This window comes from Macaca fascicularis, chromosome 6 (genome assembly GCF_037993035.2).
Source record: "Macaca fascicularis isolate 582-1 chromosome 6, T2T-MFA8v1.1".
In the NCBI taxonomy this organism is placed as follows: domain Eukaryota; kingdom Metazoa; phylum Chordata; class Mammalia; order Primates; family Cercopithecidae; genus Macaca; species Macaca fascicularis.
This window is the reverse complement of record NC_088380.1, coordinates 69,565,657-69,637,745: the sequence shown is the minus strand read 5'-3', so window position 1 is coordinate 69,637,745 and position 72,089 is coordinate 69,565,657. Positions and strand designations below refer to the sequence as shown.

General features: G+C 37.9%; 1 protein-coding gene across 1 annotated transcript; it reads left to right on the top strand.

Annotated features, from left to right (window-relative positions):
- The first annotated feature begins 23,937 nt into the window (after positions 1 to 23,937).
- On the top strand, positions 23,938 to 28,346 carry HTR1A (5-hydroxytryptamine receptor 1A). The gene has a single exon (XM_045393760.3). The coding sequence runs from the start codon at positions 24,487 to 24,489 to the stop codon at positions 25,753 to 25,755; it is 1,269 nt and encodes a 422-aa protein (XP_045249695.2). The 5' UTR covers positions 23,938 to 24,486; the 3' UTR covers positions 25,756 to 28,346.
- The last annotated feature ends 43,743 nt before the right edge of the window (positions 28,347 to 72,089 follow it).

The window sequence follows — 72,089 nt, the reverse complement described above, 5'->3', positions numbered from 1 at the left end:
TCCTTAGTAGTGTACTCTTATGTTCATTGGCTTTCGTTCATTCCTTTCATTCTGTCTCCACTCCCTCACTCATGCTTCTTGGGATCACCTCTCAAAGACACTGATTGCACCGAATTCTTTGTCTTAGATTTTGCTTTTGAGGAAGCTAAGCAAAACCACTATAGTGTTTAAATATATTTTTGGAATGAAAGAATGAATGATGAACAAACGAATGCGGTAATGATGAAAGAATAAATGGTTATTGTGTATTTGACACTCCTGCGATTTATTACACTTTATGGCTTTTTCTTGACTCCAATGGAGAAAGTGGGTGTTGGAAATCCACGGCCTATTGTATGACTTTGCTAGAGAAGCAGGCTACTGATTTCTCCCCCTTTCTCTCTCTGCCTTGCAGAGAGACTAGTGTGTGCTTCTAATTGAACTTCCTGTGGCTCTCATTTCCTAAACTTGAAGCAGTTTGTTTCTGATAGGGATGTGAGAATTCAAGCCCCAGGATACGACCAAATTAGCCTTCAGCCCACAATAGCAGACCAAAGTTAGTATATTTTTCACAGCTTGATTAGAAGAGCTTGCATCTAGGAAGGGCAGGATTATTACATCTGACTTCCAGGAGAGCAGCTGTGGTATTATTCTCCAGCAAGCTCGCAACAGAGAATCTGCTCTGGTTGACAGCACATTTCTTTACTCCAGCCCAGATCTGGCCGTCCTGCCTGAGTACCTTTCTAATGCCAGAGCCCTCAGGTCTCCAAGTCTCCAGCTGTCTTCAGTTGCTGTCCTTTTCCTTCAGCTGTCATGACTCTTCTGTGATCTTTGAAATTTGCCTGCAAACATACATTTTCATAATTCTATTTTTTCTCCAAAGTGGTCTAAGGGCCCTTGCATTTGTATGAAGATCAAAAAGAAACTTTTATATGTTACATACAAAAAAAGGGGCAGCTTTTAAAAAACTCTTATTTTCCATTGGCCGGTGGGCCACTGGTCTCAGAATGACGTAGGAGGCTTGATAAATAGACACATCCCTGGCCCACCCTGGAACTACTCACTCAGAGTCATTAGGAGTTGAGGCCTGGGAGTCTCGATTTTTACCAAGCTCATCAAGTGATTTTTATGCACAGTTAGGTTTGAAAGCGACATTAATTTGTTCCCTTGTATAAGTTTTCTATAATGTTTTCTCCTTTTTTTCTCAACAAGGTGGAAATGTCTTTTTTTTTTTTTTTTTTTTGAGATGGAGTCTCGCTGTCACCCAGGCTGGAGTGCAGTGGCGCGATCTCGGCTCACTGAAAGCTCTGCCTCCCGGGTTCACGCCATTCTCCTGCCTCAGCCTCCCGAGTAGCTGGGACTACAGGCGCCCGCCACCGCGCCCGGCTAATTTCTTTGTATTTTTAGTAGAGACTGGGTTTCACCGTGTTAGCCGGGATTGTCTCCATCTCCTGACCTCGTGATCTGCCCGCCTCGGCCTCCCAAAGTGATGGGATTACAGGCTTGAGCCACAGTGCGGGGCCAAGGACTCACTGAAATATCTATTTCTGTATGGCTTTTGAGTGAAGCCAGAACCAAAGCAGATTTGCTATGCAGTGTTTCTCATTAAATACAAGGTCAAGGAGGAAATAACTCATTTACTTTCCCTGATAGATGACCACAAAGACTTTCTTGTTTGTGGCATATTCTGTTGCAGTTGGTTGGTTAACTTTTCATTGTCTTTCAGAAGGGAAACTCATCAGACCCAAGCAGCAAAGGTGAAGCTCAGCATTGTATTTGGAACCAACTGTAAATAGGAGTTAGCACTAACCTAGTTTGGAAGTTCCTAAACATGTTTACTCATTAGAATTACCTGGAGAGCTTAATATATCCCTGGGCCATATTTTTTAGAAATTCTGATTCAGTTGGTATGGAGTAGTACTTGTCTATTTATTATTATTGTTATTATTATTTTGAGTTAAAGTTTTACTTTTGTTGCCCAGGCTGTAGTGCAATGGCCCCATCTTGGCTCACCACAACCTCCACCTCCCAGGTTCAAGTGAGTCTCCTGCCTTAGCCTCCCAAGTAGCTGGGATTACAGGCATGGGCCACCATGCCTGGCTAATTTTTGTATTTTTATTAGAGACGGGGTTTCTCCATGTCAGTCAGGCTGGTGTCGAACTCCCGACCTCAGGTGATCCGTCTGCCTCGGCCTCCCAAAGTGCTGGGATTACAGGTGTGAGCCACCGCACCCAGCCGTACTTGTCTATTTAGAAAGCTTCCTAGGGGAACTTCTAATAGGAGAACCACTGTGTAAAGGATTGGGTTTAGGCATTGTTTTCAGGTAGGATTTTCTTTGTTAGAAAAGATAGGGATGCATATATCAGGCTAAGAGAACTATAAACAATGACGTTAAGGCAAGAATATATGATAAGGTCTAGAAAGTAAGTTTATTCAAATTTGGTAAGGTTTCATCACCAGAAAACAAAGTACTTGGATTTATGTACCAGATAGTTTCTATTTCTGATGAAAGGCCTTCACTATGATAAAACTTTAGCTTTAATAAAATGACATTTGAAAAATATTTCTGAACTTATGCAAGTGGCAGGAAATATGTAATTTACTAAATTACTTGGTAATGAGCCTTGCAATACATTTCTTCCATTTTTGGTATCAAGAAAAAGCCTATATCTCCTGCTGCAATTTCTTTTTTCCTTTATCTAGACAAAGAAAATTATATGGTCCATGGTGTTTTATTTTAGATTTTGGCCATTAGGAAACTCAATGTTAATTTTAATGCTTGATTATAGAAACTCACACCAGGATTCAGATAAAATTTTCTCTCTCCACTCTTCGTATTATTTCCAATACTTCTTTTTAATCCATATTCTGATAACCTGTTTGATGTGTGCTTTAACATAGAAATGTATTGAATTCTTTTTTGGAATCAGAGAAATATAACTTTTATGTCCTTCTACTTTTCACCCATGTATTCATCCATCCATCCCTAAGCGATGAGGGTCAGTATGACCTGGCTCCTGCTGACTCTCTGACCTCATTCTCTGCTAATTTCTCTGTTGTGCACTATGCTCTTGCTCTTACCCAACACACCAGTCTTGATCTTACTTGCTTTCTTTCTGCTTGAATTGTCTCTTCAACTAAAGCAGTGCTTTGCAATGCTTTTCATGTCATGGAACACACAGAAAATAGAAATGTTTGTACAACACACTAGGGTGAAGAGGGGAAGCTACTGATCACTAGAAGCTACTAGTATGGTGCTTTGACTGCCCTAGGCTCTGCCCCACTGGCTCAAAGTCTAAGATGATCACTGTGTCATTGTGGCATACCACCAATTAGATATTTTAATGGCTGTCTTCTTTATATTAGTTTGGTCTCAACTTAAATCTCTTTTCCCCAGAGAAGGTTCCCTTCACCACTTTCACAAGAGTAGACCCCTCCAGCCTCTCCATCATGTTTTCTCCATTTTATCTTCCTTACAGCATGATTAGCACTTGAAATTACCTCATTTATTTATTCATTGGTTTACTTATTTATAGTTTGTCTTAATCAATTTCAACATATGTTCCTTGAGTACAGGGATACTTCTATGTTTTGTTCATGCACCAAAAGTCTAGAAAAAGTTATAAATACTTAATAAGCATATCAGTCTGATGGAAACAGTGATTGACTGGGCCAGGATATTCCCCATTCCAGATGAAGCCTCCCCTAGTCTGGTTCTGGAACATACATCATTCAGTCAGTGAGTTAAGGGTGGTACTTTGTCTTCCCATCTTTGTAGTCTTAATGGATGGATACTGCCTGGCTAATAGTAAACACATAAGAAGTGCTTGTTGAATAAATGAATGAAAGAAGGGGTGAAGAATGAAAATAAATAGATTCTTGCACACAATCCTGTAATTATTTGATCTGTTTCAAGTTCTTTGAGTATTTTCAACTGGAGCTGGGCAGTTTAATCCGAAACCTGGACAATATTGCCAAGTGTCTTGATGCATTAGGCTAAAATGCAGTCAGGCTAATGTGAGACACACATTGTGTGATCTAGGGCACATCATTTAACTGTGAGAATGCAATTTTCTTTTGTGCAAGTTGAATACATTAGGTATAGAAAAGTTCTGCAGCCCATTACTGTCTTTAAATATCTGCTGTTTCAACAAAAATTCAGAAAGGGAATGTTGAGGAAGTTGTAATGCAGTAATCCAGGTTATTCCCAGGATCCTACTAGGGGGCCAGGGGCTAGTTTTTAAAAACATAATGACTAAAAATCATCCAGGTGGCCCTATGTACATGTTTTTAGGAGCTGGGGTTTGTACTTAGGACTTCTATATATAAAAGACCTGAGCATCTTCAGATTCTAATCCTCTGCAAATCCAGTTCCCCAGGATATAGAAAGCCAGCTGGATTGCCCTCCATCTCTGCTTGTCTACTGCTGAGCAACACCTTCTCATTAGTTGGTGTTGTTGAATGAATGAGCAACAGCTGCAATGTAGCTACATGTATGAAATAGTTTTCTAGGGTTGAAAATTCTATTTTCTCAATGTACTCCAGCATTTAAGAAACAAACAAGCAAAAGGCCTTTCCAAGCCTCTATTTATTAATTTGAAAACTTGAATATGCCTAAGCTGTTGTGAAGATTAAATATGATAATACACAGAAAAGGCCTTGCATAGTGCCAGGCATCTAAATAAACATTCAATCATGCTGGCTACAACTGTTATTACATTATGCAAGTCATGAGCCAGAAGCCAAAATATTTAATCCCCAAATACTGGCATTTAATTCAAATTCTTTCTACTGCAGATAGAGCAGTTGGCTATGATGTCCAAAGAATGAAATTCAGAACTGCACACAATGACAGTCATCTCCTTTAATTAGAAAACCTCAGAATATTAATAATCCCAGCTGTGTTTCCCAAACAATTTGAAAAAGCTGCAAAATCTAAAAATAAGCCAAAACAAAGAGATAGTCTAGATGCAAATTTCAATTTTAGATTTCTTATAGAAAAAGTTGATATCATTGTGTTTGGCATTAAAACTATATCAATACTGTATTTAGTGAGAATCAGATACTCTGGCACAGTCATCTCCCTTTCTTTGTGACAGGATGAACGTTTATTTCTTTGGAAACTCATTGTTTGTTTGTTCTTGTTTTGTTTTCCATTAAGTCATGGGCCTGGAATAACAACTTCTCATTCCCAGTAAAAACTATTTAAAGGTATGGTTCATACTTAAAGATGCTATTTATTTGTTTTTAGTTTTCAAGGTGGCATTGGAAATTGGGAATAGAACAACTTTAGAAAATGGGTATCATCGACTTTAAAAATGGATACAAACTGCAAATGACAAGCTCCAAACAATTTTTCAAAATGTTAGTTATTGAATAATTTCCAATAAGAAATTGTCTTTGATAAAACATTAACAGCAATTTTTGACTAATCTTAGTTTGAAGAGGTGCTTTTCTGTAGAATTTCTAAGTCATTGATTATACACTCAAGTAACGTGATTTATCATAATTTCCCTATACCACAATTTTTTCCTAAAAAAGTTAATGTATATAAAACTGTTTGTATATCAAACAAAAAATCGTAACTACTATGTATGCAGAAGAGTAGACATGTATTTTCTTCTTGGGGAACAAATATGTTCCACATAAATGGAAATGATAAAGAAAGCCCAATATAGAAAATATTTTGCAAATCTAATTAAGATTTTAATTTTACTTGTTTCTGGTTCCAAGATGGCCGAATAGGGACAGCTCCGGTCTGCAGCTCCAAGCATGATTGAAGCAGAAGATGGTGATTTCTGCATTTCCAACTGAGGTACCTGGTTCATTTCATTGGGACTGGTTGGACAGTGGGTACAGCCCATGGAGGGTGAGCTAAAGCAGGGTAGGCATTCCCTCACCCAGGAAGCACAAAGGGTCATGGGATTTCCCTTTCCTAGCCAAGGGAAGCTGTGACAGACTGTACCTGGATAATCACAACACTCCCATGCAAAAAACTGTGCTTTTTCAACGGTCTTAGCAAACAGCACACCAGGAGATTATATCCCATGCCTGGCTTGGCAGGTCCCACGCCCATGGAGCCTTGCTCACTGTTAGGAGTCTGAGATCGAACTGCAAGTCAGCAGCCTGGCAGGGCTGAGGCTTGAGTAGGTAAACAAAGTGGCCTGGGAAGCTCAAACTGGGCGGAGCCCACCACAGCTCTGCAAGGCCTGCTGCCTCTGCAGACCCCATCTCTGGGGGCAGGGCATATATTCTAAAAAACAGAGTGCCTCTTCTCCTCCAAAGGATCACAGCTCCTCACTAGCAAAGGAACAAAACTGGATAGAGAATGACTTTGATGAGCTGACAGAAGTAGGCTTCAGAAGGTCGGTAATAACAAACTTCTCCGAGCTAAAGGAGGATGTTCGAACCCATCGCAAGGAAGCTAAAAATCTTGAAAAAAAATTAGACGAATGGCTAACTGGAATAAACGGTGTAGAGAAGACCTTAAATGACCTGATGGAGCTAAAAACCATGGCACGAGAACTATGTGATGCATGCACAAGCTTTAATAGCTGATTCAATCAAGTGGAAGAAAGCGTATCAGTGATTCAAGATCAAATTAATGAAATAAAGTGAGAGAAGTAGTTTAGAGTAAAAAGAGTAAAAAGAAATGAACAAAGCCTCCAAGAAATATAGGACTTGTGAAAAGACCAAATCTACATTTGATTGGTGTACCTGAAAGTGATGGGAAGAATGGAGCCAAGTTGGAAAACACTCTTCAGGGTATCATCCAGGAGAACTTCCCCAACCTAGCAAGGCAGGCCAACATTCAAATTCAGGAAATACAGAGAACACCATAAAGATACTCCTCGAGAAGAGCAACCCAATACACATAATTGTCAGATTCACCAAGGTTGAAATGAAGGAAAAAAATGTTAAGGGCAGCCATAGAGAAAGGTCAGGTTACCCACAAAGGGAAGCCCATCAAACTAACAGCAGATGTCTCAGCAGAAACTCTACAAGCCAGAAGAGAATGGGGGCCAATAATCAACATTCTTAAAGAAAAGAATTTTCAACCCAGAATTTCATATCCAACCAAACTAAGCTTCATAAGTGAAGGAGAAATAAAATCCTTTACAGACAAACAAATGCTGAGAGATTTTGTCACCAGCAGGCCTGCTTACATGAGCTCCTGAAGGAAGGCTAAACATGGAAAGGAACAACTGGTACCAACCCCTGCAAAAACATGCCAAATTGTAAAGACCATCGATGGTAGGAAGAAATTGCCTCAACTAATGGGCAAAATAACCAGCTAACGTCATAATGATAGGATCAAATTCACACATAACAATATTAACCTTAAATGTCAATGGGCTAAATGCCCCAATTAAAAAAGACACAGACTGATAAATTGGATGAAGAGTCAAGACCTATCAGGATTCAGGAGACCCATCTCACATGCAGACACACATAGGCTCAGAATAAAGGAATGGAGGAAGATCTACATAGCAAATGAAAAGAAAAAAAAAAAGCAGGGGTTGCAATCCTAGTCTCTGATGAAACAGACTTTAAACCAACAAAGATCAAAAGAGACAAAGAAGGCCATTCTTTGTGTAAAGGGATCAAATCAACAAGAAGAGCTAACTATCCTAAATATATCTGCACCCAATACAGGAGCACCCAGATTCATAAAGCAAGTTCTTAGAGACCTAAAAAGAGACTTATATTCACACACAACAATAATGGGAGATTTTAACACCCCACTGTCAACATTAGACAGATCAATGAGACAGAAGGTTAACAAGGATATCCAGGATTTGAACTCAGCTCTGCACCAAGCAGACCTAATAGACATCTACAGAACTCTCCACCCCAAATCAAAAGAATATACATTCTTCTCAGGACCACATTGCACTTAATCCAAAATTGACCACATAATTGGAAGTAAAGCACTCCTCAGCAAGTGTAAAGAACAGAAATCACAACAAACTGTCTCTCAGACCACAGTGCAATCAAACTAGAACTCAGGATTAAGAAACTCACTCAAAATCACACAACTACATGGAAACTGAACAACCTGCTCCTGAATGACTCCTGGCTAAATAAAGAAGTGAAGGCAGATAGAAAGATGTTCTTTGAAACCAATGAGAACAAAGACACAACGTACCAGAATCTCTGGGACACATTTAAAGCAGTGTGTAGAGGGAAACTTACAGCACTAAATGCCCACAAGAGAAAGCTGGAAATATCTAAAATCAGCACCCTAACATCATAATTAAAAGAACTAGAGAAGCAAGAGCAAAAACATTCAAAAGCTAGCAGAAGGCAAGAAATAACTAAGATCAGAGCAGAACTGAAGGAGATAGAGACACAAGAAACCCTTCAAAAAATCGATGAATCCAGGAGCTGGTTTTTTGAAAAGTTCAACAAAATTGATAGACCGCTAGCAAGACTAATAAACAAGAAAACACAGAAGAATCAAATAGATGCAATAAAAAATGATATGGGGGATATCACCACTGACCCCACAGAAATACAATACCATCAGAGAATACTATAAACACCTCTATGCAAATAAACCAGAAAATCTAGAAGGAACGGGTAAATTCCTGGACACATACACCCTCCCAAGTCTAAACCAGGAAGAAGTTGAATCTCTGAATAACGCAATAACAGACTCTGAAATTGAGGCAATAATTAATAGCCTACCAACCAAAAAAAGTCCAGGACTAGACGGATTCACAGCTGAATTCTACCACAGGTACAAAGAGGAGCTGACACCATTCCATCTGAAATTATTCCAATCAATAGAAAAAGAGGGAATCCTCCCTAACTCATTTTGTGAGGCCAACATCATCCTGATACCTAAGCCTGGCAGAGACACAACAAAAAAAGAGAATTTCAGACCAATATCCCTGATGAACATTGATGCAAAAATCCTCAATAAAATACTGGCAAACCAAATCCAGCAGCACATCAAAAAGCTTATCCACCATGATCAAGTCAGCTTCATCCCTGGTATGCAAAGCTGGTTCAACATACGCAAATCAATAAACATAATCCATCACATAAACAAAACCGATGACAAAAACCACATGATTATCTCAATAGATGCAGACAAAATTCAACAGCCGTTCATGCTAAAAACTCTCAGTAAACTAGGTATTGATGGAACATATCTCAAAATAATAAGAACTATTTATGATAAACCCACAGCCAATATCTTACTGAATGGGCAAAAACTGGAAGCATTCCCTTTGAAAACTGGCACAAGACAGGGATGCCCTCTCTCACCACTCCTATTCAACATAGTGTTGGAAGTTCTGGCCAGGGTAATCAGGCAAGAGAAAGAAATAAAGGGTATTCAATTGGGAAAAGAGGAAGTCAAATTGTCCCTGTTTGCAACTGACATGATTGCATATTTAGAAAACCCCATTATCTCAGCCCAAAATCTCCTTAAGCTGATAAGCAACTTCAGCAAAAATCTCAGGATACAAAATCGATGGGCAAAAATCACAATCATTCCTATACACCAATAACAGACAAACAGAGACGCAAGTCATGAGTGAACTTCCATTCACAATTGCTTCAAAGAGAATAAAATACCTAGGAATCCAACTTACAAGGGATGTGAAGGATCTCTTCAAGGAGATCTACAAACTAGTGCTCAGAGAAATAAAAGAGGACACAAACAAATGGAAGAACATTCCAAGCTCATGGATAGGAAGAATTAATATCCTGAAAATGGCCATACTGCCCAAAGTAATTTATAGATTCAATGCCATCCCCATCAATCTACCAATGACTTTCTTCAAGAATTGAAAAAATCTAAAGTTCACGTGGAACCTAAAAGGAGCCCACATTACCAAGACAACCCTAAGCCAAAAGAACAAAGCTGGAGGCATCACGCTACCTGACTTCCAACTATACTACAAGTCTACAGTAACCAAAACAGCATGGTACTGGTACCAAAACAGAGATATAGGCCAAGGGAACAGAACAGAGGTCTCGGAAATAACACCACACATCTACAATCATCTGATCTTTGACAAACCTGACAAAAACAAGCAATGGGGAAAGGATTCCCTATTTAATAAATGGTGCTGGGAAAACTGGCTAGCCATAAGTAGAAAGCTGAAACTGAATCCCTTCCTTACACCTTATACAAAAATCAATTCTAGATGGATTAAAGACTTAAATGTTAGACCTAAAACCATAAAAACCCTAGAGGAAAACCTACGCAATACCATTCAGGACATAGGCATGGGCAAGGACTTCATGACTAAAACACCAAAAGCATTGGCAACAAAAGCCAAAATAGACAAATGGGATCTAATTAAACTAAAGAGCTGCACAGCAAAAGAAACTACCATCAGGGTGAACAGGCAACCTACAGAATGGGAGAAAATTTTTGCAATCTACCCATCTAAAAAAGGGCTAATATCCAGAATCTACAAAGAATTTAAATAAGTTTACAAGAAAAAAACAATCACAAGTTTACAAGAAAAAAACAATCAACCCCATCAAAAAGTGGGCAAAGGACATGAACAGACACTTCTCAAAAGAAGGTGTTTATGCAGCTAACAGGCACATGAAAAAATGCTCATCATCACTGGTCATTAGAAAAACGCAAATCAAAACCACAATAAGATATCATCTCACACCAGTTAGAATGATGATCATTAAAAAGTCAGAAAACAACAGATGCTGGAGAGGATGTGGAGAAATAGAAATGTTTTTATACTGTTGGTGGGGGTGTAAACTAGTTCAACCATTGTGGAAGACAGTGCAGTGATTCCTCAGGGATCTAGAATTAGAAATACCATTTGACCCAGCGATCCCTTTACTGGGTATATACCTAAAGGATTATAAATCATTCTACTATAAAGACAAATGTACATGTATGTTTATTGCGGCGCTATTCACAATAGCAAGAACTTGGAACCAACCCAAATGTCCATCAATAATAGACTGAATTAAGAAAATGTGGCACATATACACCATGGAATACTGTGCAGTCATAAAAAAGGATGAGTTCATGTCCTTTGCAAGGACATGGATGAAGCTGAAAACCATCATTCTCAGCAAACTATCACAAAGACAGAAAACCAAACACCACATGTTGTCACTCATAGGTGGGAATTGAACAATGAGAACACCTGGACACAGGGCAGGGAACATCACACACAGGGGCCTGTTGTGGGATGTGGGTAGGGGAAGGGATAACATTAGGAGAAATACCTAATGTAAATTACGAGTTAATGGGTGCAGCAAACCAACATGGCACATGTCTACCTATGTAACAAACCTACACGTTGTACACTAGAACTTAAAGCATAATAATAATAAAAATGTTTATTTTACTAACATTTGTTGAGTACATGATGCAAATAACTCTGCTAAATTCTTTAGTTGCCATTTTTATTTAATCTTGATGCAACCTAATAAGACAGAAATTTTTAAATCTTCTGCTTCTGATAAATATTGCAAACTCTCTGCTCTAACTTTTTCTCACTACAAAATGTCAAAAAAAAAAAAAAAAAAAAACAGGGACAAATTACAAGTAACTGGTATAGCTGAGCTTCCTAGAAGTTAAGAAAAATCTTTAGTAGTCTCAAAATGATGGAAACAAAAACCAGAGTAATAAGCCAGCACTGAAACTATAAGTACCTTGGAGGACATTTGCTGATCAGAGGGGCCTAAATGCTGAAGTTTTAATGTCTCTTCAATGAACCAGAACAAATTCTTGATCACATATGAGATGAGGATTGTAATGGAAGCAGCTACATAAAACGAGAACTGTAAAAGAGCTTCAGTGAAAGGGTAGGCCAGAAAAACAATGGGTCTGTCTGGCTTGAATCCTACACAGGGATAAAATCTCCTCTGATAATACCCAGTCAGAGAAGATACCTCTACACAGGTTAGTAGCATACTGTTGTGTGTAACATAAGGAAAAACAAATCTTCCTGGAAGAAATTTCTATTAAACCACATCCTCAGGATTTCCATAAACAGAGACTGGCCAAATATGACCTAATGATATAAAATCACCATACACAATAGAAAACAAGCTGCCAGGAGTGAGACTCAGCAGAAACAATCACCAGACAAATAGACATCCAGGGACACAAACATTGGAATAATTAGAGACTGAATATAAAATCACTATGTTTAAAATATTAACAGAAATAATAGAATCATACACTTGAGAAGGAAACAAAAGTCTACTACAATAACTAGGCATATTTGAAAAAATAAAACAAATCAAACCTTTAAAAATAAAATAAATAGTTAAAATTGAAAACCTAGAGGATTGGTTAAAAGAAAATCAGCCATAATTGAAGACAGAATTAATAGATTGGAAGACAAATATGAAGGATTAAATCAGAATGCAGCACAGAAAGAAAAATGGAAAATATGACTGAGATAGTTTGGACAACATAGAAACACTCTGTTTCTACTAAAACTAAAAAGAAAATTATCAGCTTAAGGAATTTTTTTGGCTGACACAATGGAGTTTTCTACATAAAGGATCATGTTATCTGCAGGGACAATTTGACTTCCTCTCTTGCTATTTGAATACCCTTTATTTCTTTCACTTGCTTGATTGCTCTGGCCAGAACTTCCAGTAGGAGTGGTGAGAGAGGGCTTCCTTGCCTTGTGCTGGTTTTTAAAGGAAATGCTTCCAGCATTTGCTCATTCAGTGTGATACTGTCTGTGGGTTTGTCATAAATAGCTCTTATTATTTTGAGACATGTTCCAGCAATACCTAGTTTATTGAGATTCTTTAACATGAAGGGATGTTGAATTTCATCGAAGTCCTTTCTGTATCTATTGAGATCATCATATGGTTTTTGCCATTAGTTCTGTTTATGTGATGGATTACGTTTATTGATTTGCATGTGTTGAACCAGCCTTGAATCCCAGGGATGAAGCTGACTTGATGGTGAAGATAAGCTTTTTGATGTGCTGCTGGATTTGGTTTGCCAGTATTTTATTCAGGATTTTTGCATCAATGTTCATAAGGGATATTGGCCTGAAGTTTTCTTTTTTTGTCATGTCTCTGACAGGTTTTGGTATCAGGATAATGCTGGCCTCATAAAATGAGTAGGGAGGAGTCCTTCCTTTTCAATTGTTTGGAATAGTTTCAGAAGGAATGGTACCAGCTCCTCTTTGTACCTCTGGTAGAATTGGACATGAATCCATCTGATACTGAGCTTTACTTGGTTGGTAGGCTATTTATTATTGTCTCCATTTCAGGACTTGTTGTTGGTCTATTCAGGGATTCGAATTCTTCCTAGTTTAGTCTTGGGAGGGTGAATGTGTCCAGGAATTTATCCGTTTCTTCTAGATTTTCTAGTTTATTAGCGTAGAGGTGTTTATAGTACTCACTGATAGTAGTTTGTATTTCTGTGAGGTCAGTGGTAATATCTCCTTTATCATTTTTAATTGTGTTTATTTGATACTTTTATCTTTTCTTCTTTATTAGTCTAACTAGTGGTCAATCTATTTTATTTATTTTTTTCAAAAAATCAGCTCCTGGGTTCTTTTATTTTTTGAAGGGGTTTTTGTGTCTTTACCTCCTTCAGTTCCACTCTGATGTTAATTATTTCTTGTCTTCTGCTAGCTTTTGAATTTGTTTGCTCTCGCTTCTCTAGTTCTTTTAATTACAATGTTAGGATGTCAAATTGTGATCTTTCTAACTTTCTGATGTGGACATTTTAGTGCTATAAATTTCCCTCTCAACACTGCTTTAGCTGCATCCCAGAGATTCTGGTATGGTGTCTCTCTGTTCTCATTGGTTTCAAAGAACTTCTTGATTTCTGCCCTAATTTCATTATTTACCCAGGACTCATTCAGGAGCAGGTTGTTCAATTTCTGTGTAGTTGTGTGACTTTCAGTGAGTGTCTTAATCCTGAGTTCTAATTTGATTGCACTGTGGTCTGAGATACTGTTTCTTATAATTTCAGTTCTTTGGTATTTGCTGAGGAGTGTTTTACTTCCAAATTATGTGGTCAATTTTAGTGTAATGTAGTGACATATGGCTCTGACAAGAATGTATATTCTGTTGTTTTGGTGTGGAGAGATCTGTAGATATCTGTCAGGTCTACTTGATCCAGAGCTGAGTTCACATCCTGAATATCCTTGTTAATTTTCTGTCTCATTGATCTAATATTGACAGTGGGGTGTTAAAGGCTACTACTATTATTGTGTTGGAGTCTAAGTCTCTTTGTAGGTCTCTAAGAACTTGTTTTATAAATCTGGGTGCTCCTGTATTGAGTGCATATATATTTAGGATAGTTAGCTGTTTTTGTTGAATTGATCCCTTTATCATTATGTAATGCTCTTCTTTGTCTTTTTTGGATCTTTGTTGGTTTAAAGTCTGTTTTGTGAGAGACTAGAATTGCAAACCCTGCTTTTTTTCTGCTTTCCATTTGTTTGGTAAATTTTCCTGCGTTTCTTTATTTTGAGCCTATGTGTGTCTTTGCATGTAAGATGAGTCTCTTGAATACAGCAGGACATAGGCATGGGCAAAGATTTTATGATAAAATAACCGAAAGCAATTGCAACAAAAGCTAAAATTGACAAATTGAATCTAGTTAAGTAAAGGGCTTCTGCACAGCAAAATAGACTATCACCAGAGTGATCGGGCAACTTATAGAATGGGAGAAAAAATTTGCAATCTACCCATCTGACAAAGGTCTAATATCCAGAATCTACAAGGAACTTAAACAAATTCACAACAAGAGAACAACCCCATCAAAATGTGGGCAAAGGATATGAACAGACACTTCTCAAAAGAAGACATTTATGCAGTCAACAAACATATGAAAGAAAGTTCAACATCACTGATTATTAGAGAAATGAAAATCAAAACCACAATGAGATACTATCTCATGCCAGTCAGAATGGTGATTATTAAGAAGTCAAGAAACAATAGATGCTGGAGGAGCTGCGGAGAAATAGGAATGCCTTTACATTGTTGGTGGGAATGTCGATTAGTTCAACCATTGTGGAAGACAGTGTGGTGATTCCTCAAGGATCTAGAGCCAGAAATACCATTTGACCCAGCAATCTCATTACTGGGTATATATCCAAATGAATATAAATCATTCTGTTATAAAGATATATGCACACATATGCTTATTGCAGCACTATTCACAATAGCAAAGACATGGAACCAATAAAAGTGCCCATCAATGATAGACTGGATAAAGAAAATGTGGTACATATACACCATGGAATACTATGCAGCCACAAAGAGGGATGAGATCATGTCCTTTGCAGGGACATGGATGAAGCTCGAAGCCGTCATTCTCAGCAAACTAACACAGGAACAGAAAACCAAACACTGCATGTTCTCACTGATAAGTGGGAGTTGAACAATGAGAACACATGGATACAGGGAGGGGAACATCGCACATGGGGGCCTGTGAGGGGTAGGGGCACGGAGAAAGAGAGCATCAGGACAAATAGCTAATGCATGCGGGGCTTAAAACCTAGATGACAGACTGATAGGTGCAACAAACCACCATGGCACACCTATACCTATGTAACAAACTTACATGTTCTGCACATGTACTGCGAAACTTAAAGTAAAAAAAAAAAAAAAGAAAAGAAATTGGCTGGGCACGGTGGCACATGCCTGTAATCCTAGCACTTTGGAAGGTTGAGGCATGCAGATTGCCTGAACTCAGGAGTTCGAGACCAGCCTGGACAACATGGTGAAACCCCGTCTCTACTAAAATACAAAAAATTAGCCGGGCATGGTTGTGGGCGCCTGTAGGTCCACCTACTCCTGAGGCTGAGGCAGGAGAATCACTTGAACCTGGGAACAGAAGCTGCAGTGAGCCGAGATTGTGCCACTGTATTCCAGCCTGGGTGACAGAGCAAGACTTGGTCTCAAAATAAACAAATAAATTAGCTGGGCCTGGTGGCACATGCCTGTGGTCCCCAGGTACTCAGGAGGCTGAAGTGGGAGGATTGCTTGAGCCTGGCAGGTGGAGGCTGCAGTGAGCTGCAATCACACTACTGCACTCCAGCCTGGGTGACAGGGTGAGATACTCTCTCAGAAAAAAAAAAAAAAAAAAAAAAAAAAGAAAGAAAGAAAGAAAAAGAAAACAAAATATGACAGAGAGATTAAGAGACATGGAGGACAGGAGAAGTTTTCTTTCTCTTAGGATATTTAGAATTGCATAAGCAGAGAATAGAAGAATGAGGGAAAGGCAATATCTGTTGAATTAATTGCGAATGAGTGAATCAGTATTTATGAAAGGTGTAAATCCTCAGTTTCAACAAGTAAAGTGAATCCCGGGAAAACTAAGGACAAAAATCCACATCTGGACATATTAAGGTGAAATTTCAGAACACAGTAATTACCAGAAAAGATATTAAATGCGACTGGAATAAAAGGAAGATTTCTTATACATAACTGACAACTGAGAGTTTATTTTTTATCAGTGACAACAACACAAGGCAAATAATATTATATAATATTCTCCAGTTCTGAGAAGCATATGTGTGTGTATATATATATGTATATATGTGTATATATGTATATATGTGTGTATATATGTATATATGTGTATATGTATGTGTAGATATATACACACAAGCTATCAATCTAAAATTGTGTACTTAGTTAAATGAGGGTGAAATAAAAATGTCAGTCAATAAAAAGTAGAAGAGTTATTAATATTTGTAACAGACCCTTGTAAAATAAATTCCAAATGATATTCTTAAGGCAGAAGGAAAATAATTTCAGAAGAAATAGCTGAGATACAAGAAGAAATGATGATTAAATAAATTAGTAAACATGTGGGCAAGTAAAAGCACATATTCATACTGAAATAAATAATGAAATAATCATATTTAATTGATGGAGTAAAAGTCAAAACCAAGATAACTAATTATTTCACAATACCCTAGAAGATGGGGGTGATCTGAGTTAAAGTATTTAAAGGTATTTGTATAGCTTGAAAGGTAGTGAAAAGTAGAAATAATCTTTATACTTTAATTTGTTTATGCATGTTAAAATTATAAGATAATCCAGAAATAGAGTGTAGAATTTCTATAATAATGCAATAGAGCATAAAATTAATTTTATACTTATTGGGTAGAATAGAAGCAAAGAGTAAGTATAAGAGAAGCACCAAATACACAGTATATTCATATCTTTTAACATAAAATAATATGGTTAAAAATATTTCTTGAACTCCTGGACTCAAGTGATCCGCCCAGCTTGACCTCCCAAAGTGCTAGGATTACAGGTGTGAGCCACCATGGCTGGCCTAAAAATAATTTCTAATATAGGAATAGTCATAATAAAATTAAAACTAAACTTAACAGTTAAAAACTAAGATTTTCAGATTTGAAAAGAAAGTACTTGTGTAAGAAATTCACCTAAAACTTGAAGATACTGAAAAGATGAAATTTAAAATATAGAAAAATATATAGTAGGCAAAAAATTACAAAAAAATAATTAGTATAGACAAAGTAGACTTTAAGACAACAGATGTTATTAGGGATAAAGAGGATAACTATTTAAAGCAGCAGGGTGATAGACTAATTCTAACACTGTATGTACCTACTATTATGTCCTCAAAGTATGTTAAACAAACATAGACAGAACTACAGGGAGAAGTTATTAATATCCATAATAGATAATGGACTTCAGTAAGTTAAGACAAACAAAACAACAAACAACAAAAGAACCAATTTAAAAATAAGCAAAATATGTGATCAAAATATATGAATATATATTAGAATATATGGTAATTCACTGTGAAGAAACATGAAAAAACACTCAACTCTGACGAAACCATGGGAATGTAAACCATTTTTTAATGGTTGTAGTAGTTTCCAAGGGCTAGGAACACAGCAAAGCACCACAAACCGGATGGCTTAAATCAACAGGAATGCATTGTTTTACAGTTCTGGAAGTTGCAAGTCTGAGATGAAAGTGTTACAGCACAAACTGATAGCTCTAAGGGAGAATCTGCTATATACATCTGTCCTAGCTTCTGGTGGTTGCCAACAGTCTGGCTTTCGTTGGCTTGTGGTAGCATAACTCTAATCTTTGCCTCTGTTTTCACATGGCATTCTTTCCTTTGTGTCTGTGTATCTCTGTGTCTTCACATGGTATTTCTTCTCTGTGTTCAAATTTCCCTCATTTTATAAGGACACCAGCCACTGGATTAGAACACACGCGGATCCAGTATGACCTCATTTTAACTTGACTACATCTGCAAAGACCCTATTTCTAAATAAGGTCACGTTCACAGAGAATGTGAATCCTTTATCCTCCCAGGGGACACAATTGAAACCCACAGCAGTGGTTATGAAATTTTATATTACCAGTATGGAGAAGAATTAGGTTTTATCTAGTCAAGTAGAATTTGGTCATGCCTTAGGACTCAATAAGTATATTTAGATCCTTGCTACTCTAGTCTATAAAGCAGCAATATCAGTGTCATCTGGGAGCTTAGTAGAGATGCAGAGTCTTGGGCTGCACCCCAGACTTACTGTGTGGAAATCTGCATTTCAAACAAGATCCCCATGTAATTTATTTGAAAAGTGCTAATCTAGTCTACTCTAAGATACATGGATGCAAAAAGATATACACGAGAATGTGCATAGAAGTGTTATTTATAAGAGCAAAATCTAACCAGAGACTGGATAAGTAATTGTGGCGCTCTTCGTACAATTTAAATCCACAGAACAGTGACAATAAATGAACTAGAGATGCTTGTATCAACACAGATAAATTTCATAAGGATAATGTTGAGCAAAAAAGAAAAGTTGCAAAAGACTGTATATAGAATGATACCATTTCTAAATTGCTTAGGGAAACATACATATGATATAAAAGTACAAAGACATTCATGAGAATAATAAACACTAGATTCAAGAGTAAACAGGAACTTCAATTGAATCAATGCTATTTTTAAAAGCTTTTCTTAAGCACACAGTCATTTATTATATTATTCTTTATATTTTTAGTAAATCCTATATAATATGTAATAAAATGTAAAAAATTAAGGAAACAATTCAAGGCTAGTACATTGCAGAGTAGTTATTTGAATCTAGAACTGTGGCCCTGAGTGGCTATATTCAACCAACACATACATTACTGCTTCAATACACCAAATGACAGAGTTTTAGACCAGTATTTTATAATCACAATTATTGCATTTATATAATAGCATGCTGTATAGAAACATTAAAATACTCTGTAATATTAAGCACCGATTTAAGTTTTGCAACAAAAATGTCACTTGCCAAAGAAAATAAAAATGTGGGCATTTCCACCTGTTGTTAAGTTAAACAGAGTAACTGCATTTTGTTTCCAAAATTGTTAGACTGAATTTAATTTCCAACTATCTTTAGAGTAATAGGAAATTTTGAACTAGCATTCCAAACATTTTTCTCATCCCAGCTATGCTCTTACTCTTTCAAAAGTGAACAATAAAAATATTGACAGAAGGACAGCATTGTAAAAGTACATTTATTAATGTTTGTCACTATAGATCTGTTAATTTCTCACAATAAAAATACTCTCTTTGGGTTTTTACTGAATTTTTAAACATTTTATTAGGACCTAATAATTTCAAATACTTATTTTATGCTTTTGAACAAATGGATGAACTTCCAGGGAAAGAGTAGAGTCCTTTTCAATACTGATCATTGAACTTTCATTGGCATGTTCTTTTATTCCCTTCACTAACTTCTGATTATGTAAAGAAGTCTCCGAATGCAGCAAACACATCTTGTTTTCTGCTTGTCTTTTACTCAGAATTTCCCAGAGAATTGGAAGCTTACCAAATACTTTAAAGAATGGGGAGAATGTAACATCCACATGCAAATTGCTTTCCTAATAAATCCTCGCCTGAAAAGAGCCTTTTTTTTCAATCTTCACTCTCTAAGGCCACCCAGCTCTCTTTTTCCACACTTTAGAGCAATTATCAGTAGACAGAGAATTAATATTTTTACTTTACATCAGTATTATTGCTATTATTGTTTAATCTTTATTGTGTGTTTATTATGAGCCAGTGAAATGTATTAAATGGTTTAATCTTCACAAGTCTATTATTATACTAGTTTCATTACTGAGGAAATAAGAGGGTTAATTAATTTGTTCAAGTCACATGCATAGAAAGTACATGTTATACGTTTTTTTCACTCTTTATGTGCTGTGCTTTTAGTATGTGTACTCAATGCACTAAGTCAACCTGACAATTCTCAAAAGCGGAGATTGACGCTTCCACTGTTTGTGTTTTATCATTGAAAACCCAGTGCAATTCCAGGCCTGCAAGTGCCTGACAGGGAGCAAAAGCAGTGACGAAATGATATTATTAGAGGAAGGTATATAGTGAGGATTAGATAAGAAAAAAGCAAAACACAACAAAAAAAGTCAAGAAAACACAATACAAAAACAAACCATGCTGTTTTAAAGAAAAATTATTTTCTTGGCATTTCGGTTGCATTTTTTGAATCTTTTCACTGATAATCAGAAGACCACATTTCCCAAATTATCTAAGGAAAGGTTTTGTATAAGTTGTTTCTCCTAGTCATTTCCAATCAAAATTCACAGTTCTGAAAAAAACACAATTGCCCTACTGCTATAGTATTTGGGAATTGGGAAGAATTAAATTTAGAATAATGTTTTTAACCTAACAAAATAATTGATTCTAGTTTTAGTTACATGAAAAAAAGTAAAAACTTTTTCTCATTAGGAGCTTTTAGAAACGAGTTTTATAATCTCATAAGCAAATATTCAACTCTTTACTATATAGATTCTTTCTTCAGTAATAAAGACAAATCAACCATAGTTTGGGGATAATGGACAAACATATCAATTACCGAGAAACTCCAACTACCAGCCTTCAGTAATGATAGGGCTTCAAGGTTCACAGCAAAACTTCAGCTTAAATCTTTTTAGTTTGTGTCCCTGGTCAAGGAATTACATTGAAATGCTGGATGTGTATCAAATTTCCTGTGAAAATGTTAAAAATATTTATCTTTTAAAAACGATTTTAGAGAAATTTCACATGATGGATGATGTATCATACCCTAAATTCATAACCTGACAAGTTTATGCTGGCATCTAGTAAATTCAAAAAGAAATAAAGGCAGAATGACTAGAATTTTTCTTTCCAAATGATATCATCAATAATATCCGTTACAAAGCTTGCTTTTCTTTAAGTTAACTTTAGAGGCCTTGAAGAATAAGAGCTCATCTCTTTATGCAGGAGCTTCGGTTTGCAGCATTTACTTAAGAAATATTTAGTATTCTGTATCTTTAAGAGTTAAACATAGAAGAATTGGCTAAGTGAAAATGAAGAAATGCAATATCATTCTGTATATATCATTATATATTACAGTATTGTTAGTTTAAAAAAGTTAAACATAAATATCTATTAGTCACTTGCAGACTATGGAACCATAGTCAGTGCTATATACTTTCATACTTCTATTTCCCTCCTAGTATTCGTAAGTGTGCCTTAAAAACTTTTAAAGTATAAGAAATAAAATGTTTGATATATTACGTGTATTATTTCTAAGAAAAAACTTGAATTACTTTGGATTTTTATAAACTTTGATAAATTCTGCATCATAGCATATTAAAGCAGAATAACAAATGCTAGACCTCAGGAATATTAATCCCAGATTTTACAGCATTTTAACTTTATGAGAAAAAATAAATTTGTCAGTTATTAAACTATTTGGGATCCAACAGATGAAAGCAGAATTCTAACATATTTATTGATTTATTTGTGATTTACATATTTACATGTGTGTTTGACACAATTCTTAATTATGTTCTTGATATGCATATATTTGCTTCTTAAATTTTAAGTTTCCTTCATTTTACTTTGTTTATAGTCTCAACTATAATTGCAAAGTTTAATTTTAGAGGATTCAGCTTTTAAATGTTTTCCCGTTATAATTTTTGGACCCCCAGCTCTACCGTAACTGTAAATATAGTTCTGTATTTGTCAAGAGACTTTAGAAGTGGAAATAGATACCTTCATGAATCTTAAAAAGACTTCTTCAGAGTCTGTAAACAGCATGACCATGTATACTTATCTCTTTCTTTTCAGTGCAATGAATCATCAAAATGGCAGGCTCATTGTGTTGGCATGCTGAAATGATTGAGTGGGAACTGTGCCCAGAACTGAACTGTAAAAAAAAAAAAAAAAAAAAAAAAAAAAAACAAACCTTATCCAAACACACTGTCCTGTACTGTAATGCATTGGCCCAACTAGATTCTTTTGGATGCTTTGGTGATTGCTCTTTTGTTTGGGCTTGGAGAATTCAGAGCTATGGAATTCAGAGCTCAGATTTGAACACAATATTAAGATTATTGCAATCTGTAGTGAATCTGTGCATGTTATCCAGAGTCAGAGACTGCATTCTACACTTTCCTTTCACCTCAGGCATGCAGTCAGGATGTACAAATGAAATGTTGTATGGTATGTTTACTGTAGTTGCTTAGAAGTCCCATTCTTTACCAATGCTCAAATGTGATTAAATTTTTTTCTTGTTAAAGGAAACAGCTTAGAACAAACCCATGTAAGTATCTTTATTTTCAATGATTTAACATTTCCAAATGTTAAAACCAACACAGGTGAAAGTGTTTGCCTAGCTTTATTAAAATGGCATTGCCAGTTAGAACTTGTGAATGACAGATACTTCAGGCTTTTGAAGGAAGCTAAAACATATAATAATATGTTTCAGAGCAATTCAGAGCAAAAGAGGGCACTAAAACCATTTTTAAAGAAAATAGGAAGGAGACAAAACTCAATGCTACCTTTTCTTTTAATAACTGTCTTCCTCTTTCTAGAAGAAGTTGTACTTCCTCAATACTTGCTTTATTTCTGCATAAGGGTTTCTAGACGGCACTCTAAAACATTTGCCAGAAGGTGGCGACATAAACCCTTATTGCTTAGAGCTGTCCCAGGTGCTGAACCCAGTTTCTGGGATAGGAGAGGCTAGCCGGCTAGCGAACAGGGATTCCACCAAGTTTCCCCCAGAGGTTTGCAGGCTCTGGTAGGAAGTGCAAACGGCCATATAAAATGCCAGGCTTCACTTAAAACACATATGCAAAATATTTCCATCCCTGAATTTGCTAGCCACAAAGTGACAGTGTTACTGAAATTACAAGTGTAGTAGTGATGGAAAAGTGTGTGTGTGTGTTTAGAATATATATCACATTGAGTTTTGTTCTTCATTTCGAGTTGCAGTTGTTTACCTCTCCTTGTCCTTTGACACGTCCTTTATAATTTCGTTCTCTCCTAGTTCCGCAAGGTTAAAAAAAATGTCACAGGCAGTATCCTCCCCGAAAGAATCCGGTCTGACTGTTAGATGATAACGGAGGTAGCGTTTTTGTTGTTGTTTGTTTGTTTGTTTGTTTTGAGACGGAGTCTCGCTCTGTCGCCCAGGCTGGAGTGCAGTGGCGCGAGAACGGAGGGAGGTAACTTTTTAAAAACGAGACACACTCCGTCTTCTTCCTTCAATTAGCAATTATTGGGAGACTGATCCAGGACTGTTCACCTTCCCATTCAGGCTCCCTGTGCTTCCTTTACTCATCTCCTATTGCCACTCAGGGATGCTGACACGATTTAAGAATTTGACAGATAATATGAGGCAATGAGTAGTCGGAATTCCCTCTCCCCGAATACCCCCTCCCCAGTTTGACTGGATTGGAGGAGGAGTTTATCTGTTACAACCTTGGTCTGACCGACAGGGATCCGGTGTGTGTAAGTGAGTTCTGAGTCTCTGTTGACAAAAAGGGACTGGAAAGCAAAGACGCTGAGCTTGAGGGAGAGGAGGGCGGGGACCCAGAGGAAAGAGGCACTCCTCGGGGTTGGGGTTGGGGAAATATTAGGAGGGGAGGGTTAGAATGGGAGGGAGGGAGCCTGGCTTTCGAAGCGACTCACAGAGGGATAAATAAAGGGAAGTGAGGAGGAAGAGCGAGACTGAAAGGGAAGGCAAGTGGGGAGAAGGGGGTCGAAAGAGGCAGAAGAGAAAGAGAGAAGAGAGAGGAGGAGAGAGGGGGAGAGAGGGAAGGAAGGAAACAGGGAGAGGAGGGTCACAGAGTGACAGTGGAGGATGGGGCTTCTCCGTTCTAGATATTTCTGGGATTGGAGACTGTTTGCTAGAGGAGAGACTCCAGCTCCTCCGACAGCCAGTTTGGGAGCGGCAAAGTAAAATGGACAGCGACAGACAGACGTTCCAGCCACCTCTCCGCCGCCCGGAGATCCTGGAGCTGCTTTCAGGCCAACTCCAGTTTCCCAGCTGGAGCCTCTGAACGCGCTGGACTGCGCGAGCCGGGGGAGCGCCTGAAAGCTGCTCCTCAGAGATACCTTCGCTGAAGCAGTAAGAACTTCCTGCTTGGGTGCCTGCATTCCCTTCCTCCGAAACTTCCCTGGAGAAGCGTGGGGGAAGACCCCAGGGGAAGGGGCGAGGCGGATCTTCGCGCTGCTTTTTCTTCCCTCCCCGTTCCCGCGCCGGGCGCGCAGGCATGGATGTGCTCAGCCCTGGTCAGGGCAACAACACCACATCATCACCGGGTCCCTTTGAGACCGGCGGCAACACTACTGGTATCTCCGACGTGACCTTCAGCTACCAAGTGATCACCTCTCTGCTGCTGGGCACGCTCATCTTCTGCGCGGTGCTGGGCAATGCGTGCGTGGTGGCTGCCATCGCCTTGGAGCGCTCCCTGCAGAACGTGGCCAATTATCTTATTGGCTCTTTGGCGGTCACCGACCTCATGGTGTCGGTGTTAGTGCTGCCCATGGCCGCGCTGTATCAGGTGCTCAACAAGTGGACACTGGGCCAGGTCACCTGCGACCTGTTCATCGCCCTGGACGTGCTGTGCTGCACCTCATCCATCCTGCACTTGTGCGCCATCGCGCTGGACAGGTACTGGGCCATCACGGACCCCATCGACTACGTGAACAAGAGGACGCCCCGGCGCGCCGCTGCGCTCATCTCGCTCACTTGGCTTATTGGCTTCCTCATCTCTATCCCGCCCATGCTGGGCTGGCGCACCCCGGAAGACCGCTCGGACCCCGACGCATGCACCATTAGCAAGGACCACGGCTACACTATTTACTCCACTTTCGGAGCTTTCTACATCCCGCTGCTGCTCATGCTGGTTCTCTATGGGCGCATATTCCGAGCTGCGCGCTTCCGCATCCGCAAGACGGTCAAAAAGGTGGAGAAGACCGGAGCCGACACCCGTCATGGAGCATCTCCCACCCCGCAGCCCAAGAAGAGCGTGAATGGAGAGTCGGGGGGCAGGAACTGGAGGCTGGGCGTGGAGAGCAAGGCAGGGGGTGCTCTGTGCGCCAATGGCGCGGTGAGGCAAGGCGACGATGGCGCCGCCCTAGAGGTGATCGAGGTGCACCGAGTGGGCAACTCCAAAGAGCACTTGCCTCTGCCCAGCGAGGTTGGTTCTACCCCTTGTGCCTCCGCCTCTTTCGAGAGGAAAAATGAGCGCAACCACGATGCCAAGCGCAAGATGGCCCTGGCCCGAGAGAGGAAGACAGTGAAGACGCTGGGCATCATCATGGGCACCTTCATCCTCTGCTGGCTGCCCTTCTTCATCGTGGCTCTTGTTCTGCCCTTCTGCGAGAGCAGCTGCCACATGCCAACGCTGTTGGGCGCCATAATCAATTGGCTGGGTTACTCCAACTCTCTGCTTAATCCGGTCATTTACGCATACTTCAACAAGGACTTTCAAAACGCGTTTAAGAAGATCATTAAGTGTAAGTTCTGCCGCCAGTGATGACGAAGAAGTAGCCGGCCAGTCGGGGCTACAGGATCTGCCCCATTCACTATGCTTCCCCCAACCCTAGGGAATCAACACTTAAGATAATTTGCCACTTCTTCTCTGTCTCTCTGCTCCGCCCGCGGCTTGCGGACCTGGTCCCCTCCCCACTTCCCGCTCCAGCGCAGGGCGCTTTGTGCAAAGGAGACCCAGCGGCGGGGCGTGAGAGCCCAGAAAATTCCGTTTGTGAGAAGCGACTTTAGCTCAGACTTTGCCTTTAGCATCAGTTTTGATCCCAGCAATTGCCTCTTCTCTCTTCTATCCCCTAAATCTTTGCGGTAGATGTTTAATCCTTAGCTGTTCAAGGCAGAAAATCCAAAAACTAAAAAATAAATAAACTGTACACACAGCCGCCGCGCCCACTAAGGAGCTCCACCCTATCACCCAACTTCTAGAACTTGGACTTGAGGTTCGGGAATTTGCTCCATCTCTCCCGCCCTCTGGCCCTTGAAATATTCACCTTTTCCTCCCTATTTTTATCTTTTATTTTCTTTCATTGCTTCCCTCTCCGCCCTCGCCCATCCTTATGCACGAATCTGCTGGTCCAGAGAGGCGGAAGAGGCTGATTTCCCCGTGCCAGCGGTGCCCCTGGGATTCCCTGTCTTCGCGCAGACTTGAGATTAACTCTCTCGTGCAGTGCACAACCCCTGCTTCCTTTGTTTCCTTGGACTCAAAACAAGTGGCTAGAAGGTGTCTCTTAGAGTGGACTTGTAAGTACAAGGCCGGGCCAGTGGGGGAGAGCGAGGAGGAGGAGGGTGTGCAGACCACTTTGTCTATGCTTGTCTTGGTGTCAGCACTCACCAAAGAAGCTGACAATCATACAGTGGAGAGAACGGACGCTGTTTGCACAGGTAGCTGGCGAATGTGTACGTCCTGGCATCGCCACTTACTTACTGCGGGAGGCGCCAGCCGGCCGCTGTTTGCGCTCTGGGGACGCTGAGAGGCCTGGGATCCGCGCGCCTCCCCAGCCATCTGTGCTCTGGCAGGGCGGTAGGCGCTCCTGGCTGCTGACTGACTTACCGGATCTGGGTTACTCCGCCTACGCTCTGGGGCGCCCTGAAATGCGGGTAGACACCTGAGGTTTTTGCCATAGCCGGCGGCGCAAGGTCCCGCGGAACTCTTGGGATTGGAGAGACCAAGAAGGCTTTAAAGGGGCGACATGCTGGGGCGGCAAAGAGGAAAGGTTCTCCAGGGCGCGCGTGCCGGAGGCTCCAGCTGGCTGCCCCAGTAAAACCTGAAAGAGCTATTTTATCCTTACAATGTAGACTTTTTCCTCCTAATTCACGCTCTTGTCCTTTTTGGATCGGGGAATAATTCTGCTGAGCGTGTCCCAACACTCACTGCATTTGCTTTACAGTACATCCAAGACACAAAGTTAGCAGAACTTAGTTTTCCAAATAGGAATTCTGGGCTTTCAGTGGAATGCCCAGATAGTCCATAGGTTAGCACTATCTGTGACAGCAGGCAGATAGTTTAAATAGCAGGGTCCTAAAGGACTAGTTAGGAGGTGGTCTTCCTGGGGAAGCTAAGAATCTTTTATGGGATTATTTGCTCCCTGGCATGGCCATTCTGCTGTGCCAAGGGTCTACGGAAACCACCTTTTTGCCCTTTGAATTGTGGAGCACTCCAGGCTTTCTCTCCTTCAGTTATTCTTGAAGCCTTGCCACTCCTGCCGAGAAACTGGTTAAAATCTTTGCTGCCCCAGAAAGGGAAGTTATTTAGGTACTCTCTTTGGATGTAAATTTCCAACTACGTGATGGAGATCTAGAGGGTTGTCATTGCTTGATCTAGCCTCCAATTTTCTTATGAATAATGGTTTCGTTTTCCAGAAAATTCACAAAATAATTGATCCCTACTCCCCTCTCTCTTCAACTGTACCTTTCGAATGCTTGCATTTGCTGTTTTGAGAACCGTATTACATTTACACATTGCAAAAATTGCCAATGAAAAGTTCATTTGTTGACAATTAAGAAAGTGAAAGGACAGCTCTGTCACTTGAAGCCATTTTATTGTTTGTCAGACTGAATAAAACTTTCCTTTGGTGTCTGCTTCTGTATTCTAAACTGGAAGTAGACATCATATTCCAGCTAAGTAGGGAAAGTTTTAGAACTTTGGGAATAATTTGTCTATACATGTATAATGCTGAGAAGGGTCTGCAGTGAAGAAAGTAAGATAGACTTCTCCAGTACAACTATTACTCATTTGATAATTCAGTTTCATTTTTGCTTACATAATCTAAGTAGACCTATATCAGAAACCAAGTTTTTATGTATGTTATACTAAATTTTAGTAACAACGTCTATATTTTAAAAATCCAAACCCCAAATTTGCTCATCCAAATTATGTCTTGGCCAGCAAGTTTTACATTAGAAGTTTTGAGACTTCCATTTATTTGTGTCTTTTACAGAATTGTATGACAATGACTTTTGGACATTTGTTCTTTCTGCTTTGGAATATTTATACAAGAATGGAGAAGGAACATTAAACTGGAGCATAATTGTCAAGGCAATAGAGAATTTAGAGAAATAAAATAGCTGCATATCTCTAAAGAGTGCCTGATGCTTTCTTTTTTCTTTAACGTATTTGTACTAAGGTAAAGTGTTGATGCATCAAAATTGCCTTCACTTTTCCTTATGACAATAACAGACTTTAATAATGGTAATGCTACAATTAACTGATATCAGTAACACATGCATGTTTATTTCAATCAAAATCTCTACTTGTATTTATTTGTATAATTTTAAAATTAAAGTTAAAAATACAGTGATTAGAAGAAGATCCTTCTTTATAGGTCAGGGATCTGACTTAGGGAAATAAGTGTACTTTTCAACAGTAAAACTCATTCTAGATGGATGATTTCCTTAAAAAAAAAATGTGCCTCTGGAAAAAGAAAGTCACGTATCATTTAGGCATAAAACCACACATTTTCCATGACTGGCACCTGCAGGTAACATTTAGGTTTCTTTCTAACATGGACAGAATGGAAGATATGTGGAGCAAAACTAGTCTCTGGGGAAAGCAGCAGGGGTCCAACCTGCCTTTTTAAAACAGCAGATGGTGCTGAGATCCCTCCTCTGTCTTCCCTGCAACATTCAGCTGGAAGAAAATAACCTCCACTGTTTCAAAAGGAACAGTTAATTGTTTGGGGTTTGTCAATTAAAAGCATAGGGGCATTTTATTTTCTGGCTGGGTCTTCCTCCATAGTAGTGTTCTGTATATAAGACGTATTACTATGTTAAAATTAATTATTATGCTTTATTATTTCCCTACTTGAGTAGTCAGGAACACCTCTTGTTTCTGTTGTTATATTTGTTCATTCTACTGCTTTCTGGTGTCAGAATGATGGCTGCAGGGCAAAGTGAGCACGGGTAAACCTCAAGGAAACAAAGGTCAGGGTTATTATTGCCAGGGCAGCGAGCACTCTGAGGCTCATGAAACCTGGTTCAGGTGATGTATGTACATACACATATTATCCCTATGGCGAAAAACAAAATCAGGGTGCTAGTGGTGGCTCTTACCTGTAACCCAACACTTTTTGAGGCCTAGGGGAAGCAGGAGGATCGCTTGAGGCCAGGGGTTCAAGGTTACAATGAGCTATGATCACGCCACTACACTCCAGCTTGGGTGACAGAGCAAGACTCTATCTCCAAAAAAGAAAAAAAGAGTAAAATTAGAAGAATTGATGGAATAAGAACTATCTGGAGTTTGTAATTTTAAACACATTACATAAATGTGTTCCTGACGTTGAGTAAAATGCTGAAGTGGACATATTTGTCAGTTGAATTTTGACTCTTAACTGTTCCCCACTTTTGCTCCCTCCTCTGGCATCTCTTCGTCCAGGGACAATGGCTTTCTGTTTTCTACAGGCCTTCCTGTGGCCTCTATCAACACCTCAACTAAGAGAAGGAATTGTTAGTTAACAGTCACTTCCCGTGTGACTAAGAAGCACCACTAACCGATTTTCAGTGATCTTGTGTCAGCTACTGCTTGATAATATTGAAATATAAAACTACAAATTAATACAAGATGCTGTTGTTACCTTAAAGTAGTTTTCAACCAATTTGAATATATAAAAATAAACTGATAAGGCCAAGTAACTACTCATGACGGGGACAAAGTGTCATGTAAACAGGGTGAATCACAAGAGTTTGGCTCTATAAGAATTCAGAGGACAAAGATCACTGTGGGCTCATAGTGGGAAGGGAAGAGTGGGTAGAGAACACTGTATATTGTATGTAGGATTGAGCTCTGGGCCGATGGGGGGGTGATACGAAAAGGCAGACATTCCTTATGAGGTGACAGAAATACCCTGATCCCTTCTTCCTGGCAAGTGGGGGCCTAGAATGAAATTTCTGTCTGACTGCTGGATGTTGATTAATTGCCTGGGTTTATTATGCAAATGGTGATCCTTGAGAAAGATGCAGACTCAAAACCTCCCATGTGTTGTATTAACTGGAAGTGGTCTGGGAAGAGAGAGGAAAAGATGGGTCCAAAGCCAAAGGAATGGCTAGATGAGAGGAAGAATGTTTTGAGCAGAGTAAGGAGGAGAGCATAAGAATGAGGAGAGAATCATTAACCATTAAGGAGTTGCAATAGGGTGGCCAGGGGTATGTACAGGGCAAAAAATTCAAACTTATGTAATGTTTGTAATTTTGCCACATGGTTTTTACACATAATGTGCCACTTAAATTTGAAGTAGCAGATCCGGTTAGAAATACCAATTAGAACATTTTAGCTAGAGCAGAAGGTTCACAGAGTAGTGATAAGTACAGAAAGAGGTGCTAGAGATTTGTATGTGGAGGTACTTATGCCAGGTTAAAAAGCTGAAACTGCGGTTTTAGCCAGTGGAGACCACTAATAACTAAAGCAGACGTGTTCTCTTTGGAGGTGATTTCAATGAGGCAGGTGTGAAACAATAAAGGCCTGAACGTGGGAAGCTGGCAGAAGGAATGGAAAACAAGTAAGATGATGAAAAATACATCAAAGAAGGAACTGGCAGGACTTGGTGTCTGGATGTGAAGAGAGAGGCAGTAGAAGATGCTGATGAGGTTTTGAGCCAGGGATATTTGGGCGAATGACAGAAAGGGAAAGTCAGGGATTTTTTTTCCTGTGGGTCTTTCCTTTTGCAGCTTCATCTGTAAATGTGAAAAGGCTTTGTCTTCTGCTAAAAGAATTCCCAATCCGGATGGCAGGGGCCTGCTGGAAAAGGTATTAATACATATCACAGCATTAGAACAATCTGCCATTTGGATGAGTAAATGAGGAATGCTATTACATAGAGTAATGATTGGAATCATTCCCTGATTAATATTAATTTCTTTTTCAGTAGGGGATGTCAATTGTTTTTTGCAGAGGGTATAATTCCAAGAGAGAACAGCCTTTCAGAAAGAGCAACCCCCAAAATACTATGTTAAGTAGTGTATTAAGAATGGTACATCTGTCTAGTTAAGTAAGTGGAGAGCAGAGGAAATCAATTTTGCTCTTTAAGTTCACTTACTAAGAACCATAAGAGACCTATTTGATCCTTATATTCCTAGAAAATCTAGACCCATTTGTGTCTTAGTCCGTTCAGGCTGCTATAACAAAATACCATAAGTTGGGTAGTTTACAGACACCAGAAATTTATTTCTGACAGTAGTAGAGGCTGGGAAGTCCAAAATCAAGGCACCAGCAGGTTTGTTGTCTGGTGAGGGATTGCTTACTTGTTCACAGATGGCTGCCTTTTCTCTGTAACCTCCCATGGCAAGAGGGACAGGAACCTCTCTGAAGCCTCTTTTATAAGTGCATGAATCTCATTCATGAAGGATCTTTCCTCATAACCTAATCACCTCCCCAATACTACACCTGCTAATACTATTACCTTGGTGATTAGGTTTCAACACATGCATTTTAGGAGGACACAAACTTTCAGACCATAGCAGTGAGGCTAACGTATCCAGTGAATTTCTGTTATTTTTCAATCTACTTTGCTTATGTGGCAATGGCAAGAATAGGGAAATGAGTAGAATCCACAGACATTTCCATATCTGACACCATTCCAGGCATTATCATGCCCACTGCCTATAACCCTGTGCAATTGCCCAGCCTTTCAGAAAGTTGTCCAGGCCAATAATTCAAGGAGCTGTTTTGTATTGGAAAGTGGTTGTTCTGTTATGTCTAAGCTAGTTTCATCTTTGAAGACATGCAAGGGAAAAAAAGCTGACTGGGAGCAGAAGGGAGAGGAAAAGGCAGGGGAGATAACGGGACACACTTACCTTGTTATATAGCTGTGGAGATTGATGAGAAAGTGTTTTCAAACTCCTTGGAGAGGAAGCACCCTGTGAAATATGGTGTGCTTCATAGTCTCTGGAAATAATAAGTCTGACTTTGCGATAACTAAAGAAGATAGAAATCAAACAGTGAAAGCTGATTTTAACTTTAAAAGAACAGTAGATACAGGACTTCAATTGTAAATATTCATCAAAAACATAGTTTATTCTAAGTATTTACTAGAGATAAGGAGCAATTTATGGGAGAGGCTCTGGCTCAGGAGTAATGGGCATAAAATTCATTTGTTCATTCAACTAAGATTTCTGGAATACCAATGGGCCAGGGATGGTTTTACATACTTGGGATATAGCAGTGAAAAAACTAGGTAAAATCTTTTGGCAGGTTGTTTGCAAAAATTGCCACCATTATTTTTCTCCATGTGTTCACCTCTTTTGCAAGGTGATTGAAAATTGCTACAAGAATAGATTTTAGGTGTGCTCAACACACACACACAAATGATAAGTATTTGAAGTAATGAATATGTTTTAAAAAGATATGGAGGCTATTTTCTTATACCTTGAATCTGGGCTGGCCTTATGCCTTGCTTTGTTGAATACGATGGGGCAGCATTGATGTGGTACCAGTTCTGACCATGGAACTCAAGAGGCTCTGTCCTCTTCCACTTGCTTCCTTGAAACCCTGCCCGACTGTCATGTGAACAATCCTGTGCTTACTTGCTGGAGACAAAGAGATCAGATGGAGCAGAGGAGTCATCCCAGCTGAGGCCATTCTGGATCAGCTAGCACTCAACAGACTTGGCAGCTGACTGCAGACACAAGAGTGAGGGCAGCGTAGACCAGAAGAAACTCTCAGCTTCATTCAATCTAAATTATCAAAACACAGACTTTTAAACTAAATAAATGGTTGTTATTTTAAGGCACTAAAATTTGGGGTAATTTGTTATATCGGAAAAGCTAACTAGTACAGTCTCAGATCTTAAGGAATTTACAATAGGGAGAACAGAGAAAATAAGCAACAATAACAAAATCATATACATATGTAGTCTATCAGATGGCAATCTGGAAAATAAACTGAAGTAAGATGTATAGGGAGTGCTAAGGTGAAGGGGAAGGATGTTGCTATTTTTTGTTGGTGTTTAGGTGACTACTCACTGATAAGGTGACATTTGGATAATGGCCTCAAAGGAGTTATCAGAGGCATGTGTTTGGAGCTTGGTGAAAATGAGCCCTCGGATAAATAAATCTTAAGAAATCTTAGTCAATTTACTGTGAAACTACAAATGATGTATTTCCAACAAAGGAAATGCCAGGAAATTGCAGATTTGGAAATTTGTGTGCCCAAAATCTAGGGCCTTCCCACTTCCTGACTGGAGACCTATTGGGTTGAAGGTATTAATATTCAACTTGTTCAGGATAAGACTCAACCAGTCAGTGGGAAACCCTGAATGGGATCTTACCAAATCTTAGGTATTGCCATGATTCTGAAACTCTGACATATACTCTACATCGGGGTCCCAACCCCCAGGCCATGGATCTGTCCCGTCCATGGCCTGTTAGAAACTGGGCCACACAGCAGATGAGCCAGCATTCCCACCTGAGCCTTGTCTCCTATCAGATCAACTGTGGCATTAGATTTTCATAGCAGTGCGAACACTATTGTGAACAGTGCATGTGAGAGATCTAGGTTGCATGCTCCTTATGAGAATGTAATGATACCTGTAATGTGCTTGAATCATCCCAAAACCATACCCCTGCCCACTGCTGTCCGTGGAAAAATTGTCTTCCACAAAACCAGTCCCTGGTTTTTGAAAGGTTGGGGACTGCTGCTCTACATGGTGAAAAAAAAGCTACCTTGGCAAGCGAGGTCACCTGAATTTTACTTCTGACTATGCTATCACTGTCATCTTGGTATATTGTATAGTTTTATTTTGAGAACAGCTTTACTGAGGTTTCATTCACATACTTTACAATTAACCCATTTAAAGTGTATAATTCAAAGGTTATAAGTACACTCACAGAAGTGCTCAGTCATCATTACAACCAATTTTTGGGACATATTCATCACTCCCAAAATAAACCCTGTACTCTTTATCAGTCACTCCTTATTTCCCACTAATCCTTGAGCCCTAGGCAATCACCAGTCTACTTTCCGTCTTTATAAATGTGCCCATTCTGGACATTTTATCGAAATAAAGTCAATTAACATGTAGTCTTTTGTAGCCAGATCCTTTTACCTAGCATAATGTTTTCAAGATTCATTTATGTTGTGGCATGTATCAATACTGTATTTCTTTTTATTGCCAAATAATATTCAGTTTTAAGACTCTTATCATATTTTATTCATCCATGAATTAATTGATCATTGTGGTTGTTTCCACTTTTTGGCTATTATGAATAATGCTGTTGTGAATACTTGTGTACAGATTTCTACCTGAGTGTATATTTTCATTAATCTAGGGTATAAAACTAGAGATGGAATTGCTGGATGATATGATAACTGTATGTTTAACTTTTTGAAGGACTTCCAAGCTGTTTTCCATAATGGTTATACCATTTGAAATTCCCACCAACAATGTAAGAGGGTTCCAATTTTTCCACATCCTCCTCAATATTTGTTATTATCTGTATTCTTGATTATAGCTATCCTAGTGAGTCTGAGGTGGTATTTCATTGTAGTTTTGACTTGCATTTTCCTAATGACTAATGATGTTGTGCATCTTGTTATATGCTTATTGACTGTTGGCATGTCTTCTTTAGAGAAATATCTATTTCAATTCTTTGCTCATTTTTAAACTAGCTGGTCTTTTTATTATTGAGTTGTAAGAGTTATTTATATATTCTGGATACTAGATTCTTATCAGGCTTATGAATTACAAATCTTTTCTCCAATTCTATTATCTTTTTACTTTCTTAACTTTATCATTTGCATCACAGCAATATTTTTTTTTTGCTTGTGTTTTGGAGTTGTATCTAAGAAAGTCATGGAAGGTTTACTCCTATGTTTTCTTTTAAGGGTTTTACATTTTAAGTTTTAGCTTTTACATTTAGGTAGTTGATTTATTTGTGAGTTATTTTATGTATAATATATGGAAGGGGCTCAAATTCAGTTTTGTTTGCCAATACCATTTTCAATACCATTTGTTGAAAAGAGTATTCTTTCCCCATTGATTTTTTTATGCCCTTGATTAAGATCAATTAAGCATAAATGTAAGGGATTATTTCTGGATTCTCAATTCTGTTCCTCTAAACTTATGTCAATTATTACAGCAGTACACAGTCTTGATTATTGTACCTTTGTGGTAAGTTTTGAAATCAGGCAATGTGATTCCTCCAACTTTGTTCTTTTTTTCAACATCAGTCCAGGTATTCTAGATCCCTTGCATTTTCATATAAATTTTAACATCAGCTTATCAATTTCAGAAAACAACGTTAACTGGGATTTTAATAGGGACTGCACTGGATCTGTATATCCACATCGAAAGTATTATCTGTTATCATCTTACCAATATTAAATCTTCTGATTCAGGGCCTTTCCATTTATTTAAGTGTGATTTAATTTATCTTAACACCATTTTGTGGTTTTTAGGGTGCAAGTTTTACACTTATTTTGTTATACTTATTTGTAGGCATTTTTTTTTCTTTTTGTCACTACTGTAAATGAGATTGCTTTAAAATTTCATTTTCAAATAGTTCAGTGTATAGAAATACAATTAATTCTCATATGTTGATCTTGTATTCTGTAGTCTTGCTAAAATTATTTTAATAGGTATTTAAGTGAGTTTCTTAAGATATTCCATATACATTATGCCATCTGCAAATATAGTTTTACTTTAAAAAATGGATGTCTTATATTATTTTCTTGACCAATTCCCTTGCTGTAACTTCTACCATCAGGGGGAATAAAAGTGATGAGAGTGGACATCCTGTCTTGTTCCTGATTTTATGGGAAAACCATTCAGTTCTCCACCATTTGAGTATTAAGTTAATGGTGGGTTTTTCACAGCTGCTCTTTATCAGTTTAAGAAAGTTTCTTTATTTTCCTAGTTTGTTAGGTGTTTTTATTGTGACAGGATGTTGAAGTTGATCGATGTTTTCTGTTTGTCAGTTGAGATGATTATATGCTTTTTGTGATTTTTTTAAAGATTAAATGAAATAATTCAGGAAATATTTAGCAAAAACTCTGCTATATACTAACTACTTAATAAATGTTATTTAATATTTGCTCAAGGAAGCACCCGTAATTGGATTTTCATTGGTTGTGTAGTTGCAGAGCAAGGAGAAAAGTTACATTGAATATTAGATGTCATTCCTGATTTTTTAATCATATAAATCAGAAGACTGATTTATTAGTCTGTTCTCACGCTGCTAATAAAGACATACCTGAGAAAAGGTAATTTATAAAGGAGGAAGTTTAATTGACTCCCAGTTTGGCATGGCTGGGAAGACCTCAGGAAACTTGCAATCACGGTGGAAGGGGAAGAAAACACGTTCTTCTTCACATGGTGGCAGGAAAGAGAAGTGCAAAGTGAAGTGGGCAAAAAGCCCCTTATAAAACCATCAAATCTTATGAGAACTCACACACTATCATGAGAATAGCATGGGGAAAACCACCCGCATAATTCAATTACCTCCCACCAGGTCTGTCCCATGACACACGGGGATTATGGGAACTACTAATCAAGATGAGATTTGGGTGGAGACACAACCAAAGCATTTCAACAGTTAAGTAGAATGCCTCAGGGAGAAAAAAGAGGACATTTACAAACTAGCTTTGTCCACATGATAAAACTTTAATTTTAAGGAAATTAAAATAACACTTAAAAATGAGGAATGAACTTGATAAGTGGTAAAATACTAAAAAATGTATTTGAGAAATTCACCTTTCTCTCTTCTTGTCTTTGTTTTGCCTGTGACCTTGTGTGGCTCTCTCTCTCTCTGGGTGTGTGTGCACAACCATTCACACCCACTAATCTATGCCTCTAGTGTGTGGGGGAGAGCTTATCAATGCTTTTAGTTCATTGCTTTCAGTTCGTAATGATTTTCACAGTGGACCACCCTGTTACCACTCATAAGCCTTACCAGAGGAACCAGATGGCTGATATATTTGAGTTGCCAAAACAGCAGCAATAAAACCCATAAAGTGTGGAGAAAAGATATTTTCCTTTTTTATTGTATTTCAATCCTGACAGTGTCATTAAATAATGAGAACTCCAAAAGCTCACTGTGAAATTCACAAATTATTAAGAGTCTAGGCTGTTCTCATTCTTTATTGTTAAATAATTAAGCTTTGATCATCTCAAACACACACACTTGATTGGTGTCATTTGATGACATTACAATTTTTGCTTTAACAAATTAGAAACATATTAATGTTAAATTGACTTTATCTGTTTCTTATCTTGCATTTATATTTTGATAATACAGTATCTGATCATATTTGTTTATTCAATTGGTGTGAATTTTTAATAATGTGTTCTTAACCTTGTTGGCTTTCTGATGTGCAACTTTTCATGATGCTTGGTTTAATATGCCTCTTACCCATTTAATCACACTTTAATAATATATAATGTGCTAATAGTGGGATTATTAGCACATTTTTATCTGTTTTATCTGATGTTATTAGCACATATTATCAGTTTTATCTGATTTTTCATGAACATTTACATATATATATATACACACAATATGACATTATTTTACATACTTAGGTGTATGTTTATAAAGTCTGATGCACTCTTAGCAAAATAGATTTTATGTTCACATGTATAAAACAAGCAATATATCAGTGGTTTTTAGGGATAATTTTGTACCCTCCACCCCAAGGAACATTGGCAATGTCTGGAATCATTTTTCATCGTCACAGTTGGACGGGTGCTACTGGCATCTAGTGGGTAGATGACAGGGGTGTCATTCAACATGTTCAATGCACAGGACAACCCCCACAACAAATAATTATCTGGCTCAAAATATCAATAGTGTTGAGGTTAAAAAATTCTCTAGATAAATTTCCTTCTCATGTTTTCCAATGAATTTTTTTTTAGGTACTTTTATGGCTAGCAAAGAAATAATGCATGCATTTAGGAAGACTTCAAAACAAAAATTGCTATAAATTTCACTTTGTTTTTGTAATGTTTGTTAACTTCTCCAGGGATTTTCACACATAGAGTTTAATGTACTTCTTATGTAATTTCTGGGATATAGAAATGGAAGATTTGCCAAATAAATATGCTTTTTTTTAACAGATACAAAACATACACAGAATTTAAGTGATTATCCTAAGGTTACATGGTTGATTAGTGATCACAGTTCCTTGTCTGATGGTAAAAGCATAAAAGGCTGACTTTTATGTTCCTGGGAGAAAAACAGGATGATAATGCCAGTGTTCAAAAAGCCTTACTCTATCTTTCCTCCTTGTTTTCTACCTCCTCAGCAATATAAAAAATCCCAGGGGAATAATTTCACCATTCTATTACTAAACACTGAATAATCTCATACCATCATTTCAATTAGAGCATATTTCTTTATTGATGTAGAATTAAATATACTTATGTTAACTTGAAATTTACATTTAGCATTAATCATAATGTGGAAGGAAATTAAATCTCAAATTGATCCTATACATTCTCTTAATAAGGTTGTAAAACTGAAACATGTCAAGCAATATGGAGTCTCCATGTTCTTCCTCTGCAAGTTCTAATTTGTGCCTCCTCTTTTAGCTGTTGAACAATAAATGAGTTTATGAGAGAATGCCAGTAAACAGGATAGAGATTTAAATTAGAAATGGGACAAATATTGGAACTTAATTACTGCAGTGTTAACCTTGGTGTCAGTGATTTTCAGAATAGTTAACTGAGAGGAGAAATTTACTGGTATTTCAATCCCCAAATTTCTTTCTACTGTGCTACTATTTTGGCCAGGCACGAAGATCCTTAAGCTCTACGTGGAGACTGTTAATATTACGAAATAATTTCTTCTGTTTGAATGGTTGAGGTAATTAATTTTAAAGAAAGTAAGTGATCATTTAAGCTACCTTTGTATGAATAAATTCTATTTAAATGTCTTCCAACAACTTGTACAAACCTTTGAAAGTGAAGGACAAGTTACAAAGCCATCCATCCTACCTTAACATTTTCCCCATCTGTCAATCAAGGGTTTTTTGAAATTTGGTGTCCAAGGATTATAGTTAAGATTTTTTCTCAATATACTTACTGAGTTTCTGCTAAATGTCTAGCACTGGGAATACAACAAAAGAGGCACAGTGGCTTCATACATGTTTTCTGCAGCTAAACTTTTGATTAGGTAGGTAGTAGATTGTGGTAAATTCTGGAGTAAACCTGGGGAGATGAAGATGGCATAGCAGCAGAGTGAAAGGACTCTCATTGATCAGTAACCAAATATAAAGAAGACAGTCAGGAATTTACAGCTTCATGGTAGGTGGGCAGAAAGCTGAGAGAAAGATCAGGGGGTGAAATGACCCCAAAGTGATATTTCAAAGTTTTTTATTTAGTTGAATGCCTAGAAAGTGAGTTGTGATCAAAACTCCTACATTACCTACTGAAGTAGTGTGTTGAATATTTAGGAATCATTTGTAAATACTTATAGCAATTGTTCTCAATCCTGGTTGCACATTTGAATTACATGGGGAGCTTTTAAACACATGGAAGACTGTGCTCCCATCTAGAGATTCTGATTCATTAAGTCTAGAGTTAGGCCTAAGAAATTGCTGTTAACAAAGCAAACAAAGAAAACTCCCTGAGTTTTCCAAAATACAGGAGACTAGGGATCCAGAGGGGTTAGAATATATCTGATGGCATCTCGTGAACCTCATCATAGGAAAATGTGGTATGTGCTTGATGGTAATAACTATATGAGTCTGAGACTTTACAAAGAGATATATGACATTTGGGCTATAGTCTACCCTGTGGGAAAGAATAAGAAAAAGCCAATCAAACTTTATATACTCTTGGTCTCCTACTTATCCCTAAGTGACCTATGGGACCTAGTGATTAAGAAACAGATACAGTGTTAACAATAAGGAACCATTTGCACTGTTCCCTAATTTACTGCATCACCTTAGGGAATATTCTTGACTAAAATATTTTTGAGGCATCAAGTTAGAACTCAGCATAAATAGAAACTAACTGCAAATGGATTTAAAAGACAGTGGTAGATGCTGTCTTTGGGCAACCAGAATAAGGTCCTATCAATGACAGCACATTCACTGTTCAGGAAGCATACACACGCACACACACACACACACACACATGGCAGAGATCACATTTATAGCATGGTAAAAACATTTTCAAATCCAAGTTTATAAGGGATAAACTACAATCCTGGGTGTATGGAATAAAGAAGATGATTGATCTATGTAATAACTGAGGAACACAAAGGAAATATTCACAAGTAGCTGGAAGATAGGACAGTTATTATTCTGGCAAATTCAATTTTGATCTCTTGCTGTCCTGAATCTTTGATAAATATATCTTGAATCACTTAACTAACATAAGTGAGACCATTTATTTAATCTGCCATCATTTTAACAGGAATATACTTAGATATGCAAACTATTTGACAAAGCTACATTTTTTGAAAAAGTTTGAAGACCAGTTTCAAAGGAGTTAGATGATTAGAGCAAGAACTGTATCATGATGATGTTAATTTTGTTGAAGTATAATTGCCCTTGCTGTCTTATCCACATGAATACATTTGCTGTTAAAGGTTTTTATAGATTGTTTCCATCATGCCTAAAACCTAATTGGTTACAATTAAAATGGAAAACCCTAAAACTGCAAAAGAATTTTCAAGTTCCCAATGGTCATTTGAGTTCCCACATGTAGTTCTCACCTTTCAAAATTGCTAGAAATAGGAAAATTGAAGAAAAGTAAAAGACTATCAAAGATTATTATTTCAGCAGTGGAGGTAGAAAGAAGGGGATCTGTGAAAAACTCGCCTGAACAGCAGCTCTAAAAAATAGCCTTCTACATCCAAACTGAAGGCTTGGGTAAGTAGTGGGCAAAGTAGAAGTGAAATTTTAGTCCTTATGAATCTGAAAAATGCATCAGTGAATGAAACCACAACATAAAAGGCTGATAAGATTTTTAAAAAATAATGATAATATTCTTTATTAGTGAAAGTGTTGTAACAATGAACACTCATACATATAGTTGATAAATGTAAGTTGGTAGAAAGTTTCCTTAAATAAAATTGTTGTCATGTATCATGGACTTTCAAATGTTTGATATCTTTGGTTAACTAATTTTACTTTCAGAAAATTCTGTGGAAGCAGTCATACCACCGATCAATGATGCATTTATGGAGATATTCATTACAGCACTTTTAATACAGAAAACCTAGGTAGAGGTCAAATGTTCAATACTAGGGGTTTGAGTGAATTTATTGTGGCACTCTATACAATGGAATACTATGTAGTATTTCAAAATGATATATAAGCACACATGTTTTGTCTTTGAATGATAGTAGAAATATATTGTTAATGAGAAAAGCAAGTTACAAAACATTCATATATAAAGAAATATTTGTCCATATATAAAGAAGAAGTCTTGAATGTCTACCTACACATTAGCAGTTATTATTTCTCTGTGGTGAACTAAGGATGATTTCTTCATTTTTTAAAAAATTATCCCATGAAGTTTAATAACGTGTGAAAAAAAAAGAAAAATTTAATTGGTGGTATGAAATATATTATTTCTATAGAAAATTCATACTGTGTTTCTTTTAGTCTTTGAGAATCTGAAGCAAATATTTTTGCCATGTGGGATATATTTTATATGTAGCTATAATTCATGAAAATTTTATATCCATAATATGTTAGTTGTAGAGACAAGAGTACACACGGGAAACAATTAGATGGAATGAAATGAAAATAAATCACTCAATAGAAGTAGTATAGGTGTTACAACTGGCATCAGGAGATCAGTAAAGGGATATTTTAAAGCCATCTGGGGAGTCAACTCATTGGCATACATTTTGTGTTACTAGGTTAAAGCACAGATCACTCACCCACTTATTGTCCCTCATTCCCTGTGCCTTAGTTTGGTGATCTGAGTTACAGAATTCACTGTATGTTATATACCCAGTAATAGGATGGCTGGGTCATATGGTACATCTAGTTCTAGATCCTTGAGGAATCGCCATACTGTTTTCCATAATGGTTGAACTAGTTTACAATCCCACCAGCAGTGTAAAAGTGTTCCTATTTCTCCACATCCTCTCCAGCACCTGTTGTTTCCTGACTTTTTAATGATCGCCATTCTAACTGGTATGAGATGGTATCTCATTGTGGTTTTGATTTGCATTTCTCTGATGGCCAGTGATGATGAGCATTTTTTCATGTGTCTGTATATGACCCAGCCATCCCATTACTGGGCATATACCCAAAGGATTATAAATTATGCTGCTATAAAGACACATGCACACGTATGTTTATTGCAGCACTATTCACAATAGCAAAGACTTGGAATCAACCCAAATGTCCATCAGTGACAGATTGGATTAAGAAAATGTGGCACATATACACCATGGAATACTATGCAGCCATCAAAAAGGATGAGTTTGTGTCCTTTGTAGGGACATGGATGCAGCTGGAAACCATCATTCTTAGCAAACTATCACAAGAACAGAAAACCAAACACCGCATGTTCTCACTCATAGGTGGGAACTGAACAATGAGATCACTTGGACTCGGGAAGGGGAACATCACACACCGGGGCCTATCATGGGGAGGGGGGAGGGGGAAGGGATTGCATTGGGAGTTATACCTGATGTAAATGACGAGTTGATGGGTGCAGCACAGCAACATGGCACAAGTATACATATGTAACAAACCTGCACGTTATGCACATGTACCCTACAACTTAAAGTATAATAATAATAAATAAATAAAAAAAGAAAAATAAATAAATATTAAAGAGTTAAAAAAAAAAAAAGAATTCACTGTATTCACTGTATGTTATTTGATATCCTTCTTTAACTTGGCCTTCACTTTTCATGAACAAGGTTATCCAGCAAGGTGCAAATGTGGCTACTGTGACCAAACATGCCGTCTCCTTTCTGGATTCGGGGCCTAGGCTACCTGGGATCATTTCCTTCCCAGTTTTATTGGATTGGTGCAAAAATAATTGCAGTTTTGGAACGTGACTTTTAAATGACTTTTAAATCATTATAACTATGCTCAAACACATCTTTATTTTATTTATATTATTATTATTATTATTATTTTTATAGAGGCAGAGTCTCGCTCTGTCGCCCAGGCTGCAGCGCAGTGGTGCGATCTCGGCTCATTCCAACCTCCGCCTCCTGGGTTCAAGCAATTTCCTACCTCAGCCTCCCAAGTAGCTGGGACTACAGGCACACGCCGCCATGCCCAGCTAATTTCTTTTGTATTTTAGTAGAGATGGGGTTTCACTGTGTAGCCCAGGCTTATCTCAAACTCCTGAGCTCAGGCAGTCTGCCCACCTTGGCCTCCCAAAGTGCTAGGATTAGAGGCGTGAGCCACCGTGACTGGCCAAACACATCTTGATTAATCAAAGCAGGAACCATTACAATGAAGACATTTTTGCCAATGAGAAATAAGTTTGTTTATTCCTGTAGTGTAAAAGTCATGCTTCGGGATTCGACAAACTCTTAGAAAACATTTTCTGCATCCGACTGGTTGTGGAGGCATTTTCCCTGCAAAAAGTTGTTGAGATGTCTGAAGAAGTGAAGAAAAAGAAATGGTAGTCAGCTGGTGAGAGGTCAGGTGAACATGGCAGATGAGGTAAAACCTGGTAGCTCCATCCGTTCAACTTTTGAAGCACTGGTGGTGTGACATGTGTTTGGGTGTTGTCATGGAGAAGAATTCAGCCCTTTCTGTTGACCGATGCCAGCTGCAGATGTTGCAGGTGTTGGTTCATTTCATCAATGTGCTGATCATACTTCTTAGATGTAATAATGGTCTTTCTGGGATTCTGAAAGCGGCAGTGGGTCAGACCAGCAGCAGACCACCAAACAGCAACCATCACCTTTTTTGGTACAAGTTTGGCTTTGGGAAGTGTTTTGGAGCTTCTTCTTGGTCCAACCACTGAGCTGGTCATCACTGGTTCTCATATAAAATCCACATTTGTTGCGTGTCACAATCCAATAGACAAATGATTTGCTGTTGTTTTGTAGAATAAGAGAAGATGACACTTCAAAACAGCGATTTTTAAAAAAAAAATTTTGGTCAGGTCATAAGGCACCAACTTACCTAGCTTTTTCACCTTTGCTATTTGCTTCATGCTGAACGACCATAAAATGGTCAACTTTGAATTCTATGGCAACTTCTTATGTAGTTGTAAGAGGATCAGCTTCAATGATTGCTGTCAACTGGTCATTGTCAACTTCTGATGGCCAGCCACTCTGCTCCTCATCTTCAAGGCGCTTGTCTCCTTTACCAAAGTTCTTGAACCACCAGTGCATGGTACGTTCGTTAGCAGTTCCTGGGCCAGATGTGTTGTTGATGTAGCGAGTTGTCTCTGCTGCTTTACAACACAGTTGACCTCGAGTAAGAAAATTGCTCAAATTTGCTTTTTGTCTAACATCATTTCCACAGTCTAAAATAAACATAAAATAAATAGCAAGTAATAAATCATTAGCAAAAAAACATAAAGTGAGAAATGCCCATTAAAATGGTGTATAACATAAAATAAGAAATGCCCATTAAAATGATGTATAACGTAACCACATTTATTTAAGAATATATTCCAATATCAAATGGCAAATTCCAACAATGTAAAAACCACAATTACTTTCACACTCACCTCAATATATATATATTACTAAATAACTCGACTTACGGAAAAGCTGCAAAAATAGTACAGAGAGTTCTCTTAAAACTTTCACCCAGCATCCTCTAAGGTTAGCATCTCATATTAACATAATAACAAAATAAAGAAATTAACATTGGTACAATACTATTAGTTAAACTACAGACTTTGTTCCCATTTCATCAGTATTTCCACAGCTTTCTGTTACAGAATCTAATCCAGAATTTCATTTGCAGTTAGTTGTCATTTCTCCTGATCTCCTTCATTTTGTGACACTTTTGCAGTCTTTCCATGTAGTTTATGACCATGACACTTTCAACGAATAATTAGTTATTTTGTTAAATGTCCCTCAATTTGGATTTGTCTCATATATTTTCATGAGTAAATCAAAGTTACCAATTTTTGGCCAGAATACCATAAGAGTGTTGTGCCCTTCTTGGTGTAGGACAGGATGCATATGATGGTGATATATTTTATTGAAATGGATAAAGTTTTTGTCCCCCTCGCAGGGCATGCGATGGGGCTGTGGCTTTCTTTAGTTAACAAAATTTATCTGAAATGCATCCATGCTGTTTCAGGAATCAATAAGCTGTTTCTTTGTATTAGTTGGCAGCAATCCACTGAATGTGTGAACCAGTTTGCCAACCCATTCACTGGTGAAGGAGCATCTAAATCGTTTCCAGTTTGTTACAGTTGAGAATAGAACTGATATAAATATATATTTATAGATTCTTGCTTGAACTTACATTTTCATGTGTCTTGGGTAAATGCCCTAGATTGGGGATTGCTAGTTCATATGATAAGTGTATGTTGAACTTTATTATAAAAAATTGCCAAACTGTTTTTAAAAAGTGGTTTTACATTTGACTTCTTATCAGCAGTATATTAGAATTCCAGTTTCTTCATAGCCCGCTACCACTTAGCGTAGTCAGAATTTTTGTTTGTTTACCATTCTAATAAATGTGAAATTGTATCTTACTGTGGTTTTAATTTGCATTTTCCTGATGATTAATGATGTGAAGCACCTTTTCACAATTGGTGTCAAAATGTATCATTTTTTTCCTGCATCTATTGAGATGCTTATGTAGCTTTTCCTTTTTAATCTAATAAGATAGCAAATAATGTTATTTGATTTTTCAAATATTGAAACTTCTTTGTATTACTGGGATAAATTCCACTTGCTCATAGAGAGTTGTTCTTTTTATACATTTCTTGATTCAATTTTTTACTATATTTATTGAGGATTTTGCACTTATGTTTATGAAAGATGTAGGCCTATAGTTGTAAAGTCTTTGGTTTTGGTATCAGGATAATATTAACTTCATAAAATAAGTTGAAAAGTTTCTTTTAAAAATATTTTCTGGAAGAGATTGTATAGAATTTGTATTAATATTTTAATTATACTTAAATGTTTGAGGAACTCACCAGGGAAATCATCTGGGCCTAGGTTTTTCTTTGTTGAAAGGTTTTCAACAATGACTCCAATTTATTTAATGGCTACTGACTTATTCAGGTTATCTTTTTTTTATTTGGCAGATTGTGTCTTTCAACAAATTGGTTAGTATCTACTAGGTTGCTTCATTTATGGTAATAGTGTTCATAGTATTTCATTATTTCCCTTTTTCATGTCTGTGGGGTCTGTACTGATGTCCCCTGTTTCATTCCTAATATTAGCAATTTGTTTCTTCTTTTTCTTCATCAATCTGGTTGGAAGTATACCAATTTTATGGATCTTTTTACATAACTAGTTCTGCTTTAATTGATTTTTCCCTATAGATTTGTGTTTTTAACTTCATTAAATTCTGTTCTTTATTGTTTCCTTCTTTCTGCTTGATTTGTGTAATTTGCTCTTATTTTTCTAGTTTCTTAAGGAAGTAACTTAGATTACTGATTTGATGCTATTTTCTTCTAATATAAACATATAATGCCATACATTTCCCTCTAGAGACTGGTAGAATTTTATCCCACAAATTTTGATGTGTTTTACTTTATTTCATTCAGTTAAAAGTATTTGTAAATTTCCTTTGATTTTTGTTTTGTCCTACCCGTGGGTCTTTACAAGTATCTTGTTTAGTTTCCCACTATCTGAAGACTTTTTAGATATTTTCTGTTATTGACTTCTAATTTAATGTCATTGTATTCTGAGAACATATTTTTTACTATTTCCATTCTTTTGAATCTGTTGACATTTGATGTATTGCCCTTAATATCATATATCTTGGTGGCTGTTTCATGTGCACTTAAAAAGAATGTGTATGTTGCTGTTGTAGAGTGAAACATTCTATAAATGTCAATTATGTGGTTTTTTTTTTTTTTTTTTTTTTTTTTTGAGACAGAGTCTTGCTCTGTCACCCAGGTTGGAGTGCAGTGACCGGATCTCAGCTCACTGCAAGCTCTGCCTCCCGGGTTTACGCCATTCTCCTGCCTCAACACCCAGAGTAGCTGGGACTACAGGCGCCCGCAACCTCGCCCGGCTAGTTTTTGGTATTTTTTAGTAGAGACGGGGTTTCACCGTGTAGGCCAGGATGGTCTCGATCTCCTGACCTCGTGATCCGCCCGTCTTGGCTTCCCAAAGTGCTGGGATTACAGGCTTGAGCCACTGCGCCTGGCCTAGTTAATTATGTTGAGTTATTTGATAGTGTTGTTCAGGTCTTGTGTATCCTTACTGATTTTCTAACTGCCTATTCCATCAATTACTGAAAGAGTAATCTTGAACTTTCCAGCTATAATTATTGATTTGTCAGTTCTGTCATTTTTTGCTTTATGTAATTTGTTCTGTGTTATATGCACACACAATTAGGATTGCCATATCTTTTTTTAAGAATTAAAGTTTCCATTTTTATTAGATGTCTGTCTTTATTCCTGATCATATTCTTTGTTCTGCAGGAATATTTTGTCTCATATTAATAAAACTACTGAAGCTTTATTTTGGCTAGTGGTAGTAATATGCATCATTATCCATCCTTTTACTATACCTTTACATTTAAAATAGGTTTATTGTACACAGCTGTTATATCTTATTGTTATACACAATCTAAAGTTTTCTTTTTAATTAATGTTTTTCGACCATTTATATTTTTGTGTTCCTTGAAATAGTTGAATTAAAATTTACCATCTCTCTAGCTGTTTTCTATTTGTTCCATCTTTACTTTGTTTCTTTTTTCCCTTTTTTCTCTTTTCTCTAGGGTTAATTGAGCTTTTCATTAATGATTATAGTTTACCTTCACTATTCAGTTATTATTTATAACTCTTGTTAAAATGTTTTAGTGAGTGTCTTGGATTTACAATATGCAAATCTAGTTGATCACATTTTACCTTCAAATAATACTCTGCTTTATGTGTAGTGGGAGAACCTTACAACAGTTTATTTTCAGTTCCCTTCTCTCATCCTTTGTGCCATTGTTTTCATAATTTTACTTTTGCATATGCTATAAACACATAATCCATTGTTAATATCTTTGCTTTAGATAATCAGTTACCTTTTATAATAATTAAAAATAAGAACAAGTAAATTTTTGATACCGTAGTCCATTACTAGCATCTTTTATTTTTTGTGTGGATTGAAGTTTCTGTCAAGCATTATATTTCTTCTGCCTGAGAAACTTCTTTTTAACAATTCTTCTAAGTCTTCTGACAATGAATTATTTCTGGTTTTGTTTTTCTTAGAAAGTTTTATTTCTCTTTTATTTCTGAAATTTATTTTTGCTGGATGTAGAATTCTGTTTGAAAGTTTTTTCTTTTGGTATGTCACTTTATTGTCTTCTGGCAAAAGTCTGTTGTGATTTTCATCTTTGTTTCTCAGTGTGTTTTTTTCTTCTCACCACCTTGAAGATTTTTTCTTTGCATTTTAGTAGTTTTTATATGATATGTTTACGTTTATTTTTCCTCACTTTATTCCTTCTTCTCCTTCTCTGCTTCTTCCTACTCTCCCTGTTTTCTCCCCACCTTCTCCTCTTCTACATTCTACCTCCTCCTCCTTCTTCTTCATTTATCCTGCTTTGCGTTTTTTTGTTACTTGCATCTGTGGGCTTGTCTGTCACTAATTTGGGAATATTCTTGGCCATTATTTCTTCAAGTATTTCTTCTGCTTTCTCTTCTCTATTTTTTGTTAGATTTCAAATATACATATGTTAAAACATTTGATACTGTTTCACAACTCTTGGGTTCTCTGGCTTTTTACTCCCCAGTTTTTTCCACTTCATGTTTCAGTGTGGTTAATTTCCCCTGACATGTCTTCAAGTTTATACGTTATAGTATCACCTATGTAGCATCTACTCATGATCTCATTTATTGCATTTGCATTTATGTCACTGTGTCTTTTATTTCTTGCATTTCCATTTGATTGTTTTCCTCTCACTGCTGAAATTTGATTGCATGTTGTCTGCATTTTCCATTGGATCAGTGGTTCTCAATTGGGAGTGTCTCCCTGTGGACATTTGCCAATGTCAGGAGTCATTTTTGGTTGTCATGATTAGAGAAAGTGCTATTGGCATCTAACGGGTATAGGCTAGGGATGCTGCCAAACATCCTACAATGCACGGAACAGCCCCTACAACATAGAATAATCCCTCCCAAAATGTCAATATTGTTGAGAAACTCTGTTTTAGAATATTTAACATCTAAGTTATTTTAAATTCCCCACATGATAATTCCAGCATCTGTGTCTGAGTCTGACTCTGGTTCTGTTGATAGCTTTGTCTCTTGTCAGCATGATTTTTTTTTTTTGTCTTCTCACATGCCTCATAGGATTTATTTTGCTGAAAACTGGACATCTTGTGTAGGACAGTAGTGATTGGGGTAAACAGTCTTTGTGTCTGGAAATGATCATGATTTTCCTTCTGCTGTTACTTTAGCAGGAGGATTTCCATTAATCTGATTACAAATTAAGTTAATTTGAGGTTTGTTGTTGCTATAGGTATTCTTTAAGCACTACAGGCTTCGAATGCCTCTAGCAATGCAATACCTTGTGTGTAGGGTGGGGTTCATTTGCCAATGGATTTGTTTCAGTGCTGCTTGACTCTCAGCTTTGGGTGTTCTCATTGTGCTGTTCCTTGGGGCGGATCTGTATTGAAGGCAGTATTGCAGTGCTTGCATTGTAGGGATGCTTTCTCTGTAGTCTCACCAATTTTTTTCTTTCTTTTTTTCTTTTTTTTTGAGATGGAGCCTTGCTCTGTCACTCAGGCTGGAGTGCAGTGGTGCGATCTCAGCTCACTGCAACCTCTGCCTCCTGGGTTCGAGCGATTCTCCTGCCTCAGCCTCTGGAGTAACTGGGACTACAGGCACACACCACCACGCCTGACTAATCTTTGTATTTTTAGTAGAGACAGGGTTTCACCATATTGGTCAGGCTGGCCTTGAAGTCCTGACCTCGTGATCTGCCTGCCTCAGCCTCCCAAAGTGCTGGGATTACAGGTGTTAATTTTTTTTTTTTTTTTAATAAGTGTTTGTTGAGGTCTGTGTATAAAAAGCCTGCAATATAGTACAAAATTCCCCCAACTTTGTGGCCTCCATGGGTTCTACATATTTTTGCCAGGTCACAATCTGCCTCCAACAATTTATTAACTATTTTAGCTACTTCCTCATATAGGTGTTCAGCTGCATCTGCTCCAGGCAATAAAATATTTGTTCTCTCCTTCCTTTCAGGCGCTTGTCTCTCCTTAGATTTTAGTCTAGTTGACTGCCTTATGACCTCAGCTTTTTTATGGATTTAAGAAAGGACATATGATTACAGCTTGCCTTACTTTTTTGTTGCTGTTGTGAGTGTGAGAGTGGTGCTCCTTCTGGCTCTCTATATTTTCATGTGGAATGGGAAGATTCCTTTCCAGGATAATCTTACTATAATGGAGCTAGTTCTCTAAGTTGTGCTTCCAGCCTGGTTCACTCTGGGCTCAGCGTCAGGTCAGAGAGTCTGCCTCAGAGTCACAGCATAGCAGGAGAGCAGGGCAGTCAGTACCCCCAGCTGATTTTGGTTTGAGTAATGGGCATGGGCTCCTGAAATTGGGAGCCAGTACTTTCTTTAGTGGTGTAAAGAAAATCTAGGATTTAAAAATGAGTGTTAAAGTCTAAATGGTCTTCCCTGCCCAAGGCATGGTGGTTAGTGGCTGAGTAAGGCTTAATGGACACGAAAGAAAAACAATGTTCCTGGCAGAAGCCAGTGTTTTTTTTTCTCATCTTAGGCAGGCATAGTGTACATGGCTTACTTTTCAGGTCATTTGGTAAATGGATAATGAAGCAGGAGGGTTATTGAAGATGGTTAATATTCATAAATCCAAAATTGACTAGAAACTGGGTTCAGGGTCTGAAAATACTTCCCTGATGGTTAAAAAACATGAGATTCAATCCCTTTTAGAATCAGCTGTTTATATGTATGTATATGTGTGAGTGTGAGTGGGTATGTATGTATGTATCTCTATTATAAAAATTTGAAATACCAGAAAGCGTAAGGAAAGGGTACATTTCACTCATAATACTGCCACCCAGAGATAACAGGTCTTACTTAACATTTTAATATATTTTTCTCATATGTAATACTTTATATACTTGGGATCATATGTTCATAGTTTGTGACACGACTTTTTTTCACCTTCTAAACATTTTTTAATATCCTTAGCTATTTTCAAGATAATTCTTTTATATGCCTATACTATAATTTATGTAGCTAAGTTGCCTTAAATTTATTTTACTACTACCAATATCATTACAATAAACATCTTTCATCAAACTCTTTGTGAAAGTTTATGATTATGTCTCTACATAAATTCCTGGAAAGTAGATTTATGAGGCCAGATGGTTTGCTCAGTTTTAGACTTTTGATGTTTATTGCTAAATAATCTTTCAGAAAGATCATGTGATTTACTTTTCCACTGAGATTACGCCAATTTCTCCACCTAATTCTTCACCATCATAAAGGAGGCTAGAGGAAAATGTAACAGAGATAAATACATTTTATGATAAAAAGAAGATTGAGGGATAGTTTTATGGGTTTTCAGTCTATCAGATAACTCCTAGTTGAAAACACAGCTAACAGCAGCTTTATGACTAAAATGATAGACAAGATTTGAGAGTCTGTATTATTTTAAACATTCACTTAAAAATAAAACTAAACTAAGCATTTTTGGTCCTCTTAAAAGTTATTTGAATTCCTTAAGATTTCAAACATTTTCTCACTTTCTAATGTGACTTGGGAATTTCCTTCTTCCTCTTTACCATTTGCCAGCATCCTTCACCTTCCTTGGGTCCTGCTAAATAGTGCTTACACCTCCTGAAGTTATTTATGTTTTCCCTAAATCTGGCAGCTGTTCAGTCACTTTTAGGATTGTGTATGGAAACTATCATTTGTACTTTTGGTTTTTAGCATGAGGCACGATGTTTAATCATTTTATGTACATATCATTTATTAGCTATGTTTACATACCCTTCAAATACAGGGCGAGAGTCTTGTGCTTTTCCTGTTTCTCCAGGGGTAAGGGCAGTGGTCTGCAACGTTTTAGTTTATTGATCACTTTTTTGTTGATGATGGCCAGACTAATGCCATAAGAGCAGGGACAATGCATTTTTCCTCATTATTCTATCTCCAATGACGTTTGGACTGCTTGAGACAGCGGGAGCTCAAAAATACTTTTTCAATTAATACAAAAACAAATATATTTGTTACACATTTTGTATATGAGGGTCATCGTCTGAGAAATTATGTGCTTCATTTTCCTTTATAGCAACCTCATTGGGAAGGAAGGAAACGGGAATTTTCCTCTCTCAGAGGAAGTCTAGGCTGAGGTTTTCTTACCCATAGATGTCTTCCACTTTGATGATATTGGCAGGCTGACGTGGAACCTTTTAAAAGAAAAAGCTATTCAAAAATCTCGTGTGCCTTGTGTGTGTGTGTGTGTGTGTGTGTGTGTGTGTATTTGTGTGCCCATTTAAGGCAATTGAAGCAATTAGATCTAATTTTCTCAAAAGAGAGAAGAGCGAGCCAATCTGAGTTTACAGTGTTGAAAGTAGAATAAATGTGTAACCTGGGTTTTATCCACGAAGAGTGGGAAGAGGAAAGGGTTGTAAGTCTCTTGGAAGGTAAAGGTCTGAACTCACTTAGACACTGCAACTCTGAGGGTCAGGAGCCTGATGGGATGCCTGTGAGGACAGAGCTATGGCCTTACGGGCAGGAAAAGCCTCTCCATTGCTAGACTTTGCCCAAAAATGAGTGAAGCTGCTAGGGAGCTGCCCATCAACAACTAGTGCTTGTTGGCTTAGACCACAGATGGCACAACAGCTTGGACAGATGGTGAGAGACGAATGCTCCACAGTAGCTTGGTACGGCCCCAAAGAGCAAATGGCAGTGGTGGCAGCCACAGACTGAGGCTCTTCCCTACTCAAGAACTGGAAAGTTGGAAGGTCAGTTTTCATTAATCTGTTAATCTATCTATCTCAGTGATTCTAAGGAGTGTGCAGAGCACAAACTGACTAATATCAGTCTTCTTGCCAATATTAGTGGGAAGGGACTTGAGCTACTTCTAATTAATTTGAAGAAAATTAAAGGATTGTAATATAACCTGGACCTTGTATGTTACAGAACAGTCCAAGCGTCATGTAATTATGATTTTGTTTTCTGCAGTTACATTCATCAGGACTTTCCAGGGTTAAGAGGTTCTTACACAGATCACAGGGTATTCTCATCTAATAAGCCATCTGCTGGCAAGTGGAATATTCCAGCTTCCAGTCCAAATTTCAGTCTGGGAATGCCAAATTTTCTGGAATAATTCAGAAACTTTAAATTATTGTTGATGACCTTAGTTTGCCTTTTCTCTGTATGGAGCAGTATTGAGTGAATGCACGCTAGGCTGTCACCATGTTCATTGCAAGGTATAATTTTCATGAACAATGTGTGTTGTGGGAGTGTTTTAGGAAGTATTCTTCCAAGCTTTACATTTAACATAAAAAAAGCTTGACGTCTCTCTTTTGACTTAAACCAGGTGTTTAGCTTAAGATTAAATTACCTTTTGAAATGTTTACTTGTTGAATATGTGCAGATTACATTTAAGATGTGAAAATAGCCATACGTGAAGAGTTCTTGCTAGCACTTTGCCATCGAGTTTATCTTTCCTTTGTCTTTGTATTCTCTTACATTGTCTATTCTCTTATATTGTCTTTATATTCTGTCTCCCACAATTATGAAATGAGATTCTCTGTGCATCGTCAATTATAAAGGAGTTGAAACTTGAGTCTATAATGAAGATCAGGGTACAGCTGGATTAAATATAGCCAGCCTGGACAACATGGTGAAACCCTGTCTCTGTAAAAAATACAAGAATTAGCTGGATGTGGTGGTCCCATGCCTATAGTCCCAGCTACTAGACAGGCTGAGGTGGGGAGGATTGCTTGAGCCCAGAAGGTTGTGGCAGCAGTGAGCTATGATCATGCCACTTGCAGTCCAGCCTGGGCAACAGAGAAAGACCCATCTCAAAAAAATAATAAAATAAAATACTTCTCCCTTTCTCTTCCATAAGCATGGGGTTGGGGGACACATTGCTGGATATCCACACATCTTCACTATCTCCACATAATGCTCTGTCACTGTAGGAGAAAAATAAAAATGCTGCCTTTGGAAATGCAATTAATCAGGCAAAATTTTATGAAATCAGCAAATATTTTAAAAAACATAAGTGAAAAGTTCTATTTGTTTGATAATAGATAGGTATTTTTTTGCCTTGAGAGGATGAAACCAAGAATGATTATGAGCTCTTAATTATTACCATCTCTACACAGCACCAGTTTTCTGAGTGCCTCAGATCCCACAATAATTGCATTCACGTGAGTTCCGAGATGGTCATTAGTACTTCATGGAAGGTCCAGAAATGCCGTTGTTTTGCAAGGTCATTGCACTGGTTATTCTCCACCCTCTGCCTCATTTTCCTTTCTTCTCTGTTGTGGGCTATGCCAGCAGGCTCCCTTGCCTTGACTTCTACTTAGGTTCAGCCAATGGGAGATTTCCAGAGCAGATGAGAGAGCCAGCTGTGGGATATGATGAGGTTTCTCTTCAAATAATCTGATCAATCTTTTATTCTTTAATTCATAGTACCCCCCCTTTTCCTTTTTCTCCTTTTTTACTTTTTGACTACGTTAGATGCTCAGGCACACTACAGCACCAGGCGTTATCAGTACCAGCTCACATTCCTTTCCTTATTTGGAAAGAGGACTAACTTTCTAGCTCATTATGGACACCCCTTCCCCTTCCTCTCCACTTTCTTTTACGTGCCCACCTTATCCAAAAAAAAATCAAATGTTTAGCCAACCGGGATTAGTTTAGATTATACAACCCAATCCCGGCCAATGGGGAAAGGGTACAGGGGCAGGACTTGCATCAGGAATAAAGGCCCTCGTGTCCTTTGTTCAGGTGTGCTCTCATGGCGACTGGCCAAGGAGACAGTACTCTGCACAGAAGTAAAATTGCCTTGCTAAGAATCCTTTTTTCGAGTGTTCAATTTCTTTAGAATTTTGAGCGTTATTTCTAACACAGAGGAGAAAGAGGGCTTAGTGTTTCTCGGTCTCCTCTACTCTACTTTGACTTACGTGTTGTGATTGCAAAAGTGGCTTTTTCCTTTTCAGATTACAATTCTGGCCAGTTCTTTTTTTTTTTTTTTTTTTTTTTTCTCTCTTTTCCTGAGACAGAGTCTCACTCTATTGCCCCGGCTGGAGTGCAGTGGCACAATCTCGGCTTACCACAACCTTTGCCTCCCAGGTTCAAGTGATTCTCCTGTCTCAGGCTCCCAAGTAGCTGGGACTACAGGCATGCACCACCATGCCTGGCTAAATTATTGTTATTATTATTTTTTTGTATTTTTAGTAGAGACGGGGATTCACTATGTTGACCAGACTGGTCTCGAACGCCTGACCTTGTGATCTGCCCGCCTTGGCCTCCCAAAGTGCTGGGATTACAGCCATGAGCCACCGTGCCCGGCCTCTCCGATCAATTCTGATTTGCCTTTGGTTACAATGCTTTGCTTCCCTTGTCTCTTTTAGGCCTGCAGGTGCAAACTTGCTGGTGTGGTCCCTGGCTGCTTCTGCATCCCTTGTTGGTTTTCTCAGTTCTTGCCTCACCTCTGTAAACTAATAGTCTCTCTATGAATTTAACTTCAAAATCCCGGCATGTCTCCCCCCCGCCCCCGGACATTGAGTGCTAAAGCACTAAGGTTTTTCTCTAAATACCAGGCTGATGGGTTGAGGACATTGACCTTTGGAACTATTCTCAGCCCAGAGCTCTTTACAGATTCCTTCTTGGACATAAATGGTAATTTTATAAAATATTTTCAGTATCGATTGGAATCCCTTTTCAAAGAGGAAGTCTTAGGCTATTGAGCCTGTTTATTATGAGCTTGAAGAGAGTGAACTTAGTGAAAAGGATGTGGATTACAAAAACAGACTCCACAAACTGGCACTCTTCCTCTGGTTCATTATGAAAGTAGTACTTGCCCAGTGAGTTTTAGGCCTAATTATTTGTACTGGGACAAATTAGGATCTAGACTTAGGTCTGCAAGAAAGGCCAAGACATAACAGTGGCCCATTTTAGGAGCTGTTGATGAGCAGGGCTTCTGTCTGTGTCTGTAGAAAGGTCGAATGTTGGGTAACCCATTGAACACCAGGCTAATTCCAAGTGCTTTCTAGTGATTTGCAAAGCAATCCGTGCCCTTACCATCTGGCCTCAGAGCTTTGTGAACTACAATACATGACAGGTTTGGCACCAAACAGCAGGGAGATGGAGGAATAGTGGAAGCTGGCACTTTTGTCTATGGTGTTGCTTTTCTCTTAATTTCTGGATTAATTCCAAATAAAAACATAAGATCTTTGATCGTTTTGTATTAGTGCTTCAGGAAGTCTTGTCTTTCTTCTTAATGTGAAGGATGGGAAAGGGAAGAGGTTAGGAATTAAAGACCATGTCATTTCACCCACCTGGGGTGGGTGAGAGGTGGTGGAGGGGCCCAATTAAGGACTTTCCTCTGGTAACCCTTGAGAAGAACATTAGTTATCTCTAGGGAAGCTTTAGAGAAATAGGAACTTTAAATAAAAGCCAGATTTGTATCCATTGAGGAACTGATTTTTTATTTTTTTACTTGAAAATAATACTTTGAATTTACTACTACTCAGTATTTATTAAAAGTTTTCAGAGTATTGCCTGAGAATATACAGTCCAAGTACTCTTCCAGATCCTCTAAAATATCTTCAATGGGTTGTCAGACAAGAGGGAGCTGCTGCCTTATATGGCATCATTTTAGCGTTTTTCTTTCCCAGGTGCATTCATTCAACTGGACTTTTGGTTTTGATTTTGTTTTTGCATTGTGTTTTTGTTGACCTGCATTGAGAGACATTGGTAGAAACAACCCTGAATGTTCCCATTTTTGTATTTACTACAGAGATATTGTTGAGAATGCTGTTATTTACATTTCACACAATCTTCTATATGGAGACTCATGGGAAGACTGTTTCTCAGGCCTTAGTTTGAGGAATACTTGTGTGTGTTTGAGCGACTATGTTGTTGTTGTTTTTAATCTATGGACACTGTGGGTCATATAAGTGATGATTTTTCTTCATGTTGTTTTGGATAATAGAAAGGTCAGAGCCTAGTTCATAATCTGTCTCTGAGCAATGATGTTTCTATTTTAACTTTACTTCATGACTTTGTTTTCTTGATTTTATTTTTCTGTCCTCTTGAATTACTCTATTCAAAATTTTTTCTTTATATTCTATTACATATATTTCTAAAGGCTGCCTTAAATTTATCTTTGAACACAGTAAGGGTGTAAACAAAATAATAAATAAGATAGCAAAAACAAATTTTTAATGTTTACTGTGAGAATCATTTTTATGTCTATACAGCCTCAAAATTAAAATAATATAAAACCCCCCAAATTAAAAAAAACAGTGATGGCCAAAATATAAAATACTAAAATTATTTATTATTTCCCATAATTACATAACAAAAAATAATAATTGTTATATACAATAAAATTGCCTGTAACTAACTTATTTTATTTTAACTGATTTATGTGATTTGATTTGGTCTATATAAGGCAGAATCTTCTAAATATCTGGCATTGTATACTAATTGGAAAACATCATTTATGGGCATTGTATTAGTTGGAAGGAGAAGTGTGGCTTCAGAAGGAAAATTATTGGGGCTAGTGCAAAATGTGGGTTGACGAGAATTTTTACTAAAATCTTCATTTTGGAAACAGTTAATATGGTGACATAGTTATTAAAATATTAACCAATTTATGTACACAATTAGACTTTTCACAGAGTCATTTAACACAGAAATGTGTTTTATTACTCTTAAACGAGTATTTTGAATCACCAGAAGGTAAGGTACTTGGAAACGACAGACTTTCTCAATTGGAATTAAACTTTCCAACAGACAGACTTTTAAGGTCTTCATTGTTTGATCCTCAAAAGTGTAAGATGAGGCAAACCATGGATAATTAACTGATAGATGACTAAATGGCTTTATTATCATACAGAATTTATGAGTTAAATTTAATTGGGAATTATATTTAGTAGGATAATTAAAGATAAAAAAACTTTGTTTAAATAAATAAATCATTTATATTTAGGATTTTTTTTGATTTTTTAATATTTAATTGTCGTACTAAATATAAATGATTCATTTAATCATGTAATTTATTTGTTTCACAACTTTTTGTGAAAGATTAAAGTTTTTATCTTTTAAATTTTAACAGGGTCCCACACAAGGCACACCCACAAGGCTAAAGAGAAAGAGTGAGACTTCCAGGAAAGAAAATGAGCTTCAACTCCCTGTGAATAATAAGGCAACATTAACATACACTGGTGTCTTTACATCCCACATGCATAAGGAAAAGTTAGTAGTGTTTTTTTCACTCTGTTTTCTCTCTCTGGACCATTCACGTTATTTGTTCTCACAAACATCTGCTCTACTACGGAGTAGGAAACATGACTAGGATACCAAAAATAATAACACATTCGTCCTGTCTGCATCCAAAAGGGTCAGGTGGACCAAATAAACAATTAGACAAGAGAGTCAAACCACAAAGACATGAAGTTCACATGGCATGGTAATGTAGAGCATGTGTTCTAGCCTGCATTATAATAAAATTCTGCACATCTTTTTTTATTTATTTTGCTTAGATTTGGAAAAGCTTTAATCATGATTTCCCACCTAAGCTGTAGTTCCAAACTACAGAGAACATTTTGATTTCCAAAAAATACATCTGGTAAAAAGTTAAGAAAAGCAGAATCTAGAATTAGGAAACAGGAATCTTTAAAACATGATAACAAAGAAACATGCCAAATGATTTGCTGCTATGGCCTTACCTACCCTTCTATTTTCCTTCAGTGATGAGGGGTTGAATGGGGTGGGGCCCAGGGTCTGCAGCATAAATGGCAGTTTGACAAAGAGACCTTGTACCTGACTCTTGGTCTCCCAGACACCAGACATTCCAGATCTGAAAACATCTGGAAGATATACTGATGAAATGGGGAAGTAAGGAACACTCTTACAAATTTGAGCCACATCAGTGAATTTTAACACTGGACATGCTTGAGAATTATATGTGTAGCTGCTTTTACCTTACTATTATTATCTTTTAATATCTTAATGACTGCTTGGTATTATCCAGTTCTGACATTTCTCTGTACTTTTGGGGTAGAGTAGGATGGGAAGTCTTTGTATTTGCTCTTAGGATTGAAGGCTTTATTACTTGGTCTGGCCTCCTCTCTGTGGGTTTCAGATAAACTCTTGACTCACCAAGAGTTTGGAAAACTACACAGAACACATCACCTGTATAGAGGATCTTGAACTCCTTCACAGATTCCCTTTCAAAATCAGCACTGGCCCAGAATTCTTATGAGAAAAAAAGGGTTTTCTCATTAGCATTGTAACCACTGACATTTTCTTATTCTTGACCAATTTAAATAAATTGATACAAGGTTTATTAGTGCTGGTGGATTAATTTGTTTTATTGTCAAGAAGATGCAAAATGAAATGGGCCCTGTCTGAGACACTGCCTATGAATGATTAATGCTGTCAACAATTGATCAATCATCTTCCCTTTGGAAACTTCCACCTCTGAGGGAAACATGGATATATCTAAATGATAAAATCAGGGTCGAACTCTTGAAAAAAGGAAGTAGAAATGATCTGAAACTTGCCTTGCTGTGAAATTAGCAAATGAGCACTTGAGTATTACATTGAAGATCAGGGTTCTTACTTTGCCAAAAAGTAGCCTCAGGTAAGATACATAATGTTTGGCTTCGATTGTCCATTTGTGAAAGAGGACAACAATACCCACATATATTAGTCCATTTTAATGCTGTTGATAAAGACATACCCAAGACTGAGAAGAAAAAGAGGTCTAATTGGACTTACAGTTTCTCATGACTAGGGAGGCCTCAAAATCATGGCAGGAGATGAAAGCCACTTCTTACATGGTGGCAGCAAGAGAAAATGAGGAAGAAGCAAAGGCAGAAGCCCCTGATAAGCCCATCAGAGTCATGAGACTTATTTACAATCATGAGAATAGCACAGTAAAGACTGGCCACCATTATTCAGTTACCTCCCCCTGGGTCCCTCCTGCAACAGGTGGGAATTCTTGGAGCTACAAGTCAAGATGAGATTTGGGTGGGGACACAGCAAAACCATATCACCACATTTTTATTATTTCTTTCCTTAGATGCAGAGAATTTCGTGACAAATAAAACTAACTTAATATTTATTGAATGTCTACTCTCTAGGCCTCAAATGGAACACTAGTGAGAATATAAGAAATTATGTTTACAATTCTCTGGGACTTAGTTTTGTCATCTATAAAATGGGAAAATTGGATTCCACAACTAATTCTGTCAAGCTCTCAATGTGGTGGCAATAGCCACTTACTAAGCATTTACTAGACGAAAGCACCATATGAGGAACTTTATATACATCATCTCATGTAATCTTCACAACCACCTTGGGAAGAGTGTCCTATTTTTTACCCTCATTTTAGAACTGAGGAAACCAGGACTTAGGAAGATATTTGACCTTGGGAACAATTTAATACAACCAGGCTCTGATTAGTGATATTTGAGATTTATGTATGGAAAGGAAATCAAAAAGTCAACAAGTTACTTCCCAAGGACACACAACTGGAATATGAACACAGTCCCTCGGCCTCCAGCCGATGCCCCATGCTTCCTCCTGAGGGTGTTTGCTCAGCTGGGTTGTTACACTGGCCTTATGGAATGCATTTTTTCTGTTCCCAGAGAGCTGTTCACCACTCTTCCCTTTCCAGTTCTTATGAAGCAGCACCATTGCCTGTATCCAGTGATGGAGGGGTTTTATTTTATTTCTTTTGTTTGTTTGTTTATTTTGTTTTGTTTTGAGATAGGGTATTGGAGTGCAGTGGCATGATCAGGACTCACTGTGGCCTCAACATCCTGGGTGCAATCTATCATCCTACCTCAGCCTCCCTATTAAGTGGGGACTACAGGCATGCACCACCATGTCCAGCTAATTTTTAAAATTTTTGTAGTGATAGGGTCTCACTATATCGCCCAGGCTGGTCTCAGATTCCTGGGTTCAGGCAATCCTACTGCCTTAACCTCCCAAAGTGCTGGGATTACAGCTGTAAGCTACTGCACCCGGCATGGAGGGATTTTGAGTTACTGCTTGCAAAATCAATAGAGATCAAAGTTTGTCTACTTCAGCACTACCACTATTTTGATTTGGGTAATTCTCTTTGTGCGGGCTGCCATGGGCATTATAGCATGTTTTAAACCATCCTGGCCTCTACTCGCAAGATGCCAGTAGCAACTCTCCAGTTGTGGCAAGTAAAAATATCTCCAGAAATTATGAAATGTCTTCGAGGAGCAAAATTATCCTTGGCTGAGAACCACTAAGCTAGATTTTGACTGTGGGTTGATAGTAAGCCTTTTTTTTTTTTTTTTTTTTTTGTATCATGTGAAGCACTTTTAACACTTAATAATACTGACAGGGCCAGCTGGCCAATGAATTCGTGGTTGCAGGAACCTCTTGTTTTCATATCATTAATTTGATGATTGCATTATTTGGAACACACATACAATAGGAAATTAGGTGAATGTACTGTCAGTTTTCCAGGTTTTTTGTGGTGGGTTCTGTAGATTAGAATGATTTATTTCATGGAGAAGTGTGTAGGTCAGTGGTAAGAGCACAGGCCTGAAGTTAGATGACTTTGCTCATACACACAACATTGTCGTTTCCCAACAGAGCATTGCCATTACTCAATGACGCATTTAGACTATTTGGGCCTCAGTTTTATTATTTGCCAAATGAGGAAATTGGGTCAGATAATCTCCAAGTCCCTTTCTGCTTTAATAACTAATGATTTTAAGGTCCAAATACTGAATAAATCATATGGCAAATGATTTCTTTCTGAGAACATTGTAGTTTGTGACAGTGTAGCTGCTTATTCAATTACAATGTGGCAATAAATGTCATGCCTTTCCCAGTTAATTCCTGGACTTTTTGATTTCCTTTCCATACATAAATCTCAAATATCACTAATCAGAGCCTGGTTGTTTTAAATGCAGCCTTAAGGAGGTCTGACAAATAAATTAGGGGAATTTTCCAATTTGGCTTCAGCTGGCCTAACACAGTGGAGAAATCCTGCTGAAGACCAGACTTGTGTTTGGGATTCACAAATTTTATCCCAAAAAACCCTATTTTTATTTTAAGAAAACCAATGTATTTGCTTTTCCTTCCAGTATTCAAGTAAGAATGTACTGGTTGGTTTTATTTCCTCTACCACAAAGATTTAAAGAAGAGAGCAGCAAGAGCAGGTGACACTACACGAATTCTGTCATATGGCCTCAGAGGTCTCCTAGTTGGAGATTGGTTAAAAATAATTTTTTAAAGACAGAGAGGCACATTGTGGCAGCAAGACTGTAATGCCTCCTGGAGTTACGCAATGTGGAGGTCCTCTTAGTAGCCAGTGTTTCTGTACAGTATGGGTTTCTGGTGACAGTGGTGGGGGTGCTTTAAGTTCTGGGACCAGCAACTGTGCTTCTGTTCGATTCAGGAAGAAAGACCACTACAGAGAATGCTGTTGGTCAGGCTAGTGCAAGCTTTGCCACGGGCCTTGTAGTTGCTCTTTAAAGGCATTTTAAACTAAAAAATGCCACAAACTCAACTGGCCATGTGCTTTCATCTATATTATTTCTTTTTTGTGTACCTTAATTTAATAAATGTGACCATTATTTATCTAGCTTTCTGAGCCAGAAAACTGGGTGAATTCCTTGATTTTTCTCTCTTTTCCTTTCTTTACATGAAACACAATAATAAAGTCCTTTCAATTTTTCCTGCTCATTTGTCTCAAACCAGCTCACCTCTATCAATCTCCACTGTTAGTACTTAGTTCAGGCCACCATTACCACTTCTGCGGGCTCCTTTTGTCGCCTTCTAATAGGCTTCCTAGCCACAGTTCTTCCCCTTTCCAGTCTAGACTCTACGTAAAGCACAGTGATCTTTCTCAAATTCAAAGATTATCATGATATTTTCATACTGGCAATCCCTTAGTGGTTTTACATTGCCTGCAGGCTTTCTGTAATGGTTTTCAGGTCTATCATAATTTGACCCCGCTTTCCCCTCTAACATCACCTCTTACCACTTCCACCTTCTACTCTGTGTTCTGGCTCTACTGAAATTTCTGTTCCTCCATAATATTGTGTTCCCTCTCTTCTCCAGACCGTTTTCCACATTGTCCCTACACCTCAGACACTGTGAAGAAAACTTACCAGCATGTAGTCAGGAATGTAGGAATATTTGGTTATTGGAAAAACTGCAATTTACAAAGCATTTCTTTCTTTTTTTTTTTTTTAAATTTATTTATTATTATTATACTTTAAGTTCTAGGGTACATGTGCATAACGTGCAGGTTTGTTACATATGTATATTTGTGCCATGTTGGTGTGCTGCAACCATCAACTCGTCAGCACCCATCAACTCGTCATTTACATCAGGTATAACTCCCAATGCAATCCCTCCCCCCTCCCCCCTCCCCATGATAGGCCCCGGTGTGTGATGTTCCCCTACCTGAGTCCAAGTGATCTCATTGTTCAGTTCCCACCTACGAGTGAGAACATGCGGTGTTTGGTTTTCTGTTCTTGTGATAGTTTGCTAAGAATGATGGTTTCCAGCTGCATCCATGTCCCTACAAAGGACACAAACTCATCCTTTTTGATGGCTGCATAGTATTCCATGGTGTATATGTGCCACATTTTCTTAATCCAATCTGTCACTGATGGACATTTGGGTTGATTCCAAGTCTTTGCTATTGTGAATAGTGCCGCAATAAACATACGTGTGCATGTGTCTTTATAGCAGCATAATTTATAATCCTTTGGGTATATACCCAGTAATGGGATGGCTGGGTCATATGGTATATCTAGTTCTAGATCCTTGAGGAATCGCCATACTGTTTTCCATAATGGTTGAACTAGTTTACAATCCCACCAGCAGTGTAAAACTGTTCCTATTTCTCCACATCCTCTCCAGCACCTGTTGTTTCCTGACTTTTTAATGATTGCCATTCTAACTGGTGTGAGATGGTATCTCATTGTGGTTTTGATTTGCATTTCTCTGATGGCCAGTGATGACGACCATTTTTTCATGTGTCTGTTGGCTGTATGAATGTCTTCTTTTGAGAAATGTCTGTTCATATCCTTTGCCCACTTTTTGATGGGGTTGTTTGTTTTTTTCTTGTAAATTTGTTTGAGTTCTTTGTAGGTTCTGGATATTAGCCCTTTGTCAGATGAGTAGATTGCAAAAATTTTCTCCCATTCTGTAGGTTGCCTGTTCACTCTGATGGTAGTTTCTTTTGCTGTGCAGAAGCTCTTTAGTTTAATGAGATCCCATTTGTCAATTTTGGCTTTTGCTGCCATTGCTTTTGCTGTTTTAGACATGAAGTCTTTGCCCATGCCTATGTCCTGAATGGTACTACCTAGGTTTTCCTCTAGGGTTTTTATGGTATTAGGTCTAACATTTAAGTCTCTACTCCATCTTGAATTAATTTTCGCATAAGGAGTAAGGAAAGGATCCAGTTTCAGCTTTCTACTTATGGCTAGCCAATTTTCCCAGCACCATTTATTAAATAGGGAATCCTTTCCCCATTTCTTGTTTCTCTCAGGTTTGTCAAAGATCAGATGGCTGTAGATGTGTGGTATTATTTCTGAGGACTCTGTTCTGTTCCATTCGTCTATATCTCTGTTTTGGTACCAGTACCATGCTGTTTTGGTTACTGTAGCCTTGTAGTATAGTTTGAAGTCACGTAGCGTGATGCCTCCAGCTTTGTTCTTTTGACTTAGGATTGTCTTGGAGATGCGGGCTCTTTTTTGATTCCATATGAACTTTAAAGCAGTTTTTTCCAATTCTGTGAAGAAACTCATTGGTAGCTTGATGGGGATGGCATTGAATCTATAAATTACCTTGGGCAGTATGGCCATTTTCACGATATTGATTCTTCCTATCCATGAGCATGGTATGTTCTTCCATTTGTTTGTGTCCTCTTTTATTTCACTGAGCAGTGGTTTGTAGTTCTCCTTGAAAAGGTCCTTTACATCCCTTGTAAGTTGGATTCCTAGGTATTTTATTCTCTTTGAAGCAATTGTGAATGGAAGAAAAGAGAGAAGAATCAAATTGACGCAATTAAAAATGATAAAGGGAATATCACCACCGACCCCACAGAAATACAAACTACCATCAGAGAATACTATAAACACCTCTACGCAAATAAACTGGAAAACCTAGAAGAAATGGATAATTTCCTGGACACTTACACTCTTCCAAGACTAAACCAGGAAGAAGTTGAATCCCTGAATAGACCAATAGCAGGCTCTGAAATTGAGGCAATAATTAATAGTCTACCAACCAAAAAAAGTCCAGGACCAGATGGATTCACAGCTGAATTCTACCAGAGGTACAAGGAGGAGTTGGTACCATTCCTTCTGAAACTATTCCAATCAATAGAAAAAGAGGGAATCCTCCCTAACTCATTTTATGAGGCCAACATCATCCTGATACCAAAGCCTGGCAGAGACACAACAAAAAAAGAGAATTTTAGACCAATATCCCTGATGAACATCGATGCAAAAATCCTCAATAAAATACTGGCAAACCGGATTCAGCAACACATCAAAAAACTTATCCACCATGATCAAGTGGGCTTCATCCCTGGGATGCAAGGCTGGTTCAACATTCGCAAATCAATAAACATAATCCAGCATATAAACAGAACCAAAGACAAGAACCACATGATTATCTCAATAGATGCAGAAAAGGCTTTTGACAAAATTCAACAGCCCTTCATGCTAAAAACGCTCAATAAATTTGGTATTGATGGAACGTACCTCAAAATCATAAGAGCTATTTATGACAAACCCACAGCCAATATCATACTGAATGGGCAAAAACTGGAAAAATTCCCTTTTAAAACTGGCACAAGACAGGGATGCCCTCTCTCACCACTCCTATTCAACATAGTGTTGGAAGTTCTGGCTAGGGCAATTAGGCAAGAGTAAGAAATCAAGGGTATTCAGTTAGGAAAAGAAGAAGTCGAATTGTCCCTCTTTGCAGATGACATGATTGTATATTTAGAAAATCCCATTGTCTCAGCCCAAAATCTCGTTAAGCTGATAAGGAACTTCAGCAAAGTCTCAGGATACAAAATTAATGTGCAAAAATCACAAGCATTCTTATACACCAGTAACAGACAAATACAAAGCATTTCTTAACAGGGTGTTTGTCTTTTGGAATTGTTGGTCAGAAGCATAGAGACCCTATGGTTAATTTCCAAAATTTGCAACTCAGAGTCTTTTCTTATTTTGTGTTTTCTTACTTTTACCTTTTCTTTTCTGTAACCTAGGCATGTGAAAACAAAGAAGTGCCTTTGAAAAGGTGGTGGGGTATGTGTGTGTCTGTGTGTGAAAATCAGGTTAAGGGGAGATTCTGAAATAGAAGGCTTGATCTAAGTGTTTACACCTTATACCATCTATGGACAAGGCAAACTTTTATGCTTATACTGCAGGGAAGAGGATTGGAAGGTTGGGAAGTATATGAAAATTAAAGACTAGAATAAAGCTAGGAAAAGAGGAAAGCAAAGCAGGTTAGTGGTGAAATTGGAACATCCTTGTGGCCAACAGAATGTGGATTTCTCAGAAGATTTTAGAACCTCTCCATCAAGGTTTCTTTGTCAGTGGGGTGAGAATTTATTTGTATTCTGTAAATTAATGTGGTATGTCAGAGAGTACAAAGGATATATGATCTGGAAGTAGTGACTTTTTATCAAAGAGATCAATAGCAGCACAGCAGCACCAAGGTTGCATTGCCACTGACTTTTAGTAGCTGAAGGACCGAGAGCTGGGCTTTAGTGAAGAGAGGATATGCTCCTCCCATAAGTCAGGCTGAGTTGGTGCTTCATGCCCATAGGCAATGTGGAAGGAAATTAAAATATACACAGAGCCTAAGTTCTGAGATGGATGGTGAGGGTGGCAGAATAAAAAGCAGAAGAAGCGATTCTAATACGACCATCACTTTCTTTACTTGTGAGATAATTCTGATGTCAGAAATGACTTTGGCATGAAAGACCCAGGCCTTTTCACTAAAATTGAAGAGGAAGTTATGCTTTCATATAGCCTGAAGCTCCATCCAGAAGCCCTCTTGGTAGAATGGGAAATAACCATTGCTGGACTGCCCCAAATTCCCAACTGGCAAACAGATTTAGCACCGTAGTCTAGAAAATAACTTATGGACAAGTGACTAATATCTGCATCATTATTTGGTTGAGAAATTTTGAAGAATACCTGCAGGAACCCCACAGTATCCAATGTGCCCCAACCCCAGCTCCATGTTGGTATTCCAGAGAGAGTAACACCAAGGTCATTCACAGCCTGGCGGCCAAATTTTTCCTGGCCAAATTCATAAGGCCTCTTGCATCAGCCCTGCAGAGTGCAGCAGGAAGTACCTTTTGGCTCATTTCCCTGTTCACTTCCCTGCCTTTTTCACTGTGAGTGTGGTACTAATTTGTGCCAGTTCTTAATAATCAAAATACCAGCAATGGCCTGAGCTTCCTCTTTATCTTCATGCACCTGCCTATGTCCTCACTCTATCCCTTCAGATATGTTCAGTGTCCTCTTTGAAAGTCCTACCTTCTCTCTAAGTAGGAAAATAAATGTCTCTTACCTTAGGCATTCCTAGGTAATCTTATCTTTTTTCCCCACTCTCAGAGATGGCCGCTTGCCACAGTCACCATCCTGCCTTGAGCTTGCTGCATTTCAGAAGGGGGAGGGCTGGTGGCAGGTGCACGGGAGATGGTCTTCAATTCTCTTCTAAATTGAATTGGGTCAGATGGAGCCCAATGTTTTTTTTTTTTTTCCTCTGAGTGACTTCTCTCCTAGAGATTAGTAAATATTAGTTAAACTCATTACAGATAAGTTTGTGAGAAATAGAAATTTCTCTTGAGAAAGCTTTGGGTTTGCCAATGTTTTTTCCTCCAGATTTGCTTGTCTGTACCATGATTACTGCAAATCAAAAATGCAGCAGCACAAGCTCAACGTCACAGGGACTATACTGGCAACATTAGGAGGGAATTAGAGACCTTGGCTGGACCAAAGAACAAATAACAAAGGCAAAGTTATTGGTCAGATCTTGAGAATTTTCTCCTTCCTCACATCCCTCCCTTTATACCCCTGAGGTTAGGTGGCTGTAATGAAGAGAGAAAAATACCTAGGATGATGCCATGATAGACAGATAGGGGTGTATGCATAATGTAAAACTGATTTGTCTGATGAGGGCATAGTGATCAAATCCAGAATGAGGTGTGGGTGAACCCTGAAATATGTGCCATCCCTAAAACCCACAAGGCATGGCACATGACAGAAGACTGGTCTTTGAACCACCCTTTTGTTAGATATTATTAATCAAAGTCTCTAACACTCTCAAAATCAGCACACATAAGCCAAAAAAAAAAAAAATCTGAACAGCACAGCTTCTTTTCTGTCTTCCAGGATATTGACTATGTGCATTATACATGCTTGAGATTATATAAATTGTAAGTTTTGTAATGAATGTAGTCAATACCCTGGAAGATATGAAAGTGAATATTGGTAAAGTAAAGCAGAAATACGTATTTGTAAGAAAGAACCAAGAGGAAGCACGGGGAATGACAAATATAATAGTAAAAATAAAGAACACAAGGGATATAATAAATAGCAGAATGAATATAACTGAGGAACTCTTAGAAAACATTTGGTGGAAATTAGATATGTAATATATTAAAGGAATGCTAAGAGAATAGAAGATTGATTGAAAATATCTCAAAGAATGTAAAGCAGGAAAGATAAGGAAAAAGCTACAGCTGAACACACTATTCTTTTAAGTAGTAAAATTTAAGAACACAGAAACACACAAGAACATACTATACATTTCCAGAAGGAAAGTGCGGACCACCTTAAAAAATATAAGAATTAGGGCAACAGCTGACTTCTCAACAGTGATGGCAAGACACCGTAGAATAGTAATTTACAAATGTTGAAGAAAAACAAATTTGAACGTAGAATTTTATATTCAGCAAAAATAATTAAAATTTGATGGCACAATAAATATATTCACAGGTATATAAGGCCTCAGAAGACCTACCATGCTAAATAACTTCTCTGGAAACATACTTCAAAGAACTATTCTAACAACTGGGAAAATAAATGTAGAATGATCTAGGGCACCCACAAAAGTAAATAATGTGGTCTACTTGATTGTTTAATAAAATAAAAAGCCCCAGAAATTCTATGTCTAGAAATGTATTCAAGATAAATAAAAACATATTTCTCATAACGACTTGCACACATTCACAGCAGCACTATTCGTAATAGCCAAAAACGTAATAGCCAGATGTTCATCAGCAGGTTAATGGATGAACATTTTACAGCATATTCATAGAATGAAATTCTACTCAGCAATTAAAAGGAGCAAACTACTGATGCATGCTATAGCATGGATAAATCTCAAAAACATTAAACCAAACCAAAGAAGACAAACTCAAAATACTGTAGACTGTATAATCCATTTATGTAATATTCTAGAAAGGGGAATTCTAATCTGATGATAGAAAACAGACGAGTGATTGTCTGGGACTGAGTATGTATCGGTATAGATAGAGTAATATGTACTAAGTCAGGAAATGGAATCACCCTCCATCCCCAAATGTCTTGCATTTATAGATCTTAGATCCATAGACTAAATAGAAAAAAACCCCACAGAAAATGGCCCTAACTAATATGTAAATGTCAAGATGTCCAAGGGTTTTTGAAGGATATTCACATTTCTATTTGTGAGGGGTAATATTAAGCTCACATTTAAAGTTTGTCCTGGCCAAAGGTTTTTCAAAAGAATGTCTGAGCATACCATTAAAGGCCCATTCTTCTGTATTTTGGGTTGATCTCCTACTGGTCTCTCTATTACCAGTTCTTTCATCTGCAACAGCAAGGTCTAAATTACTACAAATTATGCACCTCGGTGCTTACAGAGCCATTCAGGAAAAGACCTTAAGAAACTGCAAGCCAAAGCAAAAATGCCAAAAGGAGATCAAAACAAAAACCATCAATTCCCGGTGGAAGGAAGAGCTTTGACTGAACAGAACTTTTTATTCTTTCTTGTCTCACTTGGATGATTAATATCTTTAAAGGGTAGTCAGTTTGTAGGGAAGGAATTCTAACATAAGTCTCAGTAACTTGGTATACCAACCAACTCAGACTTGAAACTTGTAAATTTCAAGTGCAACAAATTTAAAGCTTAAAATCAGTGAAAATTTAGATAAAAACAAAAGAAATACAAAACTGTTAATATTTTCAAGTGTTCATTTAGGTCCTCCAAGAAGAAGACATGTATTAGACATACAGTAGATTTATTGAAAGAAACATCTGTGAAGGATAGAGAGGAGAGGGAGCAGGAGGAGGCAGTGGAGAGCCTTCAGACCACTAAACAGGTCTGACACCAGTGAAAGGAGAGTAGGAAGGAGAAGGATGGGGGAGGAAGGGCCTTGGTCTGCTGTGCAGCTCTGAGAAACTCATGTCCAGTGGAGTCTCAGAGGAGAGATAGCAGAGAAATGTACTGGTCAGAAAAAGTCTGGCTTTAGTATCCTGATGTGCTTAGGATACTAGATTATCGGTCATTGGCTGAGCACAGCTGAGTGAGCTTTAGCATGAACGTGGCAATGGATCCAAAGATGTGGTTGCTGTTGGCTGTCATTCAGCTATATTCCTCATGACAGGCTCTCTTGAAGGGAGATGTGGGCAATGCATCCTCATGACTGCCCACAATACTGAAGATATTTTAAACATGGCTATTGTAGATGCTTTAAGAAATGCTCTCATTTCAAATCAAAACCTATTGTATTAGTCCATTTTCATCCTTCTGAAAAAGACATACCCAAGACTGGGCAATTTACAAAAGAAAGAGTTTTAATGGACTCACAGTTCCATGTGGCTGGGGAGGCCTCACATGGCAGAAGGTGAAAGGAACATCTCACACGGCAGCAGACAAGAGAAGAGCGCTTGTGCAACGAAATTCCCCTTTATAAAACCATTAGATATCATGAGACCTATTCCCTATCACGAGAATAGCATGGGAAAGACCCACCCCTATTATTCAATTACATCCCACCAGGTCCCTCCCACAACATGAGGGAATTGTGGGAGCTACAATTCAAGATGAGGTTAGGGTGGAGACACAGCCAAACCATATCACCTATTAAACTGTTATTAAGTCATATAGTGCTAATAGGCAAGACTTTTTAAAAAGAGCCAGTGAAAGGAAAATTGCACATTATAGATTAACATCATTGGAAACTTCATCAGGAAACAGGGTTGTACTTTCAATTACCATCCATAGAAACATGTTTGTAATCTAGTCCAGGTGATAGAGGTTCACTCAATATATCCATACCCTCTTGCTTGATTCTCTTGTTACCAAAAACATTCATTTTTAAGTGTGTGGCTAGGCTATGTGTGCAGTAATACCCTTGACATCAATATTACCATTATCTAACTAAGAACACGAAGGAGGCCGGGCGCGGTGGCTCAAGCCTGTAATCCCAGCACTTTGGGAGGCCGAGACGGGCGGATCTCGAGGTCAGGAGATCGAGACCATCCTGGCGAACACGGTGAAACCCCGTCTCTACTAAAAAAAAAA

Coding starts and splice junctions, on each gene's coding strand:
- HTR1A (XM_045393760.3), top strand. CDS start 24,487: ATGGATGTGCTCAGCCCTGGTCAGGGCAACAACACCACATCATCACCG.